The sequence below is a fragment of the Vicia villosa genome, linkage group LG3 (genome assembly GCF_029867415.1).
Source record: "Vicia villosa cultivar HV-30 ecotype Madison, WI linkage group LG3, Vvil1.0, whole genome shotgun sequence".
NCBI classification, from domain to species: domain Eukaryota; kingdom Viridiplantae; phylum Streptophyta; class Magnoliopsida; order Fabales; family Fabaceae; genus Vicia; species Vicia villosa.
The window spans coordinates 44,655,821-44,716,768 of NC_081182.1; the positions used below are offsets into that span (position 1 = coordinate 44,655,821).

A 60,948-nucleotide genomic window follows, 5' to 3' on the forward strand; every position below is an offset into this window, starting at 1 on the left:
ATTCTGGTCATAACTCATGATCCGTAAATCAAAATGACGCCCCATTTGAAGTGTTGGAAAGCTGATGTAGAGATTTACATCATGGAAAATGTACACATGGCGGGAGCCATGTAGAGGTGGCGTCCGCTATCTTCCTAAAACATGGAAACTTCCACGTTCCCATAAGCTTCCATTTTGCAAAGGTGGCGGGCGCCGAGCATGGGTGGCGGCCTCAGTCTGTGTAAATGATCGTCCCGCCCAAAAAAAGTTGGAGGGCACTCTTGTAAAACCATATTTTGAAGTTCCTCTATAATTAGGAGTTTTTCGTTTCATTTGTGATCATCCAAGCTTAGTACAATCTAAGCCATATACTTCACCGTTTGAAAGCTATTATCCTTCACATCGGGGGGTTAAAGCAATCGTTCTTGTATCGAGTTTGGATCATTTACTTTGAAGTTATTTATCTTTCCTCCATTTACATTCCATCAAAGTTTATTCCCGTTGTACCAGATTCAAGTCTCCGTTTGGATCAGGCTTTAATTTATTCCGCATTTACACTTTATTTATCTTGCCTTTACTTTCTGTCTTATTTACCGCACTTATTTCTCTTCGTCCTATGTTTACTTTCGCACTTAAAACCATTTACGTTTTATTAAACATGTCCGACTAATTTACTTGTGTTGGGATGTGAAGATCGTCAACAAACGATGCTCTACATGTTGTCTCTTTAGGACTACCTTTATGGGTTGTTTTTTGTTTAAACACGGTCTTTTTGCACTTATTTTAATCCGCCTTTATGAAAGTTGGGGCAGTGAAAACGTCGGGTAAGATCAAAAGTCGTCCGACACAAGAGATTAAGATTGGTTTATTTTTGGTTAACAAATACCGCGAAATCATTTTGTTAACTAATTAGGGAGTTTAATATTACTAGAAAGTGATTTTAAAACTGTTTACAAAAACGAACCGTTTATAGGGTTAGGATCCGATTATTTAGGTGAAAGCCTTTAATCCTTTTAAGTTAAACTTTCCAGTCAAAAATACTTTTCAACTAGGTTAAGAAACCAATTTCTTAAAAATAAGTTTACTACTTTAATGCAATAAGCACCTTTTATAAGTGACAATAGAAGGCATTAATTAGAGAGTAAACTCGGTTCTGAATCACGAAAGCGACAGTTCCTGTTAAATCAATTCTTTTCAAGGTCGAAAAAATTTGCCTTGTAGGAAATCTTAACAAAGACAGTTAGAGTATTGTTTATTGATGTGAATTACTTTCTAGTATTGTTGTTTATCTAAATTTATTAAAGTTATTTACTTCATCATTCTTATTCTTAATTCAATCACCTTAGATAAACGCTATAACAATCAATAATGATAGATTTGACTGTTGGTCTCTGTGGTTTGACAATCTTTTATATTACTTCGATAGGTTGTGCACTTGTAGTTAGATTTTAGACTCACTAAATAACTGATCAGCTGGACAGAAAAATCCTTATATCACTACCTAAGAAGTTTGATTTGAAGATTACAACTATTGAAGAAGCACAAGACTCAAGCAACATTAAAGTTGATGAACTCATTGGTTCTCTACAAACCTTTGAGATGACTATAAATGATAGGTCTGAAAAGAAGAACAAAAGTATAGCCTTTGTATCTGTTGTGCCGCAAAAAAATTACAGAGTCTCCATCAAACTTTATTTATTCTAAAGGAAATTGAAAGTATCGAGAAAAACCCCTAAAAGTGAAAGAAAATGGTCTCGCAACCAAATTCGGGTACGAACGTCAGTTATGTAAAGGGAAGGTATTAACACCCCTCACATCTGTTGTACTCAACGAGATCCACTTCGTTTGTTTGTTTGATTCTAATGGTGTTGTTATCTAAGGGTTTACTTGCTAAGAAGGGGGAAAATAAGTTTTTAAAGTTGTGAGCTCGCCTCGGTGTTTAAACCTCATGCCTACGTATCCTCACAATGCAATGAAGAAGTCAGAGCTATGTAGCCCGTCTAGAACGCAAATAACACACATTTTAGTGGACGGTGTTAACATTCACATTTTAGCATTAGGCGTTGCTGCTCGTTGTGTGGAGATTATGTGTCACCTGTGTTGCGGTAAAACACAAATAACACACTATTTTTGGAAAGGTTTTTAAGTGAAAAAGCCCTAATTCAAGGTGTCACGTTTGATTGGTTGAAGGTTGATTGTTAGGAGCTGTATAGCTAAATGGCCCCCTATGTAGGGGGCACGTAGCTATATAGGGAATCAAGAAGAAAGCACCACTAGTTCTTCATCCACCTTTATTTGCAAAATTGTTTGTGAGTCGAATCGTACTAAAGTTTATGAGTAGGAGCGAATACTTTGCATGACTGGGTCAAATGTCCCACGCGCAAAAGTATTCATAACAAGGTTAGGAATGCATCTTCTCGTTCTTTCCCACTGCTTAAGACTCGTGGCATATGATTTGTCTCGTGATTTTAAGTATTTTTAGATTTTATCTGCATAAAGAGATTTTTGTTTTCATGGATAAAAGATAAAAGAAAATGCAAAGATGCAAATGTGGGGAAGTTAATTGTTGACATGTAAAGATGAGGTGCCTAATTTTTGAAATTTGAGTGGAGGAAATCCTAAATGAACATGCATTATTTTTGGTTTATGGACAAAATAATAATTTTTTAATTTAATTAATCAAGTAAATAAAACTTAATTAGTTCAACAAAAAAAAAGCCTAAAGGGAGCATACAAAATTATAGGTGAATTTATTATGTACTTTTTAGCAAGAAAAATCAAGCAAAACGTCCCAACAATAATCATAAAAATTAAGATAAACCATGTATCAAAAGTGGAGTAAAAGCCCTAATTTTTACTCTAAAAATAACTTCTAAGTTTAAAGATTACTTTTAGTCCTAAAATTAGTCTAGATAAAAGTCCTAAAATGATTAAAGGAATTATTATGCATTATTATGGTGTAGAAAGCAAAAGAGTTATTAGGCTGCAGGAAATAAAAGCATTAAGTTTGGCCGAATGTTTGCTATTAGTTGTGCAGAAAAGTAGTAAAATGATAGGTGTAGAAAGAAACAAAATAAAAGAAAAATAAGAAATGAAATAAAGAACAACAGGGGACCCCTGAACCGGACCGGCCGACCGGATTGAAACGGACCAGACCGGTCCAATTCCTTTCTTTCCTCCCTTTCACGCTAGCGATGGAAGAAGAGCACCAAGATGGTGCAGCCCCAAAGGGGCGGACAAAGTGGTGGCGCTGGGGGGCTGGCCGGCCGGCCATCCAGCAGTGACGGCGGCGTAGGCCCCCATGGTGGTGGTGTTGTTCAAGCTTTTTCTATCTTCATCTTCTCCAACCATTCTTCCATTTATGAGTTTCAAGCTTTTTGAGGTAACTTGAAATTGTGCAAATAATAGCCAAAATTGATGATTCAAGAGTCTATCGTGAATATAATTGAATGGGTAACTAGAATCTATGCTTAGTATTCATTAATTTTGATGTTTGCTTAGTTTTCGAATTTTCAAGAATGGTGGGTTTTGGTGTGTTCATGTCGAAATGAGTTTTATGCAAAAAAGTGATTTTCTAAGCTGTTTGTGTTCTATGCATCTAAAAGCAACATTGGGCCCGTTTGTTTTGACTTTTTTTTAAAAATGATTTTTATAGTGTTACCAAATTTTGCGAAAATTTTTTTTACAAAGAAATTTTTTATAAAAGCTTTAAATGAAAAATCTGTTTGAATAATTATTCTTAAAATTTGATTTTAGGTATTTCATCTATTTATGGGAAAAAAATTAGATATCAAAATTTCAAAAAATCACTTAATTTTGAAGCTATTTCAAATAGATTTTCATAAAAATCATTTTTGAAATACAACTTTTTGAAAAAATTATGATTTTGACTAAGTTATAGGATGTCAAATTAAGTGTTTCATTTTAGAAAAAAACGAATATAAAAGAACTTATAATATTTTGAAAAACATGTTTAAAAAATCTATTTTTAAAAATACAAAAAAAAATTCTATTTTTTTAAAGCTGAAACAAACTATGTCAATGCAATGTTAGGTTAATCTTGAAAAATATCCGCATTACTTCAAATTATCATGTTATTTGAATTTGACTCATGAAGTGGAGAAAAATGCTTATGTGAAGAAGTAACTTTTATGCTTCTATGCTTAAATGCTATGCTATTTCTATTCTAAATGCAACTATATGTTAGCACTATGCAAATCTATGTTAGATTATAGGGAAAGTTTATGTTATGTTAATTTTCTTGCTACTTGAATGTTAGTTCATGAAGTAAAAAAAATGCTTTTTCAAACAAGCTCTTCCAAAACAGTAGCATAAATCAAGCAACACCACATACATATCCAACTAAAAACATTCTCACAAGCAAGAACATGATTAATGACATGGAATAAAAGACTTCGAGGCTTATCGACGGAGCAGAGATTTGCTTCGGTTATTGTTGAAATTTTACGGACAATGTTAATGACGAGAAACCCGGAAAACTTCAAGAGGTAATCTTTTCAACAATCCTTACAAGCTTGAATTAACTTGATGATAATAGAAGATGATTGTTGGAATATGATGAACATAGGAATTACGAACTTGAAGAATTGGTGAAACTTTGATGAATCTTGAATTATTGAAATTGCTTGTGAAATTGTTGATGAATTATTGAATAATGCTTGAAATTGATGAAGATTGAATGAGAACCTTGTTAAATTTGATGAACACTTGAATTAGTTGAATATGCTTGATTATGGAATTGTTGAACTTGCTTGATGTTGAATGGTGAATACTTGTGAAATTGTTGATTCTTATTGAATTTTGGATGGAGGTTTAGTTCTACCAATCTACAATCTCCATTTGAAATTCTAGATGGTGATGGCGATGAACTCTAGTAATGATTAGGAATGAAGAAAGTAGTGAGAAATTGAGAGAGAGTGAAGAAAAATGAAAGTATGAAAATGGTAAATAATGGTTAAAAAATCAAAATTGTCGAAAATTGTATGTTTATATAGTTTTTGTAGGTGATTATGGATCATTGGATTATGATCCAAGCAAGCACTTTATCAATGGTTAGGAATTGATTAGAGGCTTAGTTGCGGATCACCAATCTTAAGCGTTGGATCAAATGTTATCAATGGTGGAGGTTTGATGAAAAATTGGTTTGATTTTGTGTTAATTTGGAAACTCTAAGGAAATTGAAGTTAGTTAGGAGAATTAAAGATAAATGTGTAAATGCATGGGTTTAGGGATAAATAGGTAGTTAAAGGGAGTTTAAGGCAAGACATGTTGGAGTTTAGCATAAGTATCAAGTCTCAATCTAAGACTAATGGTGACTTGAAATATCATCTTAAATAACTTGAATTTTGCTTTGAATTCCCCGCTTTTTTCTTTGAATTTTTATGAATCAAGTCATGCCTTTGAATGCCCTTTTTTGAGAAGTTATTTTGTTGGAAATAAGAATTTTTGGTTGATGGTTAAATTCTATTTTTTGTTTGAGCCAAAATTGGGGAATGTTACAAAAACAAACCTTACCATGCCAAAATTTTTTTAAGTGTAAATGCATAATTTATCCTTAACTTTCAAGCAACTTTTGGATGACCTTGATTCATTATACTTGCTGACTATTTGATGTGTCTTCTTATTTGTAGCAAGGTGAACCCCATGGCAAAAGAATGAGCTCGAACCGATGTCGAAAAGTGGAGATAGAGGTATGGAAAGAATGCTTGATAGAAGTTGGTTTTTTGTTAGAAATTTGCATGTAACATAAACATGACATGAGTCATTTTCTCAAGAATGGTGATGAATACTTGGTTGAATCATTATGGGATAGGACTAGAAAAATTAGGGATAATAAAACGAGTCGGTGGTGAACAATTGATTGAAAGTCAATAGTTGACCAAAAAGTCAATTGTTTGGCCAAAAGTCAAACATGCCCAAAAATGTAAATTTTCTCCTCTTTCCTTGTAGTCCCTTCTAATGACTTGTATCCCAAGTGATTCATAATGTATCTTGAATTTCCAATGAATGAAATATTCTCTTTTATTTCAATTTTGTCTTTTTCTTCAAATTCAAGCGATTCTCCGAATTAAGTAATGATTTTGACAATCATGAATCTCAAATAAAGAGATGGTCCGCACCATGAGTAAGCATAAGAAATAAATCTGAATAATTACTAGATAACTTCTCTCTCGAAAATTCACTCTGAACCGATTAAAACCAAAATTATCGAACCTTGACCTGAGGATTGTGCTATGGAAAATGCGATGCATGGTATGTTAAGTGCATGACCTAATTGAATGAATTGATGCAGATGATTCTAGAAGTTTAAGCCAGATGGATTGAGAATGATAGGACAAATTTGAGGTATGACAGTATCCAACACTAAAGAGGATGATGATCAAGGTGAAAGTGAAGAAAGTCTATTCGATACTATAGCTCTTCTTGATAGAAAGTTTAACAAATCCTCGAAGAAACTGGACAAAAGATGGAGGACAAATGTCGAAGACAAAGTGTGAGATAACTTCAAGAACATTAGTCCCTAGCGCAAGAGAAAAGATGAAAACAAACCAAACAAAGGCAAAAGAGCTAATTGTTATGAATGTGAAGGTTTTATCCATATTAAAGTTGAATGTCCTACACTTTTAAAGAAGCCGAAAAAAGGAATGTCAATCACTTAGTGTAATTCTGATGTTGAGAGTGAAGAAGAAATAACTAATAAGATTATGGATATTAGTGGAAAATATGATTCTAGTAGTGATTCTAATGATGAAGAAATCACTGATGAAGAGTTAGTTGAAACATACAAACTTTTGTATAGTTAGTGGAAGGAAGCTAACATGGTAGGAGAGAAACACAAGAGAAATATAAGTGCCCTCCTTCAAGAAAAAGAGAAACTTGCTTCAACCATCATTGGTCTCGAAGAGGAAGTTACTCTGTTAAACTTCAAGCTTGAAAATATGACAAAATGTGTTTGTATGCTGAACAATTGTTTTGATATGTTAGATGAAATCTGGGAAGTTAGGAAGATGTCTAGAAATATGAATGGAATAGGATTTGACTAAAATTCCATGAACAACGAAATCAAAGTTCCCACTAAGAAGCTTATTCCCCCTGAGAAGAAGACTGAGTTTTTAATGTTGGACCATATGTCACAACACCAGGTTTGACATGTGTATCCTGACAACAAAGGCAACAAGATCTCATTATGGAGATGTCACTATTGTGGAAGATATGGTCATATAAATCCTTACTGCTATGAATATCCTCAATCTTATTGTCAGCTAAGGTTCAATAGAAAAAGAGACAAGAACACTCAAGCAAGGAAAGTTTGGAAGCCCAAAGAAACAACTAGAAGTCTCTTAGCTCATATATCTCTTAGAGTTTCCTTACGAGAAGATTGATACTTTGATAGTGGCTGCTCTAGTCACATGACTAGATAAAAGAACTATCTTGAAGAGGTAAAGCCCTACTCTAATAGTTATGTTACTTTTGGAGATGTTGCTAGAGGAAAAATCAAGGGTATATGCAAATTGGTTTGTCCAGGTTTCCCTAACCTTGATGACGTATTGTTGATAGAAGGATTAACTGCAAACTTAATCAGTATAAGTCAACTATGTGATCAAGTTCTGAATGTGAGCTTCAACAAATCAAAATGCATTATTTCTGTTGGACTATTTTCCAAAAACTATATTAATGCTAGTGACAATGGAAAAGGAACTGGGAAAACATTTTTAGATGGTAGATCTAAAAATAAGTTTAAAATTTCCCTAACCTTGACAATGTGTATATGTGAAAGTAATGGGTTGGGTTTGGGTGACTTTAGGGTTGTGTGACTTTGATAACTCTCTCTCTCTCTCTCTCTCTCTCTCTCTCTCTCTCTAAATAATATATTTTAATCATTCATTCAATCTTTAATTTGCCTAAAGTCACAAAGTTACCAAAATAGTAAAGCCACTTAATCCAATCCCAAAAGTGATGGAATAAAAATGTTTTTGAAGCTGATTTCTAAAGGCCGAACACTCCAACTTTATTGATTTAAAAATTTATTAATATTAAAGAATACAAGTTGAAGTCTTTCCATAGAAATCATCACTTTAATGACATTATCTACATAAGATGAATATTGTTGTATGAAGGTTGGATTAAGTTCAATATTGATGATTGTTATAAGGATAGAGGAGAAAATGTTGGGTGTGACAGTCTTTTTCGCAGTTCAATCCGTAAATGGGATTAAAATTTACTCTATAAAAATTGGAGCTTGTGATGCCTTACATGCAGAGGTGTGAGGTTTGTATTTGAGATTAAATATAGCTTGAATAGATCATTATTCTCATCTTATAATGAAAAATTTGTTAAAAATTTTAATCGATATAATCTCTGAAAAATACAAGTTAATGAGACTATTTATATTCTAATTCGTCAAATTCAAAATCAGATAAAATTGAGCTGGAACGTGAAAAATGAAAATCAACCATAGTTGATGCAAAAGAAATATGAGTGCTAATTGACATGCAAAATTTAACTTTTCTTATGACTCATTTGAGTTTGTTAAACTAGGGATTTCTAAAAAATCATCTTTAATGACATATCTTTAGTTTGCATGCCTAAGAATGTTTGTCTAAGTTAGTAATTTGTTTCTTTTTTCTGGTCGCTGTCCTTTGTAAAAATAAAATAAAATTCTTATGATCAAAATTCAAATGTTGTACTAGAAGGGCAGATTTTAAAACAGGCAGAGACAAGAAACATGTCACAAATTTTGCAGCCGGCCATAGTCGGCTAGCTTGATTACACTGCTTGACAAAAGAAAGGAAAATTGGGAAAACGTCAAATAATGGATTAAATACAATCAGTTATCAACAAGTAATGAATTAGAATTCTTTTCAATACGAGTTGACAAAAAAATTGGACTAAGTGCTTATTTCAATTGCCCAACCCTTTTTTCTTGTGAACATTCAATTGTCTTACAACCATAGAAAGGAAAAGCATTGATTCCGTGGGCCAGTATACTAAAAGATACTTACCGTTGTTACACGGGATTCATTGGATAATGGATGGATAATACAAAAATGGAATCAATTTTATTTACATAATAGAATAAAATAGTGGATGCATTTTTTAAATAATTGAAGAAGAGTTTAATTCATGCTAGTAATAATTTTGATATGGTTGCTGCTTTATTGGCTTTGTCTATTTTTTTTTTTGGTTGTTTGAAAATTCCTTCCATTGGAATCAAAACAAAATTTTATAGATGGTAATTTTGAATTTAGTTTAATATTGGTATACTCATTTAATTAAATAATATAATATTAATTTTTAAAATTATTTTATTTTAAAATTAATTAAAATTTAAAATTAATTTTTCTAAAAATACCGATACCAAACAAAAACTTATGAGTATCAAAAAGTTTATCAATTTTATATTGCGTTCATATGATTTATTTGTAAAATAAATAATTTCTTTTTATTTTTAACATATCATTAATAATTTTTTTTCTAATTTTATTACTTAATTAATAATATTTTTATCATTTCTAATTTAAATATTTAACATTTTAATTGTAATTTTAATAAAAATATTATTTTCTTTCATTTATATTATTTTCTTAATCGGTGTAAACAAGAGGAAATGTGCAAGACTCTTGAAATAATTTATGGAATTTCTCCAAGTATCAAACAAGAGGAAATGAACACACGAGGAGAAGATGAAGATATTACCATTAATTATCCTTCAAAGTTTAGAAACATTAAAAATTATATTGGAACTTTTGCTACTAACCAATATCTAAGAATTAAAAATTATATTACACTCATCAAAGCAAGTGTTTTGAGAATATCCCAATGTTTATGATCCTTAGTGATCAATAGAATGGATATTCCTGTAATGTACATATTTATTTTGTAGCTTATATCAACTCTCGCATCCAATGATGTGTAGAGAAGGATACACCATAATATGATTGGTGTCCCCCTTTAAGGGAAATGTTTATAAAGATCACTTGTAAAAGAGGTTGTTTACAATGGAAATTCGTAAAGAAGCACTAGTCCTCCAGAATGATTATTATTTTGGTTGTTCGCAGAATCGACTAGATTGATCCTAGGACATAGTCTAAGTTTCGAGATTTAGATGTTGAATTGTGTTCATTATTTGTTTTGTTTATGGCTAATTTGTAAGTAAAAAGGAAATGTGTTTAAAAGATACGAAGTAAAGTACAAAAATGTTAAAGGTTCTGATTCGAAAAGGTAAATAAATGTAAAAGAGAATTTAATGAAGATAAATGCAAACTAGTAAAAGACTTTGTAATTCGATTGAAAATAAATGGTAATTCATACGTACATTTCTCATCACTCATTTCTCGATACACTTTGATACTTTGAGTATGATTGAGTTTTGTACAGATTTGAACACACTAAAATCTAACGCTAAGATTTTAATTTATACTAATTCGACCCTAACGACCTTTTTTCCACGGAATGCCACGTTCTTAGTTTGCATGCTCTTCGAACTCAGAGGCTTCCACGCGTCGTTTTTCGATAAGACTGATCATTTGAATTAATTTTTTTTTGTTCAAGGTGCCAAACTCAACCAACGTGGTCTTCGAAGCTTGTTCTCTGAAAAAGCTCCAAAATATTCTAAGTCTTTATCTTCATCTTCGAAAATATAACCTTTGATAGTACTTCGACAAGGTAAAAAACTACTTCAAATAAATGATATTTCGAATAGCCCTTTATAAGCTGGATTTCATGTCTCTTCTTCGAAATATCTTCTCTTCAATTGTCTTCGTTTTAACCGTCGAAGTTCCCAGCTAACAGAGGTATACATTATTTTAAGGTTAAAATGATAGGATAACTTTAATTAAACCTTAAAAATAATGAATTTAATTTTGCTCATCTCAATAAAATATTTTTTCGAATCCAAAAAGGATGAGTTTCTAAGTGTTTTATAGAAAATGGGTACAAATAAATCCAAACAGGTGTACAACATATAAGCCTAAAAACTAAATATGATGAAAATAGGCCAACCAATCGATTGGCACAAGCCTTCAATCTAGTGGATCATCTAAAAAAAATAAAAAAATTGAACGTTGGAGCTCACTATAACGGCTAGTTGGGTATGTCATTAATGCAACAACTATGCACAACGGCCAACTCGCAAAATTTAACGTTGCCAATCGATTGACACAACCTTCCAGTCGATCAGAATAAAGCTATATATAGAAGTACACTTCTCATTTTTCTCATCTCATCCCACTCTCGTTTGTGCGTTGCATTAAGAAACCTTTTAGCTCTCTCAATCATCTATTATCACCTCTAAATGGCCTTAAAAAGGATATAATCCTCCATACCATCATATTTCTACTTCTCTGAAGACTTTCCCACTCAAGCTCAAGAGGGCAATTTCAATCAATACTATGCTGATACAGAATTACATGTCTCACACTACCTAGATGAGGAAATCTTCAAAGATTGTGCATTCATGGAAGCCTTTAACTTTGTCAGACTAAGAGATTTTATCTTTGAGAAACTTTAAGAAAGGTACCTTGAATTGGTAAGAATGTTTTATGAAATTCTCTTCTACAAAGGTGGTATCATTAACTCCAAAGTCAAAAAGCATCATCACTCTATCTCTCAAAGATTTTTCAAGAATTTGTAACATGCCCTTCATCGAGCAAGAGTATGATCAAACTGATCTCGATGATAATGAATTTAATTTTGATACCTATGCTCACATTCTTTTAATTGACCCCTCATAGGGAATCTCTTCTCCCTTCAACATTTGCCTTATATTTCCGGACTGTATGATGATTCATTATACTTTGAATAATGTTCTATTTCCAAGAAAAAGTAACTATAGCACCATTCATAAATATGATGTTCCTGCAATCTGGTTTTTGGAAAACCAAATCTAAAAAAATTGGGTAGATGACATTTTTTGAAACCCATTTTTGATTTTGACAAAGAGAGGGAAGTATACTCTCAAAGGGAGTAGAGTATACTCTCTATTTAACTAAGGGAGAGTTTGATTACTCCAAACACATATGTGTTATTTCTTTTACCACCGCCTCTGAGAGATGTATTGTCATCATAAAAATTGGGGAGAATACAGAACATTATTTTATAGGTGACATGTATTTAATAAATAAAACATCTTTTGATGATAACAACTAATATTTAAAGATGATAACTAAGGTCTAATGATGATAACTAGTCCTTAATGACAAGTCAAGCATAAGCAGTTAAAGAGGTTAATGATGTACACCAAATTATTAGGGTTTAATAGACTTGATTGTCTAATGATGGCAAGTGGAAACCAAATGGAATCTAACTCAAGCCTCATCTCAAGTGAAGTCAAGCAAGTGTCTACAAGAAAGAAAACACCTAATAAGACTCGAAGTATGTGAAAGCCAGCCTTAACAGGCCTTAATGAACATATTTTAAAGTATATGGGCATTCTCGTAAAAGTACATAGCTAAATCACACACACAAATTTAATTCCAAAATTATTTTTCTCAATTAAACATTTTAAAAAATGCATTGAAGACGTGCCAGGTGAATTAGAAGCTGTCATTCTAGCTCTGGGGGAATTTTTCGTCTTTGCTAATCGATTGAAACCTTATTTCAATCAATTGGAAAAGTTCAAAAATGCGTCCCAAGCGACCAGGTGTTTACCCAGATTTCTAGAAAACAATCGCTAGTTTCTTATTAAAGGTTACAAGCAAGATCAACTAGACAATCTTAGAACTATATTGCACTATGTTTACTATAAATGTGATTTGACTAAATATTAAATGACTTTAAAGAGACTAAATTGGAGGAGAAGTCACAAAATTTAAGAACAATTAACATAAAGACAGACACTGAAAACAATAAAATGTAGAACAACAAAAAAGGACTTTAAAACTTTAAAAGAAAATCATTGCATGAAATGTAAATTGGTATGGATACGTACATTTCAGAAAAGTAACACTCGTTTCTCATTTATTCGCAGAGATTGAGTACTTTTTCAATGTAAATTGCCACCCCGAAAACCCTAAAAACACACACTTATATAGATTCTCTAATTAAAACTGTTCCCAACGGTCGACTATTGAGCAACTGACACGTATCTTGACCATGTCTGTTTTCCTTCCACATGTTTCATAAAGAAAACTGTCTAATATCATCTAAACCTTTGAAGCTCCTTCGACCCCGACAAACGCCATCTCACCTTTTAACTTTTCACTTCTCTAAGTCTTGTTCTTCGACATAAATAACATTCCTTGACAACTAGCCTTTTTAGTCCAAAGGTCTTCGACTATCACTCTTTCCTTAACTACTGACAAATTTCAAATTTTGGTTCTGACTTCCAGTCAACAATTTTGGTAGTCGAAATTCTTAAGTAACACCAGGACAACATATTAAGGATAGGTAACAACTAAATATCTTTCCTTTCCTTTTTGAGCTTTATAATAAATTAATTTAGGGCTACCAATCCGCTGGTGCATATTACCAATCAATTGGCAAGTCATAAATGGCCTTAAAACTTTTTCAATTTTTGTCAACCTCTAGCCTATAAATATAAGTCATTTTACCAATCGTTAGTTGGTTCATGGGTGATTGACACTGAACTTGGCAGGGAGGACCACAGTTTGATCCCTCGCAACTGCGATCGGGAGGGGGCTGGAACCACTTGATGCCAGAACTGACCCCCGAACCAGACTATACCGGTGGTGATAAACCAAAAAAATATATAGGTCATTTTCCACTCTTTTTCACATCCAAAAATATGGTTTCATTTCTCACTTCTAACTCTCTCTCTCTAAAAATTCTTTTTGTTTACTTTCTCTCACTAAAATTTTAACTGAAGTGCTTTTCGAGAAAGTCCTTTTGTGACGGAGGAAATTATAATTCTTGAAGAGTAGTTTTGTAAGTTCATCGAGGAAGTTTTATTTTTACCTTGGTTTAACATTTTATCCACTTAGGGATAATTTTTTGCGGGTTCGAAGCTAAACTTGTAAAAAACTTTGGTTTGAGGATTGTGTGATCAAGTCTCCGTTTAGGTTCGAGATTAGTCTGTTGTTAAAATCTATTAGGTTATTGGTTAGCTCGTGATAAATCAATATTAGGTTCAAGCTTAACACAGTATTAAAAGCTTGGTAAGGATCGAGATAAGTCAGTGATAAAATCAAGATTAGGTTCAAGCTTATCTTGGTATTAAAAGTTTGGTAAGGTTCAATATAAGCAGGTGATAAAATCTCCTAGGTTCTTGGTTAGACCGTGATAAAATTAAGATTAAGTTTGTGGGCGATTTGCGATATTAAAAGCTCTAATAGGTTTAAGATTAACCCGTAGTAAAATCTTTGTTTAAAAGCTTGAAGACTAACAGCTCCAAGATTCTTGTGGAAATAAGACTAACTGCTTCGATCCATCGTTTGGAAGTAAGACTCGTCATTTCACTCCTCAGTTTATTGTTTGGTTGAAAGTTAGCTATAGACTTCATTTTCCTTGTATAAGGGCATTCATGATTTTCACCTACTAAAAATTCTCAAGTTTATTGAATACTCTCGAGATTAAATCTTGAGTACGAGACTATGTTATTTTTTATTGAACTTGTATAATTTCTGGAGTTCTTCTCTCTTCCCTTAAACTCTTTATTTCCATACTTTATATTCTACAATTTTATTTTCCGATTCTTATTTATAAACCTTTTCTAAAAATGTTTTCAAACCCTAATTTCATTCTGAAAATGTTTTCAATTTTTTTTATAACACACAATTGACCTCTCTATTTTGTGTGAAGTCACGTGTCCAACGGTTCAAATCATTATTCCAAAGAAAGAGAGACATGAAGTAGAGGTGAAATAATTTAAACACGCCAACTTCATTAAGAAAATCAAGGATACCATATGGTTGGAAATGTCACAATGCAAAAGAAGTGGAATGGCAATTGGAGAATGTGTGTGGACTTCATCCATTTGAACACAACAACCCAAAGGATCTCTATCCTCTATTAAGATTTAAGCATAGATATTTGGATTGACATAGCATATTCAGTAATATGTTCGCAACAAACATAGAATAAACATTTAATCCACATAAACAAATATGGAACACCAATATATTAAGCATATAACTAGTTAATACACACCAGTTTGTCTTATAGTAAACAAACAACAAACATAAAACAAAAACAAATGTACAACAAAATAAAAAAGTTTTGATTAACATTATTGAGAGTCTCATAAGCTCCCTATTAAGAGCTGAGCATGAATAAAACTCCACATCAAAAGTTGAGAATGGATGAAGCTCCCAATTAAAGGTTTGAACATGAATATAACTTTCTATGAGCAAGCAAACAAAATTTATTAACCAAAAATCAATAGAGATCAAGCAAACAAAAGTTATTCACAGAAAATCAAGTGTTAAATGTTGTGTGTGATCTAGGAACAAATAAAAAAAATTTATACTTCTAAAGCCCAAGTCTCATTAAAAGACCAAACCATAATCGAGATCTCTTTAGCTTAAAATCAAATAACTGATTGAACATAGCAAATACAGGTTAAAAAAATTCTCCTTAATTCGTAAAACTAAGGTTCTCTATAAATAAAAGTAGGTTTAATTGCAACTTTATTCCTCCTATTTTATTTTTTTTTGAATTTTGATCCCGTCATTTTTAAAATCATGGTCCCTTTTTTAAGTTTTATTTTGAATTTTAGTCCCCTTCTCATTTTAAGTTTAATTTTTAATGACATGGCACATCAACTGATGACTTGGCAGATTCATTTTGTCATTTTTATTTTCATGTCATATTAATTAATTTATAATTATTTATTATATTTTAAAATAGAAATTTAATAATATTAATTATTTGTTATTATTTAAAAGAGGAAAATAAATATGACTGATAATATTCATATTAAAGTTATTTCCATTAATATTAATAATAACTCAAAAAATATAATTAAAAGTATTTTATTTGTTTTCATTTGTTATTATATTTTCAAAACGTAAATTTCTGGAACCTTCAAAAACTATTCTTCGTTCTCTCCCAAAATCTCAAAACCCTAACAAACACATCCCTTTCTTCTTCCATCTCTAACACATCCCTTTCTTCTTCCATCTCTTTTCTCTATCATGTCTTCCATCTCTTTTCTCAATCATGTCTTGATTTCGTCCCTCATCATGTATTAATTTCTTCTTCAATAGATCTTTGTATTCAATCTTTTCGTCTCATCGGAGGAGGAGTAAGTGGATGGCCGGAGATCCATTCGGCGGCGGGGGAAGAGGTAGATTCATGAGGAATATCTTGCACCAACATACAGTATTTTTGTAAATGTGTGTGTTTTGCTTTTTATTGTTCCGAGTTTGGATAGGTTTGTTTAGGTTGTTATGAGTTTTATACTTCAAATTTAGGTATTGATTTTCCTATTTCATGTTCCAGATTTGACTCTCCATCTTTCAATTTAAATTTGGATATGAATTTTTTCAGAATTTTTGTTGGGTCTCCATCTATTCGAAATTCAGGTTTTAGGTTTTCTTACAATTTCCTCCATTCATGCATCTTGCTTCTTGTAGAGCCATATGCAAATTTAGGTTATCTCGTAAAATCATGGTTCATGATGATGCAGTGATAGAAAATAGGAAAGAAAAGAAAGAAAAAAAAAATTCAGATTTAAAAGAAAAAGAAAAATTCAGATTTTCTGGGTTTGTAATTTTAGATTTGAGAAGAAAAGACTACAACAATTAATTAAAATTAACTCTAAATAATTTTATTTCCAAATTCGATTAATAATTTCTCTCGGTATATGTTAACATTTTTTTATATCAAAAAAAATGATGATGATTATATTGAGAATTTAATCATAATTAATATGATGATTGTATTCCTAAATCTATAAAATGGGAAGAAAAAAAAAAGGAGAAACGTATTCATGGTGATTTTGAAATTTTTTTGGATTGAAATTTTTATTTTTGGTAGATTATGATTTGATATAGAAGAATAGGAAATTTTAGAAGGATAGAAAAATTAAATTAGTATTAATTTTTTGATGATTTATTTTGCTAAAAAAATACGATTTTTCAATTTTTACCAATATTTAATAGAAAATATAATAATTATAATTTTATTAAAAATTAATACTAATTTAACTTAAGTTATTAATATTTTTATTTTAAATATTAAAGTTTAAATCATGTCAATTAAACTATTTATAATTATGCATAATAAAATATTTTTAATTAAATTTTTGAGTTATTATTAATATCAATGGAATAACTTTAATATTAATATTATTAGTCATATTTATTTTCTTATTTTAAATAATAACAAATAATTAATATTATTAACTTTTTATTTTAAAATATAAAAAATAATTATAAATTAATTAATATGACATGGAAATAAAAATGACAAAATGAATCTGCCAAGTCATCAGTTGATGTGCTATGTCATTAAAAATTAAACTTAAATTGAGAAGGGGACTAAAAGTCAAAATAAAATTTAAAAAAGGGACCAAAATTTTGATTTTTAAAAAGAGGGGATCAAAACTCAAAAAAAGATAAAATAGGGGGACTAAAGTTGCAATTAAGCCATAAAAGTAAAAGAATTTAGAATAGTAAAACACATAAAATTGAAGATCAAGAATCAAAATACCATTTGATTGCAATGTTGGTTTATAAAAAAGGTCCTATTAACGAATGCCTCAGGAGTATTCTTTAAGCATTCTATTTAAAGAAAATATTCTTTAAAAAGTTCACTATTTCAATTTTCGATGCAATAATTAGGTATATTATTAAGAAAAACCTTACTTTTTTAAGCTCTTAAAGAGTGCCCATGGCACTTGTTAGCATTTCCCTATAAAAAAAAGTATTAGTGAGGCTACAAAACTTAATAACCAAAATAATAATAAAAAATCTTAGAGCTAAAATAAGCTTGGAAATGGAAAGATAATATATTTTTAGAGACACCAATGGTGCGGACTTCCTTCTTTTGATGTCCTTTATACCTCTTTATTTCGGTCGTGCAATTCGACATTTTAAAAAGTAGTTGATGCGGGTCTTGGTTCAATGATTCTTAGGTGTAAAATTTTGGTTTTGATGGAATGACGTTGAGTGATGAGTATGCCTTGCTTTTAGATGAGTTGATTGCGATTTTGCAAAGGGTGAAGCCTATGCCCCTTGAAGAAGATCGTTTTGTTTGGTGGAGTCACAAAGATGGTTTTTCGGTTAAAAATTTATACGAGGATTAGTGATTCTTGTTCTTTGGATCATTCCTTGGATTCTCTTAAAGCTAATTTGATTGATTATTTATGGAATACCAAAGTTCCTACTAAATTCCTCCTTTTTGTTTGGAGATTAATTTTTAACAAGTTGTCTACAAGAATGAAATTATTTAAGCGGAGAATTATTAAAGGAGCTCATATGGAAGCACTTTGTTGGTTAGACTTCTTAACTTAATTTCTTCCTCTTCCTGGTGATTTTTTTGGTCCGCTTTCATAATCGATTATCAGCCTTTAAAAGTCCATAGATTGTTTCTATATTTGAGCTACCTTTTGTCTTATGAATATATAACTCATTTCTCATTTCTTACACACTAGAAAACGTATTTGATAAAATTTCTTTCACTCTCCTCTCTATCTATTTCTCTCACATTTGCCATAATGCTTTTGAGAGTAAAATATTTATTTTTGTGAGGTAACCTAGTCTGGTGTAAGGGCAAAATTGTAAATCTCATTGTGAAAAAATTTGTTTTAGTTGTGAGTTAAAATTTGTTTTGAAAAAATTCTCATTGTGAAAAAATTACTTAAATATTATTAGTTCATTATACTCTATTTTATCTTTTAGAAACCTAAAAAATAGTCTCCTCATATATATTTTTTTAGTTTTCTTTGAAGAAAACATTTATATTTTATACAAATTTTATTGGTCATTTCATGTTTAAGTTTCTTGTATACTTCATACCTCACTTCAACAATTCCAAAGTCCAACCAATCAATACTATTCTTTTTTCGTCTGACTAATATCATCCTTTCTATTCCTCCGCCGTCAGCTCTTCCACCTTAACTCACAATCACAATATCATTCTTCTTCTTTTTTTATTTTAAAAATGAAATGTATGGGATATTATGCGTTGGTGAAAATAAAGGAAATTAATTTGATAAAATTTTGTTGTTAAAATAAAAGAGATTTGTATGAATGTTATGTGATAATAATGTCTTGTATCTTTAAAAGAAACTGAAAATATTTTTTTTCAAAATATAATTTTAGAAAAATAGTGTTATCCATGAATATCTGTAAATATCCGCGGAAACCTTAAAACCCGTGGATTACCTGTTTAGCGAATATCCACACGGATATAGGACGAATATGGATATCATATTTATCGAACGGGACGGACACAGATATCATACTATTCGTTCCTATGAATATCCATTTACATCTCTACCTACTAGACCGTGACCCCTGTTAGTCGGTCTGGCCTATTCCCATCTCTAGTTGAGATTTTCTTTATTTTCTCTATCCATTATTATAGTTTTGAATAATTTTATGTATATATAAAATAAATAACTTTATTAAATATTATATTATACATTTATATTTTTAAAATTTTGATAATAAAAAAATAGAGAAGATAAAAAATAAAGAGAATCTTAACTCGTTCAAGATGTACTATCGGAAGTTCTACTATGCATTATCTAGTCTGAAAAACTACTTTCAAATAGAAACGGAATGGCCAATTAATTCTAATAGTGTGAAATTAAAAGCTTAAAATAACAATTGTTATAAATGGGGTAGAGTACTAAAGGTTAACAATCATTCACTACCAACCAAATTATATCTTTTTGATGCTTTTGGATTTATTAAGAAAAAACTTATATATCTATCATAACAAATTAGGTAATGTATTTTCAATTAATCATAAAACATTTATTAAATAATGCAATATTTTTTGTTTCCAAAACATTTTATTTTAAAAATAACTTTACCTAAACTTTTTTTGAATTGAATAGATAAAAATTTATTTGTATTAATATATTTATTTTGTTTTGGTCAACCGGGTATCAAACTTTCTTTAATAGAAACTTTCTTTAATTTTATTACTTATTCATGATCATTAAGTATTAACTACCAACAAGATTATGACATCATTCAGCTTTAATTAGAAATTATTTTAATTTAATATATAGATCAACAAATTACCTATTCAAAATTCATCCAAATCAATTCAATATCTAACCGTTTCCTTTGAAATTCAACAAGAAACTGAAAATCATTTTTAATCCTAGATAACTTCAAATCCTCTTTTTAACCTCATCAGCTTTTCATCCAAATCTAAAAAGAAATTTCCATGTTCGTTTTTCACCTAGACATAGGCTTTGCGTAATCCTATTGAACATAACCTTGGTCCCTTTGACAGTGACAACAACAATTGTCCATTAACACTTCAAAACTTCACTGCAAATTTGTCTCATTGCCAAGGGCATTTACTGCAAATTTGTCGCATTATAGTGGCCAAATCTCAATCTCCCTCTCCTTAAATCACCCTCCTTTCATTTATTCCCTTCACTCTTCATCCCCAATTCTCACACTCTTCTCAAATGGGTTCCGCTGAAAATGAAGAATCAGCAACCCAAATATCCGAAACCACAAAAAGTTCATCTCTTTTCCGATACAATTCACCTCTTGCACAAATCATTCTCATTGGCCTAGTTTGTTTTTGTTGTCCAGGCATGTTCAACGCTCTCTCCGGAATGGGTGGTGGTGGTCAAGTCAACGCCACCGCTTCCAACAACGCCCTCACCGCACTCTACACAACCTTCGCCATTTTCGGAATCCTAGGTGGTGGAATCTACAACATCCTCGGACCCCATTTAACTCTCTTCGCAGGTTGTTCCACCTATGTCCTCTACGCCGGTTCATTCCTCTACTACAACCATAAACAACACCAAGCTTTTGCTATAATCGCCGGTGCGGTTCTCGGAATCGGTGCAGGGTTATTATGGGCTGCACAAGGTGCTATTATGACATCTTACCCTCCGGTGAATCGTAAAGGAACTTACATTTCGATTTTCTGGAGTATCTTCAACATGGGTGGTGTTATCGGTGGTTTAATCCCTTTTATTCTGAATTATAACAGTGGTGATAAAGCTGCTACTGTTAACGATGGAACTTACATAGGTTTCATGGCTTTTATGTCATTAGGGGCTATTTTATCTTTAACTATTTTGCCGGCTAGTAAAGTTGTTCGTGACGACGGAACAAAGTGTACAAATATGTTATACTCAAACGTTGCAACTGAGTGTATGGAGATCTTGAAACTGTTCTACAACTGGAAGATGCTTCTCATGATTCCTGCAGCTTGGTCTAGTAATTTTTTCTATACATATCAGTTTAATCATGTTAATAAGACCGAATTTAATTTGCGAACAAGAGGGTTGAACAATGTGTTCTATTGGGGAGCACAGATGATGGGTTCAATTGGGATTGGATACACTATGGATTTCAGTTTTAAGAGTAGAAAGAAGAGAGGGATTGTGGGAATTTGTGTTGTTGCTGTTCTTGGAAGTGCTATTTGGGGTGGTGCTGTGGCTAATCAGATAAAACATAGAAATGGTGTGATATTGGATTTTAAGGAATCTGGTTCTGGTTTTGCTGGTCCTTTTGTTTTGTACTTTAGTTTTGGGCTGTTGGATGCCATGTTCCAAAGTATGGTTTATTGGTCCATTGGAGCATTGGCTAATGATTCTGAGATCCTTAGCAGGTAATTATGCAAACAGATTCTGCTTTATCTTATTAACTATTCCATTGCTGAATTAAAATAGGAGCAGTGCTAATGTTTGCATATATATGACAGGTATACAGGATTCTATAAAGGGATACAAAGTGCTGGAGCAGCAGTTGCATGGCAAATTGATAACCACAATGTGTCTCCAATGTCACAGTTGATAGTGAATTGGGTGCTCACTACATTAAGCTATCCGTTACTGTTGGTTTTGATGGTGTTGGCTGTGAAGGAGGACAATAAGGAGGAAGAGGGAACTGGTGAAAAGATTTCTCCTCCAGGTCACAATGGATCTGTTTCTGTCCATTGACTTCTCTTTTTGTCTTGAAGAATTAAAGAATCTTTTGGTTGTCTTCTTTCTATTGTCTTTTATTTCTTGGCGTTAACAATGGGTTACTATTGCTAGAAAATTTCCATGATCATTGTTTAATATTTTTTTAGGGAAATTATCTTTCATTTATGAGTGATCATGTACAACTGTTGACTATTGCCAAAAAATTGTAGACGATGAAAATGTGAGTTAAACCAAATTTATGGTTGAAAATCTTAATCAAAGATAGCAGATTATACACACTATTACACAGTATTTCAAAATGTAAAATACAAAAGACAACCTTGTATGCATTTTTTAGTATGAATCCCATCGATTTAATATTTTGTTCAATTACCCTCGCGGATCTATGACATGCAACACTTAAGTTTGTTGATAGTTCAGATTTAAAATTATAAAATCTTTTTTTTTTTACTATCCTAAACATCTCACACTCAAAGGGGTAAAAGGAAACCCCTAATGCGCAAGTCCTTAAACACATAGACATATATGTAAATCATCTCATATGTCTCTCCATTGGAATGATGCACAGTCACTTTCTATTAATCACTAATAGGTTCGAGATTAATTGTGTTCTATTCATTAGGTTCGAGATTAATTGTGGTATTTAGAATTTATGATTAATTTAAAAAAAAAAATTTACTTAATTTTTGTGTGTGTTATGGAAAAATCACATAGAAAAAACAGCGGATATAAAATAAAGCAATAATGTAAATGACAAAATTTAAAGATGAGTTTTATATAGGTTCAGTCAAATGTTGGCATACTTCTGTTCCTAAGAGACCTTCTTGAGAGTTCACTAACAAAATTTGAGCTTTTAGAGGTTATGTCCATGAACCTTTGGTATAAGCGAATTGAGAGATTTAACATTGGCTGACCACTACCGAAAGAGATTTTTTCCACGGAATGAATTCACGAACCAAGTGGAGATTTTATCGGCTAATCTCAATAAACAGAAAAATTTATCTGGCTGAGTTCTATAAACAAATAAAGATTTTTCAATGGTTGATTTCAAGAGTCAAACTCGAACCTTCAAGAGTATCACACTCTTGTAATAAAATGGTTGCACGACACTAGTACAACACTTTCCTTACAAGTTTTCACTCACAAGGCACTTAAGCAACTCTGATTAAAGAAAACATTTAAAGAATTAGGAAAACTCTGTGTTCTGGTGTGATTTCAAATGAGGAGATGTCTCTTTTATATAAGAGAAAATGAGTTTAAAAAAGGAAACAATCCATGGGCTTAATCAATTCCATAATCGATTAGGCTAATCATTTATTGACCTTCAATAATCGATTGTTCAAGCCACAAATAGAAGATTTTGATATTTAGCCGTTACCAATCATAAAGAGAATGTCTCAATTGATTTTAGACTCAACTTAGTGAAAATAATCGATTAGGTCATTAGATCAATCGATTATTTAGTTTAAAAAGTCTTCCAATCAATCATATATTCTCCTAATTAGTTGGCTAGGCCCTAAAAACATTTTTATGTGATTTTATCAAATAGATCGACAGACCTTAAAAACTTTTTAGGAGTGTCTGTGTGAGTTTCCTTAGCACACGATCGGACGAACTTTCACATTTCATCTCTTTTACAACTCTGAACCTTTCAAGTTCCTTTGCTAGATACATTGATCATATATGCACTTCGCGAGAAGCTTGAATATTCATCTTGACGAGGTTTCAGATATCTTCAAGTTAATCACAATTATCAAAAGTTGGAAAGGTATCACCAGCGACTTCAACGAGCATCAGTTTTATCGTCATCAAAACACCAAGAAGGTTGTCAACATTAGGATCATTAGCTTCATACCTGGAAGCACATAGATCCACATTCTCTCCATTTTTATTATGACAACGCGTCTCTCAAGGAGGGGGTAAAAGAGAAAACACAATGATAAATTTTGGAATGGTTAAACTCCCCTTCACATGAGCAGAGAGTTTACTCTACTCTTCCTAAGAGTATATCCCCCCATGACATAATAAAAAAGACAGGAAAATAAATATACATAGATCACATATAATCATTTTAAGAAATGGAGGAAGAAGAAAAAGAAGAAAATAATTAGTGTATTAATTCATGCATGACTGATTTAAGATTCCTAATTCAGTTTTTATGAAAAAGAAGCTTTCTTTATGAAGCAATTTAGTAAAAATGTCTGTGAGTTTATTAGATGAGGTTACATGCTCAAGTACACATTTCTCTTTTTCAACACAACCCCTAATAAAGTGGTGTCGAACCTCAAGCGTTTATCCTAAGAGTGAATTATTAGGTTTTTGGTGAGATTTATGGCGCTAGTGTTGTTGCATTTTATCGAGACAACTCCAAGATTAACACCGTAATTAATGAGTTTTTATTTCATACAGATAATTTGAGCGTAAGAGCTACTAGAAATAACATATTCTTCCTCAACCCTAGATAGCACAACACTTGCTTGTTTCTTGTTGTGCTATGAGACAAGCGAGTTTCCAAGTAAGTGACACGTACCGTTGGTAATTTTCCTATTTAGTTTTCATCTAGAAAAATCAGAATTGATGTACCCAACTAAGTCACAATCCACTCTCTTGGGGTGCCATAAAACACTTTGTTATGTGTTAGTGAGATATCTTAAGATTCGTTTGACTACACTGAGATGAGTTTTTTATGCTTGAAAATATGCACAAAGACACGTAACAGACATGATATTAGGACATGATGCAGTGAGATAAATGAGGAATCTGATCATAACTTAGTATCTTTTTCCTATATTGGTTTTCAATTCTCGTTCTTGTCTACATTGTAAGAGGTTTTCATTGGAATTTCTACAGTGTTGGACTTCTCCATGTCAAACCTCGTTATAAGCTCCTTGCAATACTTGTTTTGATTTATGAAGGTTCCTTCCTTTGCTTAATGAATTTGAAGCCCTAGGAAGTATGGAAGCTTCCTCATCATTGACATTTCGAATTTTTTCTACATCATTTTAGAAAAATCCTTGCACAAGGACTCGTTAGTAGCACCGAAGATGATAGCATCAATATAAATCTAAAACATTCAGCTGTCATGCTCGGTTTTCTTGATAAAGATATTTTTTTTCAACTTGTCTTCTTTGAAACTTGTTTTCAAGCAAGAATTTGCTTAGATGAGCGTACCACACTCTAAGAGCTTATCTCATATTGTATAAAGCTATCTTATGTTTGAAAATAATATTAGGAAAATTTGAGTTGATATAACTTGGAGGTTGATAAACAAATATTTCCTCCTAGATGTAACCGTTTAAGAAAGCACTCTTTAAATCCATTTGAAAAAGTTTAAAATGCATGATGCATGGAAAGGCTAATACCATCCTTATGGACTCTAATCGAGCTACATGAGCATATGTTACATTAAAATCTATGCCTTCTTGTTGATTGTATCCCTTCATAACAAATTTGGCTTTGTTTCTTAAAACATTGTCATCTTCGTCCAGCTTGTTGCGAAAGACCCAATAGATACCAATCACTTGATTAAATGAAGCTTTGGGAATGAGTTCCCAAACATTGTATTTGGGAGAAGTTGAATATGGTGGTCATGTAGTCTTGATGGTGGTAGTCCATGTGGACCTTGGAAAATCATATGGTATTTCTTGATAAGGGTAGAAATTTCGAGTGGGATATTAGGATAGATGTTTTTAAGTGTTGGGATAGTGGGTTCAATGGATTCATTTGTAGATTAAAACTTTGAAAAGTCATGAGGTGTAGGGAGGAAATGGAATTTGTATAATTTGGCTGACATAATTGGTGAAAGGTAGTATGTGGGATGAGATTTATGATCAACCTTTAGAGTGATGGAAGTTTCATTGTGTGAAAAATACTGGAGGAAATTGAAAAGTCTATATTTATTGGCCATATAGTATGTAGCCAGGCCATGCCAAGAATAACATCAGCACCTTCAATGGGTAACAAGTAAAAGGGTGGGGTGAAAAGATGATTTTGTAGTGAAATTTGAACATTATTATGGATGCCTTGACATTATAAATGAGATCCATTACCAACCAATTATTGAAAATGGGTCATTGGTGTGGCTCTTAGGTTTAGATTTTGTTTAATGCGAGGTTATAATATATTATGAGTGTTGTATGTGTCAACAAAGACCATCACAGGAAGTCCTCCAATTATTCCCTTGAATTTGAGAGTTTAGGGAGAAAACTGACCAGTCAAAGCTTGAGGTGATCATTGGAAATAAGTATCACTATGATTCACATTAACAGCTTCATAATTGCTAAACTCTTCCAATTGTTCTAATTGTTGTGTGTCTTCCTTAATTAGGAGTAGGAGAAACCTACTAGAAGTACACTTGTGTCCAAGAATAAACTTTTCATTATAGTTATAACAAAGACCATGTGCACATTGCTCTTGTAATTAAGGTCTTGATAAACGTCTAATGGGAAATTTGAGTGGATGGAGGTTTAAGATATGGAGTATGTTGTGGAAAGGTTAAGTATTAGGGTTTTGTAATAGTTAGACTTTGGAAGGTAGGATTCATGCAGTTGAAAAGGGGTTGAGAAGGGTCATTGAAATTTGGGCTTTACATCTTTAAGTTTGGCTACAATGAGTTTTACAAGGTCAATTGCTTGAGAAATTGACATTGGTCTATAAATGGTTGTTTTATTTCTAACTTTAGGTGCTAAACCAAAATAAAACAATTACAGATACCTTCTTGAGGAAATCCTACAACTTGATTTCCCAAATTTTCAAATTTAGCATGATAATCAACAACACGACCCTCTTGATTCAACTTTAATAATTTAGTCTGATGACTAGCATAAGTTAAGAGACCAAATCGTAATTCTAAAACTTTTGTAAAAGAAAATAAATCTAACAACAAATGATTATGGTGCATCTATTTAAACCAGCATAAAGCCTCAACCTTAATATAAAATGCATTTAATGATATATGATTTTCAGAGGACTACTGATAAAGATTGAAAAATTGTTCTACTTGAAACAACCATTTTAAAGGGTCTGAACCATCAAACACATCAAGTTTCAGTTTCAGAGTCCTAAATAAGGATTGTTGGGTATGTTGAGGAATTTGTGGTGAGGGATATTGACGGGGAGTTAAAATATTATAAATAGGTGTGAATGAAAAGGCATTTAGAGGATTGATGTAGGTGGGTTCCATAAAGGTTTAGAGAGGGAATGAGGGTGGCGGTGGTTGTGCATCTGTGTTTCCCAATGAAATAGTAAAATTAGGGTAAGTGGGGTTATTTGAGTGTGTGGTTATGTATGTAGGAATAGGGCTAGCATGAGTAAATATAAGGATAGTGGGTGAAACAATAAGTGTAATAATAGGTTCATAACCAGGGGAAATGGGGAAATGAGAGATATACTTGAAGAAGACGTTAATGTGTGAGCAGTGCTGGATTACTATGCTTCACTTTGAGCCATCAATTTTGTAAAGAGAGTCATAATAGATTCATGTCTGGAATTCAAAATTTGTTGCTAATTATCCATTCTTGTGTGATTATTTCTCAATTGTTGATCCAAACTCTGACTAGCCGCTCAAAATCTCTCATCAATTTGATGGTGATAATGATTGATTGCATCATAAATATGTGCATATGAGCAGCTTGAATGACATCATCCAAATCCTTAGAGGATGAATGTGTAGGTTTGAGAGACATTGAATCAATGGATCAATGATAAATTAATGTTAGGACTAAAATGTAGATCTAGGCTGTAAAAGAATAAAAGATAAAACAAACTTTAGAATTTTAATTAATTTATACTACAACATTAACGCTTAAATACTTAGGATTTTCTAGACATATTAGGATTGTGCCACTTTTGGAAGAGCAACATAAAAAGAAAAAAATAAAATTAGAAACAATTTCTAATGCAACTCATTTAATACTGAATGCAATTCTCAGGCCAAGTCAATTTTTCATCTCTGTGCTTATGATTTGGCCATGTAACAAAAATTATAATTTCTTTTTTATATAAAATTAATTTTACTTTTAATACGTGTGAAACTGTCAAAACACTCCAATTGATAACAATGAAAACACTCAAATTGATTTCACACTCCCTTTGATAACAAATCCATACACTCCCATTGATGACAAATTCATGTTCTATGGGAGAGTGTTGTACAAATTCATGAGTCAATTTTGAAGCAAAAATTCTTCTGATTTAAGATAAATTTATTTGTGGTTCGACTTGATTTTGGATTTATTGGTTAAAAAAAATCTGATTTGACCCAATCTAATTTCATGTGATTTAATTTGTATCGATTTTTGAATATTCAAATTACAAATTAATTTGACATCAACACTCCCTCTAGTTTATAGTGACAACCAAATATCGTAGGTATAGATGACATTTATGCGTATTTTTTATAACTCAAAACTTATGTTGGTATATGTAAACTCAGGGAGGCTAATGCACATTTTAAAATTTTAGAGAGTGTCAGTGTCATTTTAACAGATCTTAGGATAGGGGAGGAGAATATAATTTTTATTTGTTATAAGTAGAGCTGTCAAATAGGTCGGGGCCCGCTTCGGCTCGGTGGACCAATATGTTTAAATGGGCTGGCCTGGCCTGGTCTGGCCCTATTGCTTAATAGGCTACATAAAATGAGCTCAGTCCATTTTTCAAAGGGCCCGATGGGCCACCCCGGCCCGTATTTCAATTATTATAGCTTTAATTTTATAAAAAGTATGTAATGGATAAATGCAACACAAGATAAGTAGAGAGTCATCATAAACGTATATAAGTGATGTTTAAATATTTATCCATATATATATATATATATGAGCTGTTGTAAGGCCTTGTCTTTTTCGAAATATATATATATATATATATATATATATATATATATATATATATATATATATATATATATATACCACAAAATCAAAAGAACAAAGTGAGTTAATATTATCAACAATACTTATCGAATTTTCTCTCAATCTCACAACCATTTCCTTGATCACATCATCTTGAAAATATATCTTCATCCTCTTTAACTTTTCTTTATCACCGGAAAACACATTTATGCAATCATATCTTATCTCAATCTTTTTTTCTCAAAATTCACTAAAATCTTTTTTAATGGGCCAGCCAGAAGCCGCTTGGCCCGACCCAGTCCGTAAAAAACATACGCCCGATGGGCTGGCCTAAAAATACGGGGTCGTATTTTTTTAAGGTATTTTGCGATCCGACCCGCGCTAACTTGCTGGGCTTATGGCCTGACCCGATGGATCGAGTCCAATTTGACAGCTCTAGATATAAGACCCTATAAATTAACTTGTTTGATGAAATATATATTCCCTCTGGTCTCATTTATAAGAAAATATTCTCTTTTTAGATACATTATTTATTCAATGTATTTAAAAAGAGAATATTTTCTTATAAATGTGACTGAAGGTAGGAATATATAATGTATTAAAAAGTAATATTACAAAATAGAATGATCGATTATGATTAAAATAAATATTAAAAAAAAATAAAACTAAAATAATAAATAATATCAAAAAATAAATATCAAAAAATAATAAATTAACATAATATATAATATTAATAAAAAATAAATAAATATTAAAATATATACACGCAGTTCAATTTAATTTGGATCAATTTTAAAAAATTAATTCAAAATTTGATCCAAACAATTTTTCATAATTACATCCAGATGCATCTTGTAATATTTATTTTGGTGTAGTTTTTGAGTTTTCTAAATCAACTAGTGTCTTACCCGTGCGTTCGCACGGGTACCCGTCGTGTTCGTGCATTGTAGTTGAGGATAATTAAAAATGTTAGGAAAAAATAAATTTTGATTGAATAGGTTAATATAATACTACAATATGTTTGTAAAGGCAGATATTATTTTTAACAGTTTGGGCCCAGGGTCTGGTTAAAATAAATAATTTAATAATATCTCAAAATAGTTTGGGTCTTGGATGATTTTGTTCTTGGGATTAATAGGCCCAAAATGATTACCATTATTATTATGTCACAAAAATAACATAATGGATCAAATATAAGGTATTAGTAAAAAATTATATTTTTGTTAAAATTGGAAAAGTGTGCAACCGACACTTAAATGAAACCACCATGCGGCCATCTCTCTAAGCAAGGCAGTCATTTAATGCCACACCTGCAAAAAATACATAGTAGTTCACCCAATACGGTTTACAACATGCACCAAGGAATCAAGTCATGGCAGCCATACAAGTGGTTCACCCATACAAAAAATGACCTAAAAGTTAATGCCAAGCATATCATCCAAGCCACCAGGGAGTTTATAGCAACCCGGTGCACAACTGGTTATATTTCCAAAAGCACGAAAGAGTCCATAAAGAAAACCAGTACATGTTCATGCATCACCCTACAACATTCTATGTAAATCCATTTATCATTCAAGCAAAAAGCCTCAGTATGTAATCCAAATTCTCATAACAGTAAAGCATCCAAAGCCAATCCACATATTCATTTCATTCAAACACCAATATCCAATTAGAATTGAATATACCATACATTGACAAACAGCCAAAACATGTGCGCACATCCAGCATAAATACATTCCAATTTCAAGGTATCTCTATGCGTCCAACAACACACTAAAGTTGAGAATGTCAACTTTGAAACCTATGGAGACTATTGATTTTTCTATATATTGGTTGTAGAACTACAAATTGTGTTCATTGGTTGTTGAACTACAAATTGTGTTCATTGGTACATCGGTTCATTGGTACATTGGTACTCGATATACAGAAGAGGATAAAAACAATATTAAGTACAAATTAGGCACCTCCTCGTCACTTTAATCTCCACCAGCTTCATTTCCGATGCGCTTAAGATGTGGATCGACAGCATCATCGTCATCATTCTTAAGAACCTTAGCCACACCACCAACAGTTGGTTGGGCATCAGCTAAATTCACGATTTTCAAGCCCTTTGAACTGCATATGCAGACCAAAAGTGAATCGCTTGTGTAACAATTAGTTGTAATAAATTTTGGCAGTGAGCTAATATTTACCTGATAAATTCATACAAATTGTGGTACTCATTTCTCTGAATATTACGGAAGAGATGCTCTTGCTCAGATTTTAGTCTGATAAGAAGGTCAAAATAATGCATGTTTGAACCACCAGCAGCATGTCTCTCAAATTCCACATAATCAATCTAGTAAGAAATATTGAAACCATCAAAATCTCTAATTTGTAAGTATCATATGCACATCAACCTTAGAAACTTAAATACCTTTATGAAAAATTAATTTGGCATAAAAACCAATGACACTCTTGTTCTTTCAGTCCAGAACAAAAAAGTAACATTAGGAAATGAGACTTCTTTAAATCCAAGTTAAACACTGATATGAAAAGCCACACGTATAAAATCAAAACCTATCATATTTGGACTTAGCATCATTTAACTCATCTCGAAGTTGCTTCAGTTTTTCCTCCATGTCAGATTCTTCAGCTTGCATTGTTGTGAAATCAGACTTATCACCAGATACCTGTTCATTCTGCAAAATGAAACAATACAATGATATGACTACAAATGGTTCTATGTCCATAAACTTTGATGTTCATGTTGTAATATCTGATGCTTTAATTCCCTAAGTGTTCATCATTTCAATTATATGACTACAAATGGTTCTATGTCCATTAACCCCTTCAATTCCAGTAACCTCTTTAAGGTAATTGCTGATAAAAAAATATGCAGATTATAAAATGATTAATACCTTTGGTGCATTAGCAGCTAAAATGTTTAATACTTTTTCCATGCATGCAATTGCGGATGCGAGGGGTGGAATTCCTAGACGTTTTTGTGTAGGTTACAAACAAATTTTCCTTTAAAATTCAACACGAAAATTGTTCTATCGCAAGCAAGCTTTATCGTGAAACCAAAAGATAAACATTTGAGAAGTTGGTTAGTAAATTAGAGGATTATAAAGTGTGCCTCTTGAAATTATGAGTGTGACAAAGCTGGCCCAGCTGGCGGAGGAGACTTGCTTGATATGCCTCACATCCCAAGAACTCTTCCAAGGGTTTTGACTGTTCCTAGAATTATTTCTGACCTGGATAATGAATCAAACATTAGTTCTTCTGGATGTCAGGAGCAGAAAATCATTGTGGCAAACATGTTGCCTCTGCAGGCTAAAAGAGATATTGATACTGCTAAATGGTGTTTCAATTGGGATGAAGATTCAATTCTATTACAACTTAAATATGATTTTTCTTCTGATACTGAGGTAATCTATGTGGGTTCTTTCAAAGCTGAGGTAGATGCTAGTGAGCAGGATGAAGTTGCTCAGATATTACTGGATGACTTTAATTGTGTGCCTACCTTTCTACCACATGATCTGCAGAAAAAGTTTTATCTTGGATTTTGTAAGCAGCAGCTCTAGTCACTGTTCCATTATATGTTACCCATATATTTGTCACCTGAATCTTGCATTCCACTGTTTCTTATTTTGCTTTTGCAGTCACAAAGAAACAGTTTATAAAAGTATGTGTGTGCTATATTCAATATCAATTCAAGGGAATGAAGCAGGTTTCTAAGAAAAACTTACTTAAATTCTCATTCCCAGCAGTTGAAGAACAGCTTAACACATTGTTTATCCAAACGAAACGGCAAAGATGAGGTGGGGAGAATTGAAAGAAGATGACGGTGAGGATATCGATTTCCTGTTACCACCATGACAGGTTATAAGACCTGGTGAAAATGGAATCAAGAGAAGATGACGGCGAGGATATCGAATTGAAAGAAGATGACGGTGAGGATATTGATTTCCTGTTACACACCAGATCCTCAAACCACAAAAACTTCTAACAGGACTTCTTGACAGTCTACCATATACATCCATCAAGTAATAATAAAGTTTGCAATTTCAGTTGGCAAACATCAGAAAGAAGAAAAAGCACAAACTCCGATCTCACAAGGCAATAATAATACATCGAGCATAGATAAATGCATAAGCTTGAATTTAACAGTCACCATGAAGAAAGATAAGGCCTTGGTCCAATTCCACTGAGAAGCATAAGCTGCGGAGACCCAATTGCACCTGCTAAAAGAATCACTTCACCTTGATCTGTTGAAGGCATGCTAAACAGCAGGCATTAGACTTGTTATAGCTATCAATAATTTGTTGAAGGCATGCCTCACATGAACCATAAACACATACACTCAGTTCAGACCTTATTCGAAATAGGGATGATTCCATTCAGATACCACCAGACAAAACCACACCTATCTTCAACTTCTGATTAGGCATCACAGTATCAGAACCACTCGGCACCAGCATCGTCAGTGGTTGACCGAACAGGTTCAGAAACAGCTTCGCGATCTCATCTGCAAAAACGATACAATCAAAATATTTTTATGAGCGGTATATATATATATATATATATATATATATATATATATATATATATATATATATATATATATATATACACAAATATTTGGAATCATGGCTTCTTTCAAAACCTGTGAATACAACAAAACACTAAGTACCACAAAAACCAACAGTAAGAAAATACATTGTCACGACATTTCTTACACGCTCAGCAATACTTTCAAGCAGATGTATGTCATTATTCAAAGAATCCATTGACTTCTTTAATCTCAAATAAACAATTGGTGATTCGGGATGACTTGCAATTGTGAAGCCCGATATTTCCATCAACCCTGCATGCAGTAGCCAATGTATTTTAATATAAGTGATAAACCAAAACAATAAAATGAAATAAAATCGCATGCCTCAACAACACTCATCTGTCTCAAGAAAATAAGTGTTGTTAAATAGCGGCAATAACGCTATAGCCTAAAGAATTTGAATGAGTCTCTATTGTTTTAGTTTAAATACTGCATCACAAACCTGATTCATTGTCAATGTTCCGGTCATATTGCTGAAATAGTTGTGGCTGATCCCATCATCTCATAGGCAGAAAGCCTCCTCATCTGCATTCAATGTGTTATATTAAACTGAGCTTCATAATCAAAATCCAGTGAATGTGAGTATGGATAAAGCATGCACTATGAATATAATCTTTATTATGTGTACACATAATCTAAAATACCTTAATTTCATAGCCCCAAACACGTTTCATAGCCAAGTTCTGAGCTGCAACCTGCAGATAGAGATATCATTTGATTTATGTGTCTAAAACTATCAGGTCACCTACAATAGTAGCATCGAAAAACCCATTATCATTTACATAAGGTGGATAAAAAAAGCATTTTGATATTACATTATGATTATGCTACTGGTTATAAGTTAGCAGTAGAATTCGTTCTCACTAATTCATTGCACTGCCACTGCGAATCCGATGTTAGAAGTCAGATCATCTCTCCAAATTTGCTGGAATCAGCCACTACGCACAAACCGCCATGTTTCTAGAGCAGACACCACAACCGTATAGTGAGAACCAACGGAAGCAACGACACCCTAAAACAAAGAAAAGGACTCCATGAAGCTGCAGAACCGTCACCGAAAATGTGACTCTTCAATGAACTGTAATGAGATCCATGCAATTTTGTAGAAACCAAGTTGACAACAACATCTCTCCGAAGTTAGTTTTACTACAGCCTCAACTACTCATCATATCTTGTCAAGTCGTTGTTGTAGCTGGTTGCAAACTAATGGCATATGTCGTGATGCGTGCAGCGTGTGTCTTCCTTATTGTGAAAACATTCCGACTTGGTGTCTGTGTTCGAAATCCTGCTTTACGCACAGAGCAGCAACCCAATTGAGAGTGTGAAGCATTTATAGTACAAAGCATTTTCAAACAAACAATAGTCTATTATGATCAATCAACAAAGAATGTAAAATGACTTATCTTTTAAAGGAGAAATCGACGCCATAATTCACTCGACATTAAGTCAGCGGCTTATCTTCTTTTGATTCAAAGATTCCCCCTTGTGTTATAACCTTTGCTCCTCAACTCCATAATCTCGGCAACTTATGGTTTTCCAGCCTATGGATTTTGTTGGCAGTATCCATGTTCGATTGTTTATAAACACATCATGAGGTCAACCTCGTCCGTCCAACCTGTTGCTGGCAAGCTCGTTTACAATCGAAACATTAGTTTATCAAAATAGTCCTTGAAAGCTATGAATCCATATACTCATAAAGCCAAAAATGTATTAGAAAAAATGTGACTAAGCATCCTTACCAATCACCAGCCATAATTATTGCTTGATTATAACAAACACTTGATGGCCTATTAATTGATTCCAAAAACAAAATTAAATTAAGAAACATTAATACACCTAAATCATATTTGAATGGAGAAAGTTTGAGAGAAGAAGAGAGATTAAAGAAAAAATAACATAAACTCATAAAGATGTCACCCATCTTTACCGATTTAGAGTTGTTTCAACTCAATACTCCTCATAAAACGTTGAAAACCGAATACCACAGGTTCAAACGCGAACGAAACCACTCAACAACATCATCAAACTGTGTTCATCGATGCTTGCTCTTTCACCAATTTCTCTGCAAATGAAGAAACCAAGCACAAAGAAGATGGTCTAGAGTTCCATTCAATTTAAACTATGGTTGAACAAAATCAACATCTTCAAAATACAAACCCTTCAAAATATGAAGAAAAGAGAGAGAAAGACCATTGTTCACGTTAAAGAACCACAAACATCAAACACAGTGAAATCACAAACATCAAGAAACCCAAAAGCTATTCATGATTTTCAATTTCACAAACCCTTCAGAAAGTTTGAGAGAGAAGAAGAGAGATTAAAGAGAAAATAACATAAACTCGGAAAGATCTCACCCAACTTTGCCGATTCAGAGTTGTGCATCTGATTGATTCTTCCTGTATTTTATTGTTGCTCTGCTTTATAGTTGATATTCTTCCTGTATTTTATGGTCCAAAATATTCAACCAACGCTAGCTGATCGCTGCTTTCCATTAAAATCACAAAGAGAACCGAAATTGAATAGATCTGCGAGTGTGCAAACAAACCCTAACGCTAATTGAATGAAATAGATGAGGGAAAGATAAAGATTACCCTTTCGTTGGCATCTTTGATGGAAAGGGGAGGTTCTTTGTTCCTTTTGGCGTCGAAGATCGGATCAGAACCGAAGAATTACCTACAAATAACACACAAAATCATCAATTACATAAACTAATTAAAATTGCAAAAAGATGCCGCCGCCTGTTGCACTTTTCAGCGACAATCGTTGTCGGAGATTGGAGAGAGAAAAGAAGAGGAAGAACGGAGGAAGAGAGAAAGGAGGGATCGTTTTTGCACTTGAAAAAGAAACAGATTTGTAAAACCGCTGTAGAAGAAGGTTGAAGGGGAAGATTGAAAGTTATGGTTGTGAATGATGAAGTATTTTCGTAACCGCGGTTTTAGGGAACGTGAATGAATGGAAGAATAAAAGGGTAGAATATGGACCAATCTCTTAACCTCCATTGAACATGGGTAGATAGTAACCGCTGAAATTTTTAACGTGAATTGAATTGATGAAGAGCATAATTTTGAGGATGCTGATGTGGAATCATGAGGGAACAGATGCTGATGTGGATAGCATAAGAAAGTCCCAAATGGTAGACTTTTCTTATATGATAGATTTGTGATTTTTATTTAAATCGATTTGGAATTCAACATTTCTATTATTAATATTAGAAGTAACTGATGTATTATAATTCTTAATGATGTTTAGCCGCAAACATTAACAACAAGTTAAATTAAAAAAAAAGTTTTACAAAATTGATGATAAAATTAAATTTTTTTATTTTGTAAATTATTAGATTGAGAATCTTGAGGAAAAAATTTTATTGTTTACTTATTCAATCTTGATATTATTCTCTTCAAGTATGGGCTAAAAGGAAAAGTATAGATGCTAAAAGGCCACTCTAGAGGAATTTAAAGACCATGAGCCCATTTCTTTAATTATTTAAAATAAACTGACCTTTTATAAGCAAGAAATGTGTTTTGACAAAAATGTACAAAATAATTTTTCTTATGAGAAAAAATAAGATGTCATTTTCCATGTAAAACAAAAAGTAAGAAATTATTTTAGTGATTTTAATTGTATTTGTTTAAGTATATGTTAAGAATTATTTTAATAAAACTTTTGTAAATATATTTTAAAAGAATAGAAAAATATAAAACTTATCTGTGTACATAATTTTTAGCAAACACACAATAGTTTTATAATTTCCATTGCTAAATAAAAATTATTTTATAACTATTTATTAGTTTACCACTTATTATATATTTAACAAACATAACACATAATTTCTCTAAGGGCAACAAAAAAGAAAAGGAGTCTGACCAATTAATTATTAAAAACAATAATTATATTTCTGAAACCATATGTTCCAATAAGTGTTACAATTACAAATCAAACAATCACCTCAACGATGTTACAACTTCCTAGAACACATAGTTAATTAAATTTGGCTCAGGATAATTACAATAACAAACTCATAGTTTTTACAGGGTCACAAGAGGCTCTTCACTTTTCTTCTCCTCCTTTGGTTCCTCAGCTTTAACATCTTCCTTTGCTTCAGGAGTCTCAACGGGAGCCTCAGCCACCTCTACCTTGGCTTCCACAGCCTCTCCTGCAACCTCTTGTTTCTGCTCAACTACTTCCTCAGCTTTCTCCTGAGCAACTTGGGTCTCGCCCTGATCAACCTTCTCCGGCGCGGTGGGAACCTCCACTGGGGCTTCCCCTTCGTTCAAGGCAAGATCCTTAGGACTGCTCACACAACCTCCCATTATTAAGTTTAGGTTATTAAATGAATCAAGTGAAAGGGAGGAAGTGTGATGAAGGAAAAGAACACCAAATGGTGCATTATATATTACTACGTTGTGGTTGGAATTTTTTTAGGAGCAATTAACGGGGTTATGGTAGAATTTAACCTGGCATAGAGCATGTTTTGTGGCCAAATTATGACCCGATTCTTTCGTTTGCATGGATGGTTGTTAATTTGGTTATAACAATTGTCACCTCTCTTGTTTCATCCATGCATTTTTTTTGAATTCTAAACTTGGGTTTGTGGCTGAGTTGGAGGTTCACTTGGTGAGTTACAATTTTACCTAAATTAAGGACTAACTTATACACCTTATAGAAAGTGAAGATCCTCTTAATTTATTTTCTTCTCTATTTTTTTCAATTATTTAAGTTTTTGATTTTGACTTAGTTGCTTTTGATAGGAGAATAAAATGAATATAAAATGATTTATATTTAAATACATATAAGTAAATATAATTTTTATTAATATATATGTTGTTTGGATTTTTTTATTAAAATTGATTTTGAGAACGTAGTTACAAAATAAATTTTACATAAAATGTATGTTTATCAGTTTGCTTTCTTTGGACTTTTTTTTTTCTTCATTTTTTCATTTTTAATGGCGTAACTGTTTTCTTTCATTATATGTATAATGATCAAAATAAATTATGATAACTAAATTACAAATAAAAAATAAATAAAAATAACAATCATATGTAAATATATATTTATAGTACACTCGCACTCTCTAAAATATAGATTTAATTACATTTTATTGGAATCAATTTCAAACTTTTGAGTAATTCCTTATCACTACAAAATGACAACGAAGGAAATAAAAAAGAAAATTTGGGAAGCAAAGGATTAGGGTTTACGAAAATATAAAAGAAAGAAGATGATGATTTTCTGCAGAGTTTCTCTCTGCCGACAAACTGTGGAAACTGCAAATTTTGTGAATACTCAACTTATTACAAAATACGGGGATGATTATATGATGATACTTGTATGATGATGATTATGTGCTGAAGAATGCGTGTTGTGTGAAACAAGTGATATTAAGCATGCCTTAATTCACATACATGTTATGTGGAATATGAGTTGTAATGATGATTTGTGTAATTGAGATGATGCTATGATGTTGATGAATACATGAATTGATGATGCTACAAGGATGTGTGTAATATGAAGTCTGTGATGAGGTATGAATAAGACGGTGAATTGATGTTGTTATGACGATGAAGTGATGGCCTATATTGGCGATTGTTGAAGGTTTATGCCTTGTGGTTGCATAGTTGTTGCATTGTTGTTGTTTTGTATGGTTATGATATCGCATTGTCGAGTCGCATAGCATAGCATATTTTTACGATGGCCTGAAAATGGAAAACACGGTGGCCTAAAAATGGCAAACACGATGGCCTGGATCGCCAAATTATGATGACCTAAAGCCCATTGTGTGGATTGAGTGTAAACTACGATGAAGGCTTATGCCTTGTTAATGCCCAAAATTGGCAAAGTGGTGTGGACTTATGCCCTGATGGTACCACATGCATCTGCACAGTGTCCGTTGCATTACATTATCATGTTTATGGTATGACTGATGAATTATTTGTTGTTAATGATTAACGGTGTTGTTGAATGATGAACGATGCTAATGTTAAATGAATTGGTGAAATTATGTATGATCTATATCTCCTATATTATTTATCATGCATTCCTTTATATTGTAAGATATCTCACCCCTTCTGTTTGAATGTTACCTCTGCGTGGGTAACGTGCATGTGATCCGCAATAGGCGGGGTTAGACGTCGAGCGTGTCGAGTCGGTGTCATGCTCTGATATGTAACACCGGGGAGGGATGAACGCTTATTTGTTTTAATTATTGAATTGTTGTTTTATGTTGAAGATTTTGAGAGTAGTGTAGCTCTCTTTTATTTGAATAGTCATTGGAATTTTTGATGAATAAATATGATGCTGAATAGCTACATTTCATTTTCCGCTGCAATAATAAAGAAGTTGATTGTTTTGAAGGATTATAATGATGATGTTGCCGATTCATCTGAAGTGTGTTATGCATCCATGTTTTATAAACCTGAGCATATGTGTTTTTAATGTTGATGACGAAGTAGCATCCTATTCTTGATGTTTGGTATTGAAATTTTGAATTACTCTGATTTATTTTATTAATTAAAATAGCGATGGGGAACAGGGTGTTACACCTGTTATCCCTAAATTTCGACTCTTTATTTTGTAATAAGATTTGAAGGCATTTGAATCTGTGTTATTCTCTATTTCGACAAAATGGGCACATAGTCGAAGGTGTGAGTTTCATGGGTGTTGCGCTTGGAAAGGAAAGGCTTAGAAATATTTATTTGTTTCTGTTAGAGTCAATCTAAGTCGAAGACAATGGATAAGGCCAGACAGTTGTTTTTTCTGGAACACGTGGACGTCTGGTAGGCGAAGGCTGCTTGATCGAGACACGTGTTGGCAGATGCTTAGTCGACTGTTAGGACAGTTATTATTTCAGAAATCTATATAAGCAGTGTTCTTTGTAGGTTTTAGGGTCCGCATTTTTACGTTACTAAAGAATACTCTAAATCTCTGTGCAAAAAGTGAAAAATGAGTTACTTTTTGAAAATGTACGTATGCGTACCATTTTAATTATTATGCTATAGATTCCTTCTATTTTTTCAAATTCTTATCGCTTTTGGTACTTTCATTTCCCGTTTCTTTTTAGGCTTTTCTCTTCTGTCATTTCCTTAAATTTTGTGCGTTGTTCTTTTCAATATCTTATCTTTTATGCATTAAACACAAGTCAAACAACATTAAAAATACAATATAGCATAATGAAATTCTGGGATTTACTAGTTGATCCTGCAAAGTAAACTTTAACAAGAAACTAGCGGTTGTTTACCAAAATTATGGGTAAACACCGCCCCGCCAAGATGGCAGGTTGGCGGGCGGCAGACTTACCCCTCTATTTTTTATTTTTCATTTTTTTAATAGATTAATAGACTTTATTTACCTTTAAATTAAATTTTTCACTTATTTTTTTTATAAAAGTATCTTTTTAACAAATTTTACTTTAAAAAAAAGCATATTTACAAATAAAAGTATAACTTAAAATCATCAAAAATTGCAATTACTAAAATTAATTAAAAAAGGGCGAACTTAAGGCGAGACGTAATGAAAGAATAAGCGACGCGGGTTTTGGCAGGGCGAATTTTGGTGGACGGCGAGTTTTGACGGGACGATCTTTGCTAGGCGGCGGAGCCAAAATTTCAACCCAACCCACCAATTTTTGGCGGGTGCGCGGACCGATTTGGCGGGCCACGGTCCGTTTTGCCACCCCTATCAAAAGTGAAAGATATCATATGTTATACCAAAATATTATATGTTATAACATAATTCTTTTTTATATATTTAATCATAAAGAGGAAAGTTGAAAAATATTGGTTTAAATATGCTTTTCAGTTTTGACTTTGTAAACATATTATTATTCACTTTTAGAAAATAAATATTTAATCTTTAATTTGAAATCTTTTGCTTTGGAACTTTTTTATTGTAGTTCTTACCAAACTTATTCATATTAAATTAATTTATATAATGTAGAATATTTAATTTTAATTCTTCGAAAAAGACAAATAAATATTAAAAAAATATTTATAATTTATAAATAAATTTTACAAAACTAAAACAAATTTAAACTCTTGATTATTAAGAAATTGAAAACTAATAATATTTTTATAAAAATTATTTTAAAAAAAAGTGATTCTGGTATCTTAATTGATATATTAAATGAATATAAACTGATGATTTAAGATTCAATTTTTCGGTGCAATATTATTTATATTTATGTATTAATAAAAATAAATTGTTGATATTTATAAATTATAAATCAATAAGTTTTAAATAAGAAATTATATCTTTCAAGAACTAAAGATATATTTAAATTATTGATTATTAAGGAATTGAAAATCAATACTATTTTTATAATAAAATTTAAACCAAAATATGCTCAGAACTAAAAGTATATTTAAAATCTTAAATTATTAAGCAATTGCATTTTTTAATATAATAAGGAGACTTTTTTTATAAAAGGATTTTTTTTTATATACTTTTATAATTCAAAATATTAATACTACTTATAGGAATTAAACATCGAGCCAACACATTAAATTCGTTTAATTCAACTTACACAGCGTACATCACTCGCTCAATTAATATTTTATATATTTTGTATAAGTAAATCAATACTTGGTGAATAAAAACATCAAGTGTTTTTTCATTAAAAAAATTGGTTTTCAAATATTAAAGGGTTTTTCTTTTATTTCATGTTTTATGCAGCCATATCTTTAGTTACTTAAAATATTAAGCAAAATATTTTATGGTTTAGCATTCCCTATTTTAGATATAATACTTAATTCATGATTTAGATTTAATAATCCATTATTAAAAAAAATCCATTAACAAATCACATATCAAATTAATAAAAACTGGTATGTTTATATATAACTTTTAAATCAGTGAGACAAAACTTCTACTTTTAAATATAAAAAACAGAGTTGGTTTAGTGAAGGAGAATTGAGTCTTGAGAATGTGGGGTTCCTGTTAGTAGACAGTGAGAACAGTGAGATTTGTCTTCTTAAATTAGTCGATCGAAAGGTCGGATTTCAAGTTTTAAAAAATATATGTAAAAACTGATACATTTTATTGTCATAAAAAAGTATTGATGATTCAATTTTATTAGCTGTCTTAATTATTTTTATAAAACATAATATTTATATTTTTTTCAAAACTAAATTTATTTTATTTTTGCTCAATTATAGTTTTCGTCTCTTTATTTTATTACATTCATAAAAAAAAAAAATAGTTTTTCTATTTTAAAATCAGTTGATTTTTATCCTTTTTATTACACTTATAATTGATTTCATGCAATATTCATTGTGCAAAAGTTCTGAATTTAAATTTTAAAGTGGTGACTTTTGTTTTAATTATATAATTAAAAATTTTAATTTTTTAATTTCTATTAACATAAATTATTTACTCATAAAAATATATTATATTTTTTTATTTTTAGTCATTATTTACCGTGTCACCGACTTTTATAAGATACGTCTAAATTTGTCGACTATATCCGGAAGATTTGAAAAAGCTGTCAAACAATAAAAGAAATCGACCATCGAAAAATATTTAAATTTTTTTTAGAAAAATAGAAGTATAAAATACCATTTATTTGCCAAACAATAAATTTATTTTATCCTTATGCAATTGAATAGAAATTTTAGAAAGGAAAAAAAAACAAATTTTGATGTATTTTCAAAACCACAAATTTACTTTATCCCTATACAATTAAATAGAAAACACTTTGTGCAAAAAATCACAATATTTTGAATAAAATGTAGGAATTGAAATCATATTTTAAAAAACTTCCGAGGTCGCATCTCGGTTGCGTGTTGATTTTTACGATTTCGATTAATACAAATATCGCAATATTGATTATCATGTATAAATTAACTTCTTTAATATAAATAGCATGATAAGGATATTGATATCGGTACCTGCCAAAATTATTTTCTGCCTTGAAATTATTATTACGATAAATGTGATAAAAAGGACAAAATTGCCAATAAATTTTATTTATATATTTCATATGAATTATATACATGGTAATCTTAATTATTAAGAAAGAATTGTTGTTGTGAAAGAGTATTGTCCTAAAAACTGCAAATATAATGTTTCAAGAAACATGAAGTTCAGTTAGTAGTAAACAGAAGTTTTTCAGATTCTCATCTCTTTCTCTTTTCAACATTTCTCACAGATATTTCCTCTTTTCTCTTTTCAACATTTCTCACAGATATTTCGTCTTTTCTCTTTTCAACATTTCTCACAGATATTTCGTCTTTTCTCTTTTCAATACAACCAGCTAGATTTACGTAAAGCTCGATTCTCTCCGATCATAAAAACATGGCCGGAATGTCAGCCGCAATAATCGTCATTTGCGTTTTACCGTCGATGTTGCTGGTGGCCAAAGATATCACTTTACCGGTAATACGGTTACCGTCAGAAGGGAAGAACGTGTGCTCGGACACGGTGGAGTCGTCGTCATGGTGTCCGGTGAAGTGTTTTCGGACGAACCCGGTTTGCGGTGTCGACGGAGTGACGTACTGGTGTGGGTGTGCGGAAGCTGCATGCGCTGGTGTGAAAGTTGGGAAAATGGGTTTTTGTGAAGTTGGAAATGGCGGTTCGGATCCTCTCTCTGCTCAGGCATTTCTTCTTCTGCATATTGTGTGGCTTATTGTTCTTGCATTTTCTGTTCTTTTTGGTCTTTTTTAATTAATTCCTTAATGTTTTGCTATTTTACTAGAAAAGAATAGAGTTTAATTATAAATTACTAAATTATGACTTTGTCACTTTGTAACTTTCACTGTTGACTCAACTCCTTTAATGGAGAATTCCGGTGGCACAGAGCAGCTCCATATTTATGAGCTAAATAATATATTTGGTAATGTGTTTAAGAGTTAAAGGTAATGTAAGAAAGTATAAAATAATTTTACAGTGTTATTTAATTGGGATTTGTCAATTAGCTCACATAATTTTTTTTAAATTAACAGTGTGATTTAGCATTTAACATGATCACGATTAGTTGACAGTGTAAAATTATTTTCATACATTTATCATTTTTCTCTATGTTTAATATATCTATTATTTCCAAAATAAATGTCACTCTAAAAGTTATTTGTTCTAAAATAAGTTTGGTTTTTAATTTTTAAAGCATTTTCAGATTTGATTTTCCAATTATATCTTTAATTAACTTTAATAATTTATTATTTTTCTTCTTTGTATTAATGATAATTAAAATATACAGTGATTAATAAATATAATTAAATAAATTATTATTTTTTTCTCTTTTATTTATTGCATTTCCTTAATCTTTTTAAAAGTGTCCATTATGACACTTATTTTAGAAGAGTTAATAATAAATTAAAGATAATGCTTGGTTTGAGATTTAAATATAAAAACTTTTAAAAAAATTATGCATAGATTTAATTAAAACTTAAAAATTAATTTTTTGATTGTTTTTTTCAATATAAACTTTCCAATTTGTAAATTTTAACATCTGCCACAATTTAGCATTACATAATTTAGCACAATTTATTTATTTATTTATTTTTATTTTTCTAATATTTTAACATGCAACATTATTTATAATCACGTTAATATTAATTTTGTCCAACATATTTTTTTTAATTAATAAAGTTGTCAAACCGTTCAATCATATTAATAATCTTAAATAAATTGTAATCAACTGCAATTCAGATCTAACATGTTTATAACTTTGTTATAATATTATGAGTATAAAAAGAAAAGTGATCTGATATATATATAGTTTTTTAAATAAAACTATATAAATATTTTTTTAAAATTAAACTCCTAAAATCTTAGGTCTTAAGCCATCACACTCCTGAATTTGCCTTGGCATTTTATATTATGAAAGCTATTTTGTCTCGATGCATAGTATTTATTATTATTTTTGTAAATAATTAAATTAATGCTAAAATTAAAATAATTTTTATGTAAATAAATACAATTCTAGTAATCACATTTATTTCTTTTTATTTTCATCTTTATAGGAGATAACCAGCCAAATAGTTACTATTAGTAATACTAAATATTATTCCAAGGTTTTGCTAAGATGATAAACTACTTTATGAAATCAAATGGACCTCACTATTAACACATTATCACTTCATCAATTCTCTATTTTGGTTTTATTCTAAATTCATTTGTTGTAAAAAACAATACGTAAGAGTCTTTAATATGACAACTCATATTTGAGGTGTAAATATGTTTTTTTGTAGTTTGTAAAAATTAAGTAGGACAAATAAGAACAAAGCATACATGATCTTGTTTTTTTGACTTCCGTCACCACAAACCAGAATTTATATTTTCACTTACTTTTACAAATATTATGAGTGCAACGTATTTGACCCAAAAAAACTGAGTACAACTCATTGGCTGAAATATTACAATTAGTGTTTATTTATTTTATTATTATCCAAAGTAATTAGTGTTTATTAAAATAAACTATCATTTGAAATAAACAATGACACAAATTGTTCTCCAAAAATAAAATAAAAAGTTACTTGGTCGCATCTCCAACTAATTAATCTGTAGAATCGCACACAAATATATAATTCCTTTAAAAAAATTAGATAATTTGAATCAATTATTTCTTTTTTTAAAGTTATATAAATTCCTCCAAAAGTTTAATTAATAAAATGATTGATAAAAAGCAGACGAGGTAAGGCATGGCAACGGGGTGGGACGGTTTTTATCTCCCCAAACCTAAACCCAAATCTCCAATCAATCCCCGTTACCCGCCTCAAACCCAAATGGGTATGGGAAATTAAAACTCAAACTCGTCCTTAACTGGTTCGGGTATCTCCGCTCTGCCACCATCTATTTGGTAAAATCAATTTTTTTTAAGAGTGAAGATTCATTTTGGTCCCTCACAAATATTACACGAGTCAAATTAGTCCTTCACAATAAAATAGACTCAATTTAATCCCTTATAAAATTTAACCGGATCATATAAGTCCTTCTGTTAATATTTTTTTCAAACCGGTTTTTTCCTAGTTTTAAACTGTGACTGGATTGCCACGTTGGATTTTATTTTATTTTCATTTTTTAAATTTTTATTTTTAATTTTATTTTTAAACAATTATAAATTAATAATATAAAAAAGTCAAAATTGTTTAAGGAGTTGATCTTAGGCCCATGTGGTTAATCTTAAACAATTCTAAATTTAAAATAAAAAATACAAAATTTGTATCAATATGGTCTCGAACCTAAGTCTCTTTAGATTAAATGACAGTCAATTTAATAAAATAGAAATTTATTTGTCTATTTGTAAATGATAGTCACTTTACTAACAATAGAAATTAATTTGTCTAGTTGTTATTGATAGTCACTTTACTAACCGTAGAAATTGATTTGTCTGATTGTAAATGATAATCACTTTATTAACAATGGAAATTGATTTATCTAGTTGTAAATGATAGTCACTTTACTAACAATATAAATTGATTTGTCTTGTTGTAAATAATAGCCACTTTACTAACAGTATAAATTGATTTTTCTAGTTGTAAATGATACTCACTTTATTAGCGATAGAAATTGATTTGTCTAGTTGTAAAGTGAAAATCATTTAACTTGAAAGGACTTGGATTTGAGACCTCATAGATAAAAATTTATTAAAAGTATGAAAAGAACCGGTTCAGAAGTAGGAAAAAACCGATTTGAGAAAAATATTAGCAGAAGGACTAATATGATCCGATTAAATTTTGTAAGGGATTAAGTTGGGTCAATTTTTTTGTGAGGGACTAATTTGACTCCTGTAATATTTGTGAGGGATCAAAATGGGTCTTCCCTCTTTTTTTAATAAAAATATTTACTTTTTCAAAAATCAAATTACATTATAAATAACAAAATAAAACAATCTCAAAAAATTTCATACATATATTTCAAATATTTAAAATAATAAATACAAATCAAATTATTAAACCATTAGCCACATATTTAATAATATAAATTATGAAATATAAATAATAATGTACATATTGAAATAAATGGGGCGGGTTCGGGGACGGGTTCGAGGTGGGTACTAGGTCCCCATTACCCGACCCATCCTCATCTTTTATAATCGGGAAAACCCAAATCCGAATTCAAACCCAGTCAAAGCGGGTTTTCCCCGTCAACTTCGGGGCGGGTTCGGGTGGATACCCGTGGGTCTGTGTTTTATTGTCATGTCTAAGCTCAATTGATATTTATTAACTAATAAATAATACTAAATTTGTGTATTAATATAAATAAATTTTTTATATTTATAAATTAATAATACTTTATTAAAAAACAATTATTAATAATAAAGATGAAAATTAAATTATAAATTTATACTTTGTCTGGTCAGAAAAACAGTGAAAAGAAAGAAAATAAGCAAAAAAAAATTAAAGAAATTTTTTTTTGATAAAAAGTGAATAAAATATTATTCGGGTTTTTAAATGTTTTTTTGAAATTAAAGTGGATAAATAATAAGAGAAAAATAATAATATTTAATATGTCATAATTATCCTTATATAAAAATTTATATATCATTGGAAAAATGTATGTTGATAAATCTGTTGATTTATATAATACATTTAATTGTAAAGTAATGCTTCATTATTTATTATTTAAATTAATAATTAATTAGGTTATTTTAAAATTTATATATATTTATATATATATATATATATATATATATATATATATATATATATATATATATATATTGTTTTTCTGTTTTAGCTGATTTATAAAATTAATTTTATATTTTAAATTTAAGCAATTTTAAACTCCTCTCATATTTATGCTTAATGATATTTTTATTTTTAAATGAGACATGATTTATAAAATGTGACAAATGATTATAAAAAAATTTATATATATTTATATATATATATATATATATATATATATATATATATATATATATATATATATATATATATATATATATATATATCATTAATGGTATTGTGTATGCTAGGAAGCAGTGCAAGTAATCTTGTCGTTCTCAAATCTAGACTGATTCCTAGCATACACAATACCATTAATGATCTGAATGATGCCAGCAAACACCACAATTATGCAGTTTTTAGACCAAGTTTAGTGATAAGGTCTCAACAAATTTCTATGGATGATATCTGAGGATGAATATTAATGATAGAAGCTAACCATGACCATGGGTGGGAAGAAAAACCATAGTAAAAAAGGGTGGGAAAATCCAACTTTATATTAAGAGGAATACTCTAAGCCTTGACAATAAGAACGCCGCTAACCTTTGTGGTTAGAAAAGGATGGTCTGAGTGTGTGTTTGGTTCTACAGTGATGAGAATTGATTTTGAGTGAATTGATTTTATATAATTAATTTCGTCGAGTATTGTATCTGATAGAGATTCGAGATTTGCTTCAAGGTTCTGGGAGAGTTTACATAAGGCTTTGGATACTAAGTTGTGGTTGAGTTCTTCTTATCATCCGCAGACAGATGGTTAGATAGAAAGGACTATCTAATCTTTAGAAGACTTGTAGAGAGTTTGTAAGTTTGAACAAATAGGTTTTTGGGATGGCTTTTTACCGTTGATTAAGTTTACCTAGAACAAAAAAATTCATTCTAGTATTGGAATGGCACCGTTCTAAGCGTTGTATGGTAGGAGGTGTGGGACACCTTTATGTTGGTGTGAGTCGGGAGAGAATGCTTTAATTGGACCTGAGATCATTCAGCAGAAGACTGAGAAGATCAAGGCAATCCAATAGAAGATTAGATCTTTGCAAATTCTTCAAAAAAGCTACCATGATCAGCGAAGGAAAGAACTTGAGTTCTAAAAGGGAGATCATATGTTTTCTAGAGTTACTTCAGTAAATGGTGTTAGTTGAGCTTTGAAGTCTCGAAAGCTCACGCCGCGTTTCATTGGTATGTACCAGATCTTGCAAAGGTTATGAGAGGTGACCTATTATATTGCTTTACCGTCGCACCTTTTCAATCCTCATGATGTGTTTCATGTGTCTCAATTGATGAGATATATTCCAGATTTGTCTCATGTGATCCAAATGGATGATGTAGAGGTGAGAGATAAGCTGGATGTTGAGGCATCACCCATGCGGATAAAGGATCGAGAGGTAAAGCACTTGTGTGGTAGAAGGATTGCCTTGGTGAAAGTAGTTTGGGGAGGATCAGTTGGTGGAAACGTGACTTAGGAGGTAGAAAGCCAGATGAGGGAGTTGTAACACCCCAATTTTTGATTATTTTTTAAAGTGATTTAGTTATATTATGTGTATTTTATTTAATTATTATGTGTTTAATTAAATAAATAAGTGTTGGAGGGTGTATGGTTAGTATCATGGAGTGCAAGGAGAAAACTAGATTAAATCTAAAATATTAGTATTTTATTAACTAAAATAAATTAAGAAAAATAGATAATAGAAAGAGATGGGGTTAAATTGTTAATTAGAAGAATAATGAGGTGAAGGAGTGAAAGAAGAGATTAAGTGGGGTGGAAGCTGACTTTTAATTAGATTAACCTAATATTTAAGGTTAAGAGTGAATTAACCTAGAGTACGTCTGTACATGTAAATTAAGAAGAAAAATGGTAAGGAGTCAAGAGTGAGATCAAAGAGGCTAGAGGTAGAAGAAGAAGAAGAACCCAAGTGTAAGATTCCATTGTTGCTAGAAAAACACCGGGATATTTCTCCTTCAATGGGTGTTTAAGTATGAGGGGTAGATTTTGTTCAAAAAAAAAGTATGAGGGGTAGAATGAAGAATCCTTGATTTCAGGATTGGGTGTTCTAATACATGATTTTGATTTGTTGTTATAATTGTTGTTGTATGCTGAATTTAGTTTAATTTCGTGTACCATCATACGTGCATAATTTTTGTTAACATGATTTTTGTTTAAAGAACTTGGGGATCTGAAAATGGAAAACCTGCTAATCAACTCGGACAACAACTTTTTGACCAAAAAAATTCAGACAATAAGTTACAAAAACAATATCGAATTTAAAATAAATCAAAACCAGTGGATTTCTTTGAAAATTAAACAAAAACTTCAACCAAGACAAATTACCAACAAAAACAATAATGCTCATGCCCTGGTAAATATTTGCAAATACTGTCTGGTTGACATTTACCAGAGCCTGGTTGCAAAGTCGGGAAACACTGCCCGTGTACACTACATACACTGTACAAAGTCACAAACAACCATCTGCTAAATACAAGGGAAACCACGTAATAAGTGTGCAGGCAAAAATTATTAATGTAAGAACATATTAGTAGCATACATGAGAGATGGCGTGATACTACTTTTCATTTCTTTCTTTCTCCCCAAATTTGCCAGTTAGGAAGAAAGAGATATTCAATATCTTTTGTCTAGTCATAAACTATGTGTATCCTGTAATCAATGCAACAACAACTAGCAATAAAAAATGAAGTTTAATAAAACTCTTCTACTTCCCTTTCTCCGAACTCTAAACTCAATTTTCACAATAACATCCATGCATCGAAAAACAAATCAACTCATTAGAATGGCAAGTTCAGTAAAATCAAATACTACTCCCTATTTGGGGGACTCTGAAGTGAAAATCCAGATGTTCCGGGATGATCTGGGATTCCTCTGGATGTAGTAAGGGTTGTTGAGCTCTCATCTTTAACCTCGCCAGATGAATAGCTTCCTTCTTTTTGTCCTGCTATTGAAGGGGGTGAGGTCCCACTGTGCGTGTTACTAGGAACATTACCAATTAAGCTTTTATACATAGTAAGGGCTTGAGCCATCATGTTAGCAGGATTGGATGCAGAGCTAGGAAGCAACATTGTGGTGCCCTGAGGAAAAGAAAAGAGTAATATATAAATTTCAATATGGGCAAACTGTGCAGTGCATAAACTTGCATGTCAATCAACATTTAGCTATTACCTCCTTGGCTATGTTACCGAAAGCATGAATATACTGCTCTGCTATTCTTAAACTTGCTGCCTGCAAAACAAATGACAATAATGATTCGTTCTTTGTTATTCCATGAGACTCGTTCACTGCGTGTTGATTAACAGGAAACTTTACATTCCAGATGCTGAAGTTATGGGGATTGGAGATTTAGACAAGAGAAGAAAAACAATTAAAACTCCAATATGATTCATAATAATTTGATATACAACACTAAGCAGTAACCCATTACAAGGATACAGGACACCTGGTCTTAATTGAATAGGGAAACAAATCATGAGAATAACTAAATAATATGAAAACTGATCTTCTGAGATACTCTGACATGAGAAACCAATCCTATGAGCTACTTCAAGATACACAAACATAATATCAAGATAAGTTTTTTACCAGTTTCAGAAATAACGCAAACTTAACCATAATAAACACTTCTACTCTGTTTAATGTGAGTTTAGACAAGCATTTGCAAACTTCTACTCTGTTTAATTGAGTTTAGACAAGCATTTGCAAACTTGATTCCCTTGATATATTGAGAAATGAATTTTGGTCATAGTAAAATAGAAGAGAAGTGATTTAGGCTTGGAAACTTATCAAAACTAAGTTTATTTCCAAGAATTATGGAAGTTGGAAATATAGATTCTCATGTTTGTTAAAGAGTTACAAAAATTTATTCTCACAGAAAATATTCACAAGAATAAAATAGCATCTACTTCCCATGTTTTTATTCCTAGAAAAGGAGGTGCGAAAAAAGGTATCCATGAAACGTGCGAATAAATTTGTGTGCCTGCCCCTATAGCATATACATACCCCTCTTTGACAAATAGTGCACAAGAATATATTAAGTGTTAATCAAACACTTGTTTCTACAAATTACCAGATAATAGGAGTCTAACATTGTTTTCCTGAAAAAGTTATTCTCACAAACCATTTTCACAAAAAATGAAACATAAGTTTCTTAGTGTGAAACTTTTACTGCAAAGCAATGTAAAAGCTACATTTTCACATTTAATCAAACATGCATTTATGAGCATTCTTGATTTTGGGTTGATACAGCAAAACATTAAGTTTGTAACATGGTATGAGTGGGTTAAATGCTCCTCCAAGAAAACAAACATTACACGAGATACGGTCAACTGCACTTTATACAAATGTAGTCACTTACGTGTTTACAAATGTAGTCACTCACGTGTTTAGTTTGTCTGAGTGGAATGCTAGGATATCGAAAGTTTAAAATTTCCAAGCATCTTTGATACACAAACAATGGAACTCTAAATATAAGGAGCTTGCAATCTAAACATGAATTCCGGCCAACGCATTGTAATACTTAGATGAAAAGCTACAAAATTACTAAAATAGTATTAACAAAAAAATGTAACAGAAAGAACTGTATAACCTAACCTCTGATCCTCCATTTTCTTTTAGGGTTTGTGACACCATAGAAAGTCCTTCAGCTGTCGCTCTTGCCTTGGCAATGATGGCTTCAGCCTCACCTGAAAAAGAATGGTGCTAATAATAAGTTTTGAAGATATCAAGCGGAAGTAACAGTGTAGTAAGGGAAAATCAATCAAGCTAAATTAATAGATAAAGAAAACAGATGATGACAGCATGCTAAATTGAACACCAAATTTATGGTCACGTCTCAATACTTAAGTAAGAATGGTCCAATCCATGATTTATCATCTCTGCATGCAGAAAATCATTCATCTAACAAGAGTCTTAGACTCTACAAATGAGCACACTGATATAAATAAAAGTTTCAAATTAAATATGAGTTGGCACTTAGCACATCAAATCCACCAGACATCAAAGCTATCTTAGAGAATAATATTTTCGCAGAAGAGGAAATTGGAACCAATATATCAAAATGTAACTAACCTCTTGCTCTGTTTGCTTGATCCATCATAGATGCTTCTGATGCCAAGATCACTGAACTCTTCTTCCCTTCAGCAATGTTTATATGAGCCTGTCTTTCTCCTGTTCAACACTATAGGTTGTCAAAGCCATAAACACAAACTACAAATTGGAACGATATCGGTATTGAAACAAATTTCAGGATGATAATGATGCAATGTCATCCTTGGACATATGAAGAATTGAAATATCAAATTGATTACCTTCGGACTCAAGAATTTGAGCTCTCTTTTTCCGTTCTGCTTCTGCTTGCATCTCCATAGCTGCTTTCACTCCACGTGGAGGAGAGATATCCCCTGTAGAAAGACAACCACGAAAGAAATTACACAGTTATTGTCGAGTAACAGATAAGGGATAATCGTTCACAGATTGCCAACAAACTCACTTATTTCATATCGAAGACATTCTAGACCCCAACTTTTTGCAGCCACGTTAATGGATTCCTGCAACAATTTAGTCAGTTAAATTAACCATTATTAAGTTTGGCTGCAGATGACGAGAGAGTTATTCTTTATATAGTATATACTTCTTCAAGACAAAATTTAAAATTATTAAGCTTGTGGTTTACAAATGGTACATAAAAAGAAAATACATGGGAGAGCAAGTCCATAGCTGTTGGTTTATGTTTGTAATCTACCTTCATTCAGTGGTGTCAAATTTTCACCACGGCATTATAGCATGGCAGATTTGTGACAGCCGCCATAAGACCACGACACCATGTTTATATGGCAGGTTTATGGCTGGCCACAACAATCTGCCGCCGCCTACCATTGATAACACTATTTTCGTTGCTATAAAATAACTGCTAACCTTTAAGAACGATTAAAAACCATGTCCAAATGAGTAAGTACGTGCATACAGAGATCTGCTATAGATTGGGTGGTTAGTTTTGGCAAGTCATTTAGAGTTTAAATGTCATAAATATGGCTTTTGATTTTTTATATGATTTATTCTTACTTGCTATTTCAGAATTTTATTCTATTTTAGATTATCATACCTCCACTTAGAACAATAATGGCTTATTAGGGTGCTTGACTTTGTTAAATGAGATCTCTAAGCAGATGTTAGGTGTAATATTTGAGATGCATTTGTTTAATAAATAATTTTTCCTTATTCACATAGTATCTGATATATGAGTAGCAGGCACACATTTCCCAAGAGGATGAATAACCCGAGAAAATATGCACTTCATACAGTTGTTAAACAATTTTATGAATTGAAAGTGTCTAAGAAAAGAATACCAGGCAAACCCATATACTTTAAGGAACTTGTAGTCTGGATGAATTAAGTTGCAAAACCGGTGTTTGCATTATGTTAATGAGGAGCTGTGAGAAAGGCATGATTCCAACTAGTGATCAATGACTATGTGAAGTAAGAAATCATTGAATTTGGAGTTTCAGAGTAGAAATAAGGGTGTAGCAGGAAAAGGGGAAGAATTAGTTAGCAAATCCGCTTAGAAGTGCTTCTGGATGTTCGGGGGAAAGAAGATATTTTGTTTTGGAAGTTGTTTTGTGAGGCTGAGAGGTCATCTCTTTGTAAGAGACCTGTCCTGTAAGGGTGGTTCCAGGTCTATTTTGGGTGGTCATTTCTTTTCTGGTTCAATTGTTGTAGCTAGCCACTGCTGTATAATTCAGCCGACTAGGTAATATCTAGGTTATATGAATAATACCCAGTTGTGTTCCTGCTCTTTGTGCCACTTTGCTTATCCCTGATCTAACAGACTTGGCTAAAGTATTTGATGTATTAAAGTCAAGTTGCTGAAATGAATTTAGCTTTATCATATCCAAAGCACCAACTGCATCCCGTATTATCATCAGTCAAGGACTTAAAGCCACACTGCATCTAATAATAAGAGGAAATGAGCCAATGCTCCATAACCAACAAAATATTTCATCTTTATCTCTTGTCTCATTCCTTTCTGTTATTTCTTTTTCCCCCATATCTTAATATAACAAAATTAAAAGATGTCAAGTTATAAGTTAGACAGGTTATCCTTCAATCAAATCCCTAAAGCCCCATCCGAAAAGGCACATTCATTTAAGAACTTAACTATGCCCTACATATCTAAGATTTACGCTAACAAGATTTTAAGTATGGCTTAAGACTGAAGTAAGTAACTAAACACTAAAGGATGAATCAATGGTAACATAACTAACTAGCATAGCACAAACAACGAGTTCATTGAAATAAACTCACCACAATATTTTCATTGAGCGTATCCCTTTCCGCAAAGGTCTTGTCGAGAGTAATCTTCCCGAGTTCACTACGCATTGTGGTTTGAGCCAGCTGAATGACAGCATAAATGGGATTCTCAACCCCATAAGAAGCAAGTTTAGGATCCACAATCTGCACTCCAAGAAAACACAACTCAAAAAACAACCCCAAGAAAGAAAACAAAAAGAACCAAATTATTGACAGAACAATCGAAACACCTTAACATAAAGCACACCATCAATGAGAATGGTGACATTATCTTTAGTGATAGCAGACTGATCAGGAATACTGATTGCTTCTTCCTTTAGCGAATGCACGTAAGCAATTCTATCCACAAATGGGATCAAGAAATGAATTCCAGAGGGAAGAGTCTTCACGTATTTCCCGAATCGCTCAATGACAAAAGCTTTCTTCTCCGGTACAATCCGAACCCCCCAATTCACCGGAGGAATAGTTTCATAATTCCTGATCAGAAATTCAATTCAATAAAATAATGGATTCAATGAAGCGAAACATCGTAATTGGGAATGAAATTAACCTACCTTGAGATAGGATCTCGGCCACTGCGAAGAAACCGAACGGAAGATAAACGAGAGGGGAGTGAAGAAGTGTGGTTGGTAGTTGTAGTTGACGCCGCCGCCAAGGAGTGGGTGATTGAACGAAGTGCTATTCTTCCTGAATTGGTTTTCAAGATGTTGGCCATTTTCGGTGTTTGGATTTGTCTGCAGCAACAACAACCCCCTTATTCTCTTTCTTTCGTGTTCATCAATTTTCTTTCTTGTTAATCAATTTTCTTTCTTTCTTGTTAGTCAATTTTTGGTTGATAAAACTAAAGCCCTAGTAAAACCTCTTACCTCTACTTTTTTTTTTATTGATTTGTTTATTTTATTTGTACTCAAATTATCTATTGAAATTTTGTAGATACATCATACAGAATTACAGATTGTACTTAAGTCCTTTAATTTAATTTTTTTTATTTTTGATAATAAATAAAAAAGAAAAGAAAAAAAATAGGACGTGGAAAAAAAACTCGACTACATTCTGCCAATAAAACCGAGATAAAGCAAGAGGTGATCTTCAAAATGTCTTGATAAGAGGGCATCAAAGTTAATAGAATAGTTTGTACATTGATTCCGTTTTGCAACGTACGGCAAATTTGGATACTCAAATTCAGAGATATGAAGTCCTAGATATTTTAGATGGAAAAAATAGGTACATCATAGGTCGGGGATCTTAGATAAGAGTCACGATGTTCATGGAGTCTGAGCAACCGATAATGTATAGGTAATTGTTCCGTTCACGAACCAAAAATGGATACAGTTGGAGAACCTGTGACCTTGAAACAGTGGTGCTAATCTTCGTCACGGCAGTGCGGGGTAGACATGCATGGTTAACACTCCGGCGTCCAAATCAATTCAAGATGAGTGTAGTGAAAAATGAAGATCAGAGAATGTACCTTATTTTTTGTGTATGGACTAATTTTATACCTTGGATTAAATGGAATGGATTTGAGATGAATTGGGTTTTGGTCATTTGGGTCTTTAGCCAACCCACAACCGTTCTCCATTGGCTAAGGCACTTAGTGGTCTACGGAAACCTTCATGAGAATGTCTCAAACTTTTACATCAATTCATAGGGGTTTCTTAGGATGTATTTAAGATAAAATACATTAGTTTTTAAATAACTTCTTTCATACAAATTTTAATACAATTCAAATCAATCTTCTCATTCATTTTCAAAATGTTAAAACTTTGTGCATAACTTTCAAATCATTAAAAAAAAATTATAATATATTTTGAGCATTTAAGGTTTATATATTTTAGTGTTATATTTTATCAGACCCTTAAGAGGGGATGGTCCATGAAAAAGAGGGAAGGTTATGCATATGCGCCATGGAAATGGGTGAGCTATCCTACAAAGCTAGGGGTCGCTCGAATAAGCCATATGGTCGCTTGAAACAGGTTGCGAGACCGCCTGGAACGAGCTTCAACTGCCCACTCGCCCAGTAAACGTGGGTGATGATGTGGACCCATAATGACTAACTAACGAAAGGTTTATCAAAGTGAGAAACCACTCTCCTCACAATACAAGGAGACCAAGTCCTCTCATGACATTATCTGCATCTTTAGCTGATAAACCGCAACTATATGGCTTTATCAATTTAGTATAAAAGATTGATGAATCTCACAGAGACCGGTGTATAGTTATATGTTATTCCTATGTGTGTTAAGGCTATGTGTATGGTTTGTTTTTACTCCAAAATTTAAAATAACGAGTTTTAAGTCAAATTTAACAACTAGAGGTTGAAACATGGTTTCGAAATAAATATTTTTAGAAGAAAAACTAACTTAGAGGTACAATCTGCTTGCAAGTGTCCGTTATCAAATTTTAAATCTATTCGTGGAATCAAAGTTATAAGTTTAAAATCCCTTTTAAAGTATAGTAATTTCTTATTCGATTAAAAAATGTTTTCACTATTTAAAAATAAAAAATCCAGATTTCTAAATCCAATATTGTTTCCTCTTTAGAGTCATGGACGGTATTTCGATACAATTTATTTAGCGTGCAATTTATACGAGGCATGTTGGTAGGGCGTTCCTCATGTTTCAGACTCAACCAGATTACTCAGACATGGTAAAGCTAACCATTAAAAAGCATGATTACATGGCATACATATTAAAATTGAGCAAAGAAAATAATAAGAAAAGTTGAAATTTGCTTAAATTAAATTGCTCCGAAGGGAGACTTTTATCCAGTCAGCAACAATGTTAGAATAAAAATTGAATAAAGTAATAAAACATACTTCAATGTGAAGTATTTATGCTTTACAAAGGTAAATTTAGTGCTAGTATAAGCTTGGATGCCTTTTCACTTCAGTACAAGGAGTATTTAATATTTATAGCCAATTGCACTTCATCGTTAACATCTTCATACATTTGCAGTAACATTTCGTCTAAAATAAAGATGGTCGTGTAGAGGATAAAATCAAATTAGAATAAAGAGTTACGACAACACCTGAACAGCACACAGGAAGGTAGGCGACAGTTGCAAACAAAAGAAGAAATAAAAGGAATAAGAGAGGGAAAGAAGACGAACTCAGAACTAGGCCAAGTTAAGCACATAAAACAACTGAGAAGGCGAAACTGCATGTCTGGCTTATTGAGAGCAATGAATTAGAGGCTTAAGGAGAGCAATGAATTAGAAGACGAAGTTGCAAGCAACAAAAGAGATATAGGAAGAACACAAACAAGAGTGAAAAATAACTCACACAAACTGTACACACGCAAAAACAAAAAGGAGAAAATGTGTTTAGAGCTTAGAGGGAAAATGTCATAACTATATGCTTAACAATTACTTTTTAAATGGTATTTTAAGTGTTTGTTGATATTATCTGAAAACAGGTTTTAACCCATGATGACCCGTTGAATAACTCAAAATACTCATGTATTGCAAAACCTATCATTGATGACAAAACCATGCATGAGACTCGTATAGCATAAAGAGATTGTAGGCAGAATTTAGCAGAATCTTCAAAACAGGACAACAAAGTTGAGTGCAGAATGTAGGCGTTTCTGGCCTAAATAGATACAATTAAAAAGTTATTTTGATAGTAAATTATTCCAATTATCCAACATGACACAAATCACTCTTACACTTTTGCAAGGATGTAATTGTGCATAATTATTAACATGTTCCTCGCAGTAAACACTGGGCAGAAAAGCATATAAATGAGGCACTAGAGTGAAAACTGAACAACAAGAGCATAAAGCATATGAGAGCAATAGGTTTAAGTAAGATATTCCCAACGACAAAACCTTGATAACAAAAACATCCATACTCAAAAACAAATGTAAACTGTCTCCAAGTACCCAACAAAAGAGTAAGCAATAATCCATAAACAAGAAAACCTCAAATGAAACTACAAAAAAGATATGCTTATGATAGTATCAGTCTATTCTTCAACAACTACAGCTCCCTTCTCACTAACATAAATACCATCAAGAAACTTCCTGATATCCTTCTTTTTAACATGGCATTTCTGTTCCAAAAAAAAAAAACAAAACCATTCAGAAACATTACCTAACATCAAAACACAAAACCATAAAACATCACACATTACAAAGAATGTACCTGGTTAATAAGAGCACATGATCGAGAAACAAGTTCAATGTCATTTCCATCCAAAACAACCTCATCCTTCACCTTCTCAGATCGAACAATTGAAACTCCATCAAGCAAATCAACTTTCCTCACCTAATACACAATTCAATTCTATTACCAAGAATTCTCAAACTGCTAAAAACACATAATCAAAGTTACATAATTGATAAATTAGGTCATTTCAATTCAGATCATGAAAAATTATAAGGTAAGAAATTACAAATCGGAATGAAACTAGGGTTAAATGAAATTAAATACATACCTTCTTCTCACCGAGAAAGTTACGGATCTCGATGGACTTGTTCTCATTGGTAATGCTAGCATTGATAGGAAAATGAGCATACACAAACCTCATCTTGTAGCGGAAACCCTTGGTGACACCAGTGATGAGATTCTCGACGTGGCTGAGAGCGGTTCTGATGGCGGCAGAGGTTTTCCGGGAACCGAACCAGGCGTCGATCTTGAGCTTCTTCTTCCCTTCCTCATCGGTGATGAGATCAAAATCTAGGTTGAGATGCTTGAAGTCACGAACGAGCTTGCCGCGTGGGCCTTCGACCTCGATCACCTTGGCGTTAACCTTGATGCTAACACCGTCAGGGATGTTCATGGTCTCGGAAGATAGAATGGTCTTCATTTTTGATAGTGTGGGATCGTTCAAACTGTACTGTGCCTCTCTCCCTGTGTCGCTCACCACTCTCCAGAATGTTAATTCCAAAACCCTAGTTTGATATATAGTGGCTGTTTTGTTATTCTGGTCTTGTTCGGGTTTTGGGCTTTAAAAATTAGTAGCGCACGTTAGGTTTAGCCCAATACTTGCTTACCATTTTCCCAAAAACAAAAATAAATACTCAATTGCTATTTACAGATTATTATTTTTCTAGGACACACCTGCTGTTTTTTTGCCTAATTTTTTTTCATGCAGTCAAGATATATAATTTTATTTCATAATGATTTAATCAAATCACATTAAATATGTGTTTAAATTTTACATTATTGTGAGTTAGTATACACTATAGATTAAATTATTTATGCTATAATTTTTTAACATATGAATTGCATTTTAGTTTATTTTGTCTTTTAAATTTACATTTTAATATATAATAATAATAAGGGCATAAAAAACGTTACTCAAAGAACACTTGAATCGCCTTATAAGTGAACCACATTAGGTAAACAAGACAAGTCCAAATAGTTGGTTTTATAAAGAGAGACAAAGGAAAAAAACAATAGAGAGACCAAGAAAAAAATAGTGTACATAAAGAGTTATGTGGTGTTGAAAGTGGAAAGCTTCTTTCAATGTCACGTCTGAAATAAACAAAGTTAATG

The 60,948-nt window shown here is 31.9% G+C and overlaps 6 protein-coding genes and 2 long non-coding RNA genes across 8 annotated transcripts; 4 read left to right on the top strand and 4 right to left on the bottom strand.

Moving 5' to 3' along the window:
* Nucleotides 1-2,977: 2,977 nt before the first annotated feature.
* Nucleotides 2,978-5,994, top strand: LOC131655577 (uncharacterized). The gene is made up of 3 exons (XR_009299824.1): nucleotides 2,978-3,361; nucleotides 4,259-4,487; nucleotides 5,631-5,994. It is a non-coding gene; the product is annotated as an uncharacterized LOC131655577 (long non-coding RNA).
* A 14,402-nt stretch (nucleotides 5,995-20,396) lies between these two features.
* LOC131655578 (UNC93-like protein 1) lies at nucleotides 20,397-22,324 on the top strand. The gene is made up of 2 exons (XM_058925419.1): nucleotides 20,397-21,717; nucleotides 21,811-22,324. The coding sequence occupies exons 1-2, from the start codon at nucleotides 20,555-20,557 to the stop codon at nucleotides 22,046-22,048; spliced, it is 1,401 nt and encodes a 466-aa protein (XP_058781402.1). The 5' UTR covers nucleotides 20,397-20,554; the 3' UTR covers nucleotides 22,049-22,324.
* An 8,172-nt stretch (nucleotides 22,325-30,496) lies between these two features.
* On the bottom strand, nucleotides 30,497-36,465 carry LOC131661220 (uncharacterized). Its single transcript, XR_009301149.1, has 11 exons — nucleotides 36,070-36,465; nucleotides 35,406-35,959; nucleotides 35,218-35,265; nucleotides 34,343-35,099; nucleotides 34,123-34,173; nucleotides 33,921-34,003; nucleotides 33,603-33,730; nucleotides 32,613-33,391; nucleotides 31,298-31,562; nucleotides 31,074-31,219; nucleotides 30,497-30,996 (listed from the first exon to the last, which is right to left on the bottom strand). It is a non-coding gene; the product is annotated as an uncharacterized LOC131661220 (long non-coding RNA).
* Nucleotides 32,058-32,447, top strand: LOC131661219 (probable alpha,alpha-trehalose-phosphate synthase [UDP-forming] 8). The gene has a single exon (XM_058930677.1). The coding sequence runs from the start codon at nucleotides 32,058-32,060 to the stop codon at nucleotides 32,445-32,447; it is 390 nt and encodes a 129-aa protein (XP_058786660.1).
* An 884-nt stretch (nucleotides 36,466-37,349) lies between the features above and the next one.
* LOC131655579 (uncharacterized) lies at nucleotides 37,350-37,844 on the bottom strand. The gene has a single exon (XM_058925420.1). The coding sequence runs from the start codon at nucleotides 37,786-37,788 to the stop codon at nucleotides 37,504-37,506; it is 285 nt and encodes a 94-aa protein (XP_058781403.1). The 5' UTR covers nucleotides 37,789-37,844; the 3' UTR covers nucleotides 37,350-37,503.
* Nucleotides 37,845-43,525: 5,681 nt separating this feature from the next.
* On the top strand, nucleotides 43,526-44,222 carry LOC131655581 (uncharacterized). The gene has a single exon (XM_058925421.1). It carries the CDS (start codon nucleotides 43,769-43,771, stop codon nucleotides 44,135-44,137), a length of 369 nt encoding a protein of 122 aa, XP_058781404.1. The 5' UTR covers nucleotides 43,526-43,768; the 3' UTR covers nucleotides 44,138-44,222.
* A 6,409-nt stretch (nucleotides 44,223-50,631) lies between these two features.
* LOC131661221 (uncharacterized) lies at nucleotides 50,632-56,307 on the bottom strand. The gene is made up of 9 exons (XM_058930678.1): nucleotides 56,004-56,307; nucleotides 55,680-55,926; nucleotides 55,444-55,593; nucleotides 53,633-53,690; nucleotides 53,451-53,543; nucleotides 53,212-53,310; nucleotides 52,735-52,826; nucleotides 51,310-51,369; nucleotides 50,632-51,218 (listed from the first exon to the last, which is right to left on the bottom strand). The coding sequence occupies exons 1-9, from the start codon at nucleotides 56,162-56,164 to the stop codon at nucleotides 50,949-50,951; spliced, it is 1,230 nt and encodes a 409-aa protein (XP_058786661.1). The 5' UTR covers nucleotides 56,165-56,307; the 3' UTR covers nucleotides 50,632-50,948.
* A 2,927-nt stretch (nucleotides 56,308-59,234) lies between these two features.
* Nucleotides 59,235-60,327, bottom strand: LOC131655582 (large ribosomal subunit protein uL6). The gene is made up of 3 exons (XM_058925422.1): nucleotides 59,885-60,327; nucleotides 59,593-59,715; nucleotides 59,235-59,500 (listed from the first exon to the last, which is right to left on the bottom strand). The coding sequence occupies exons 1-3, from the start codon at nucleotides 60,254-60,256 to the stop codon at nucleotides 59,414-59,416; spliced, it is 582 nt and encodes a 193-aa protein (XP_058781405.1). The 5' UTR covers nucleotides 60,257-60,327; the 3' UTR covers nucleotides 59,235-59,413.
* Between the last annotated feature and the right edge of the window lie 621 nt (nucleotides 60,328-60,948).

Bases quoted from the DNA above. Each gene is read 5' to 3' on its own strand.
- LOC131655581 (XM_058925421.1), top strand. From the start codon at position 43,769: ATGGCCGGAATGTCAGCCGCAATAATCGTCATTTGCGTTTTACCGTCG.
- LOC131655579 (XM_058925420.1), bottom strand. From the start codon at position 37,788: ATGGGAGGTTGTGTGAGCAGTCCTAAGGATCTTGCCTTGAACGAAGGG.
- LOC131661219 (XM_058930677.1), top strand. From the start codon at position 32,058: ATGCCTCACATCCCAAGAACTCTTCCAAGGGTTTTGACTGTTCCTAGA.
- LOC131661221 (XM_058930678.1), bottom strand. From the start codon at position 56,164: ATGGCCAACATCTTGAAAACCAATTCAGGAAGAATAGCACTTCGTTCA. The intron at 53,544-53,632 runs GTGAGTTTGTTG...GTCTTTCTACAG, and splicing joins ATGTCTTCGATATGAAATAA to GGGATATCTCTCCTCCACGT. The intron at 51,219-51,309 runs GTAATAGCTAAA...TCTTTTCCTCAG, and splicing joins TCGGTAACATAGCCAAGGAG to GGCACCACAATGTTGCTTCC.
- LOC131655578 (XM_058925419.1), top strand. From the start codon at position 20,555: ATGGGTTCCGCTGAAAATGAAGAATCAGCAACCCAAATATCCGAAACC. The intron at 21,718-21,810 runs GTAATTATGCAA...TATATATGACAG, and splicing joins GATTCTGAGATCCTTAGCAG to GTATACAGGATTCTATAAAG.
- LOC131655582 (XM_058925422.1), bottom strand. From the start codon at position 60,256: ATGAAGACCATTCTATCTTCCGAGACCATGAACATCCCTGACGGTGTT. The intron at 59,716-59,884 runs GTATGTATTTAA...ATTGTGTATTAG, and splicing joins ACTTTCTCGGTGAGAAGAAG to GTGAGGAAAGTTGATTTGCT. The intron at 59,501-59,592 runs GTACATTCTTTG...TTTTTGGAACAG, and splicing joins CATGTGCTCTTATTAACCAG to AAATGCCATGTTAAAAAGAA.